This window comes from Mytilus californianus, unplaced genomic scaffold (genome assembly GCF_021869535.1).
Source record: "Mytilus californianus isolate M0D057914Y unplaced genomic scaffold, xbMytCali1.0.p SCAF_13, whole genome shotgun sequence".
NCBI lineage: Eukaryota > Metazoa > Mollusca > Bivalvia > Mytilida > Mytilidae > Mytilus > Mytilus californianus.
The window spans coordinates 41,011,926-41,065,526 of record NW_026262615.1 but is presented as its reverse complement, the minus strand read 5'-3'; the positions used below and the strand labels follow the sequence as shown (position 1 = coordinate 41,065,526).

The 53,601-nt window shown below is 31.7% G+C and overlaps 1 protein-coding gene and 2 long non-coding RNA genes across 4 annotated transcripts in view; all 3 read left to right on the top strand.

Moving 5' to 3' along the window:
* Window positions 1-4,450: 4,450 nt before the first annotated feature.
* LOC127723672 (uncharacterized) lies at window positions 4,451-22,694 on the top strand. The gene is made up of 8 exons (XR_007992198.1): window positions 4,451-4,481; window positions 6,392-6,427; window positions 7,504-8,321; window positions 8,892-8,927; window positions 13,648-13,671; window positions 17,931-17,956; window positions 19,720-19,746; window positions 21,302-22,694. It is a non-coding gene; the product is annotated as an uncharacterized LOC127723672 (long non-coding RNA).
* Window positions 22,695-36,510: 13,816 nt separating this feature from the next.
* On the top strand, window positions 36,511-47,905 carry LOC127723671 (uncharacterized). 2 transcript variants are annotated; one of them, XR_007992197.1, is made up of 4 exons: window positions 36,511-36,575; window positions 37,500-37,584; window positions 45,772-45,892; window positions 47,151-47,905. It is a non-coding gene; the product is annotated as an uncharacterized LOC127723671 (long non-coding RNA). The 2 variants fall into 2 exon arrangements; XR_007992196.1 differs by having other exon boundaries at window positions 45,149-45,892.
* Window positions 47,906-53,334: 5,429 nt separating this feature from the next.
* The window catches only part of LOC127723815 (uncharacterized), a 9,877-nt gene continuing 9,610 nt past the window's right edge, over window positions 53,335-53,601 (top strand). Inside the window, exon 1 of the mRNA XM_052230545.1 lies at window positions 53,335-53,457. The gene's annotated coding sequence lies outside the window, so the exon portion shown is untranslated. The remainder of the gene's footprint in view (window positions 53,458-53,601) is intronic.

Below are 53,601 nucleotides of genomic sequence, written 5' to 3'. Positions count from 1 at the left end.
CTATCGTCTGTAATTTAGACCCTCAAACAACTTGTTGGCCCCTGAAAATGCAAAACAGACAAAATGTTTTGACGAAAACTTCATTCGACGAAATACACTGTTGTCGTTTGGTTTAAAACTTAAATAGTGATCAAAACATTATATTTACGGTTTGTTGTAAATAATCATTTGCAATGTACAAGAACTAATTTGTTCAATATTTATTACAACAGGTTCTCCATTGGTCAGTGATTCTGGTGAGTATACCAATACATGTACTCATGATTATATATTATGAAATGTGGGGATGTTCGATTAGATCCATTTGTTGGCCCTTGAGCACGAAAAACTCATATACAACAATTGTTTTTGAAAACATCTGTTGAGGAAGGGAAAATCTTCAATAAGACCACACAATTTTATAAAAGAATATTAGAAGTATCTCTACAATTTCAAAATAATTAAACAGATTATAATTACCCCGAAAGGAAAACAGGATATCTTTATTTCATTTAAAGAAAATAACCGTTGTGTTATAAATATAGTATTTCTTTATTTACATAAACTAATTTGATTAATATTTTAATACAACAGATTATCACTTGGTCAGGGGTCCTGGTGAGTATGTCAAAAATATATGCATGGTAATTGATTATGGAAAAAGGAGATGTTCGATTAAAGCCCCGTGTTTGCGTCAGAGAATGTCAAACTCGTAAAATTAAATAACCTGTAAAACTTTATATAACTGTATTATTAACTTTATAGGATGACATATTTGATCACCTTAGTACAGAAATATTATTTTGTTATGTTATTATGATGACTTAGTTTGAATATGTATATAGATTACTCTACTGCGTCGAGTGTGATACGATATTTATCCACTCAAGACAGTTAAATTTCAATTTTATAACGCGAGGCTCTTCGAGCGTTTTAAATATTTAAAATTGAACCGTCGAGAGTGGATAAATATCGTATTGCACGAGAATTGGTGGTTGAATATGTTTATCTGATGATTTGTGGACAATGTGCAGACACACATAATTCTTCTTTTCGAATGATCTGCAAAAAGATGTGTTCTTTCGTTGTGATGTCATCCGGCATAGTCGCCATTTTCATGACGTCACAGTAGGAATGTCAGAGAAAAGCAAGAAAACTTGACGTCATAATCGAATATTGACCAATGAGAATGAGATCAAAAGAACCACACATTGATTAAATAAAAATATCCAACAGGTCAGGAAAGGATAAATCGGGTAAGAATTAGAGAAACAAAATTATCCGAACTCATAATTAAGTCAAAAGTAAAATAACAAAAATACCGAACTCCAAGGAAAATTCAAAACAGAAGGTCCCTAATCAAATGGCAAAATCAAAAGCTCAAATAAATTAAACGAATGGAAAACAACTGTCATATTACTGACTTGGTACAGACATTTTTGTATGTAGAAAATGGTGGATTGAACCTTGTTTTATAGCTAGCTAAACCTCTCACTTGTATGAGAGTCGCATAAAATTCTATTATATTGACAACAATGTGTAAACAAAACAAACAGACATAATAGGTAAAAATGTCAGAAATAGGGGTACAGCAGTCAAAAGTATAATAACAAAAATACCGAACTCGGAGGAAAATTCTAAACGGAAAGTCCCTAAGCAAATGGCAAAATCAAAAGCTCTAACACATCAAACGAATGGATAACAACTGTCATATTCCTGACTTGGTACAGACATTTTCTTATGTAGAAAATGGTGGATTAAACATGGTTTTATAGCTAGCTAAACCTTTCACTTGTATGACAGTCGCATAAAATTCCATCATATTAACAACGATGTGTGAACAAAACAAACAGACATAATAGGTAAAAATTTCAAAAATAGAGGTACAGCAGTCAACATTGTGTTATAATCCTAATTACTATAAATACAAACAAACATATCAACAAAGAAAAACAAAAAGGCATATAGACAAAGCACATTAGCAATACAAAGGACAAGAATACAAAAATTTTACCATAGCACAATAACACAATGACGGGAAGTATAAGTACCGAGCCACGTCAAATGAATATTACCAAAAATATACTAAACAGTAAAAGTAACAATTTACAAAGACAAATAAAAGATCACTATAACACGTAGTTAAAATGATAAACAATGTCAGTACTTAAAATCTATACTTCAAGACCAACGTGTATTATTTGTGAAGTTGATACGGAATATTTATCAACAAAGTCTTGGTATGTTCCGATGAACTTCTTTAGAAAAAGGACGAGACGTTCTTTGACATAACCCTGGTTCATCAACTTTCTGCTCAGACACTGGTGACGTTTTACAAAGTCTGAGTAGCAGTTGCAAGCTCTTGAATACCGAATGAGTTGAGAAATGTATATCCCATATGCAAGTGAAGTTGGTATATTGCTACTAAGATGAGGGAAATTGATAATTTCAAAATCAAAATCGTCTCCTTTGTCATAGATTTTGGTACTCAGATGACCGCCTATGTCAAATTTGAGGTATAAGTCTTAAAATGAGGCAGATGAAGCTGTGTCTGTTGTTTCTTTAATTTCTAGTTCTTGGTGCTATATGAGTGGAATCTAATCAGAATAGTTTGGGTTGTTAATGGGAAGAACATCATCAATATATCTGAATGTGAAATTAAATGATCTGGCTTCTTTGGTCTTCGTGTTTTTGACAAGTGTCTGATGGAACTCGGACTAATATGAAAATAAGAAGACGCCGGCAGAAGAGGCGGACAGTTCGTTCCCATAGGAATCTCGGCAATTTGTTGAAAAATTCTACCTCATAATTCAACAAATATGTTGTCAATAAGAAGCATACTGATCACTTGTTCATCTTTGTAGCATGTTTTACATTTTTGTTCACTATTAACAAAATATGCCATATGGTATCCCAAAGTAATAAATTTATAGCGTATGCTTCCATTTTATGTTGACTTATAGCAACTTGTATTAGTCATTGATCAAAACATCTGTGTGGAAAGGGAATTGTTCATGAGTGGAAAAGCTTAAATGAGGCCCCTGAACTTCAAATAAGAGTATTCTTAATGACGTAAAAAAATAATAGCTCAAATTCAATTGTTCCGTAATGAAATTAAACAAAATACCCTTTAATTTTGATAGTATATAAAAAATTGATAAAGCGTTTATGGTATATATGTTTTATGTATAAGAACTAACTAGTTCAATATTTATTACAACAGATTCTCCGTTTTACAGTGGTCCTGGTGAGTATATCAATACATGTTTTCATGACTAGTGATTTTGATAGGGAGGGTCGTTTCGATCATATATACTTGCTGGTCCCTGAGAATTCCAAAACATATATGAAATAAGAAACCTGTTAAAACTCATTTAATCTTTTTGTTATCTTTATGTGATGACCTAATTTGATCACTTTAGTACAAAAATGTCATAATTATCCAATATTAGATATGTGCAATAATCTTATCCAAACTTATGTCTCAGTAAAAACAACTTGTGTAAGACAATTGTTAGCAAAAGATCTTTTAAATGAAGGTCATTGCTTATAAAAGTGTAAAATTTCCATTAGTTCTTACTCGTAAAATTAAATAACCTGTAAAACTTTATATAATTGTATTATCAACTATATAGGATTACATAATTTGATCACCTTAGTACAGAAATATTATTTCGTTTTGTTATTGTGATGACTTAGTTTGAATATGTATATAGATTACTCTACTGCGTCGAGTGTGATACGATATTTATCCACTCAAGATAGTTAAATTTCAAATTTATAACGCGAGGCTCACCAAACGTTTTACGTATTTAAAATTGAACTGTCAAGAGTTGATAAATATTGTATTGCACGAGAATGGGTGGTGATATTTTGTATACGCCTACATGTGGCTGAAATTAAGAACATTTTGACTACCTTCACCAAATCTCCATTTTTATTATTATATTTTGGTTTTATATGTCAATAATTTAAATGAAATGCCGACAAAAGTTGGTTTATTTCCCTTTAGCTTATTATAATGCATCAAATATAATGCAACGAAACGCGCGTCTGGTGCAAATACAAAATTTCAATCCTGGTATCTATGATGAGTTTATTTATTTAAAATTTACCTCTGATATAATTGATATAATTTTGGGATCGATTTAACCTCACGTACTCCTTTGGTATTTTAACACCATGCATTTACTGATTTAGCTTAGATACTAACAATGACTTAGTTTAAAAAAAAATGATAGTTGTACATTAGTTGAATGCATATGATTTCTTTATCGATTGAAGGTGTTTTTTTAAAACAAAATATTTAAATATTTCACTTAATATTGTAAGTTGCTTTTTGTTTTAAACTGATTAGAACGAAAATAATAAATAAATATATAAATAAATAATTGTTTCGACAACATATACGTTCTGTTGGAGAAAATAATCTTATCTTTATAATTAATTTGTTTTTTTTTTGTTTTGAATAGGAAGAGGAACTGTAAAAACGCCTCCTCCTGGTGAGTATGCTAATACTTTAAACGTAAAAGTAAACATATTCATCAATAGTAAGCATGAAGGGAGAAGATTTTATTTTGATATATTAGATTATAAAATTTAGAATGGGAATGGGGAATGTATCAAAGAGACAACAACCCGACCAAAGAGCAGAAAACAACCGAAGGCCACCAATGGGTCTTCAACACAGCGTGACAATCCAGCATCCGGAGGCGGGCTTCAGATGGCCCCTGAACAAAAATGTGTACTAGTTCAGTGAAAATGGACGTCATACTAAACTCAAAAACATATAAATGAACTAAGATTAAAAATCACACAAGACTAACAAAAACCAGAGGCTCCTGACTTGGGACAGGCGCAAAAATGCGGCGGGTTAAACATGTTTATGTGATATATGCTTTCTTGTGCTTCTTTGTTAAATATTTGTTTGTTTTTGTTGTGATTAAGATTGTGGCACGGTGTTGACTGCTGTATCCCTATTTTGACATTTTTACCTATTATGTCTGTTTGTTTTATTCACGCATCGTTGTCAATATAATGGAATTTGATGCGACTGTCATACAAGTGAGAGGTTTAGCGCCATAACACATGAATATATTTGTTTATTTCCGATGCAAAGACCCTATGAGTGAATCATTATTAATACCAAAATATGCCATCTTTATAACCTGACAACAGTATCGTAACTATATCCCTTCTGAATAAGTCTGTTTAAAGGTTTGGTTAGCTTTTGAGGTGAATGCCGACATTTTTGTGCTTTGTAAAGAATATTACCATAAAATATTGGATGTGAAATACCTGAACGTATAAGATGTCTGCATGTTGATTTATATTTACGAATGATGTCCTTGTACCGATGATAAAATTTAGTAAACGTTTTGACTAGTTTATGTTATCGAAAACCCTGATGTAATTATTTTTCAGTAATACACAGATTTCTTTCGTTAAAATCAAATACGTTGTTACATACACGAGCGAATCGAACAAGTTGTGATACATAAACACCATAAGATGGTGACAAGGGAACGTCACCATCTAAAAATGGACAATTAACAATAGGAAATGAAAAAAATCATCTCTTTTATCATAAATTTTGGTATTAAGCAACCGTTAAAGATATAGATATCAAGATCCAGGAAAGGGCAGTGTTCATTGTTAGTATTAGCTTTATTTAAAGTCAGTTTAGCCGGATAAATCTCTTTAGTGTACATACTGAAGTCGTCATTATTGAGAGCCAATATATCATCCAGATATCTAAAAGTGTTATTAAATTTTTGTATCAGATGTTGTTTCGATGGGTCTTTGCTGATTTAGTCATAAATTGTAACTCATAACAATATAGAAACAGGTCCGCAATAAGTGGGGCACAGTTAGTCTCCATTGGAATTCCGATAACTTGACGATATACGGAATCTCCAAAGCGAACAATAATGTTTTAATGTTCCAATAAACCATTTCATATTTTCTGTGTCCCTGTATTTTATATTGAATTGAACTAGAATAATACAAAAATTTGTCCATAGTGAACGGATGCCCCACTCGCACTATCACATTCTATGTTCAGCGGACCTTGATATTGGGGTCAACACTCTATTTTGGCAATAAAATTGGAAAGATCACATCATATGGAACATGTGTACTAAGTTTCAAGGACTTTATCAAAAACTACCTTGACCAAAAACTTTAACCTGAAGTGGGACATACGGACGAACGAACGAACGAACGAACGGACGAACGAATGAACGGACGCACGGACCGGAAAACATAATGCCCCTAGGTGGGGCATAAAAATTAATAAATAAATAAATGTTTAGACACTTTGATAAGACATTTCTTTCTAAATATCATATACACGTTCAGTTGTAGATAATAATTTTATTTTCATTCTGTTTAATGTTATTTTTCTAAATAGTGATTGGAAGAAGAACTGAAGAAATGCCTCCTTTTGGTGAGTGTGCCAATACTTAAAACGTAAAAGTTTCCACATTCATCAATAGTTAGTATGAAGGGAGAAGCTTTCATTTATATATATATATATAATTTTGATGTTCCAATGTACCACTTTATATTGTCGGTATCATTGTATTTTAATCAAAATAGGAATGAAAATAACAAATAACTTTATTAAGCACAAACTACACCCATAAGAGTGTCAAAGGCATAACAATTACATGTATAAGCAACAATTTAATGATGACATCTACGTTTAGATCAAAATAAAACAAAATATTAAACACATAACACACCAAATGACCTCAACTGCCCCTGTCCTAGTTCCATAGACTGTTTAATAAAGAAGTTTGCTATTTTGGTCAATAGATGATATTTTATTGTCATATATTTCTTTATATCTTTGCTGAAGTTCATTTTTATAGTATAAATAAATAGATCTAGTCTTAGATATATGATTTTTTGAATTAGTTGTTATTTGCGTTAAACAAGCTGTCAGTAACTGCGAGTACTATCAAATCTGTACTTAATGTCTTTCTGTTGTGTGGATGTTTAAGTACACGTCCAAGTCTACTCTCGGCTTTTGTTAAATGTATTTCTTATTGTATCCATCTGATGAGTAAAGCCTTTTTCAACTGATTTTTATAGTTTGTTCTTATGTTGTCCTGCTACACCACTGTCCCAGAGGGTTGGTGCCTTCAAACGAGTTTAACCCCGCCACATTTTGTATGTGCCTGTCCCAAGTCAGGAGCCTGTAATTCAATAATTGTCGTTTGTTGCTTTGTAACATATTTGTTTTCGTCATTTTGTACATACATTAGGCCGTTAGAGTTCCCATTTGAATTGTTTTACATTTTGTCATTTCGGGTCTTTTATAGCTGACTATGCGGTATGGGCTTTGCTCATTGTTAAGTCGTACGGTGACCTATAGTTGTTAATTTCTGTGTTATTTGGGCTCTTGTGGAGAGTTGTCTCATTAGCAATCATACAACATCTTCTTATTTTTATATACATGTACACGATCTGTTGTATATATTTATTGTAAAATACTTAAAAATGTTATTTGATCAATAGTGAATAGAAGAAGAACTGTACCAACGCATCGTCCTGGTGAGTATGACAATACCTTAAATGGTAGAATAAACACATTCACTACTAGTGAACCTGAAGGGTGAAGATTTCATAGCTAAGTCTTACGTTAATATTAATGAAATAATATCATGCCATTTTGACATTTCTATTTAAAAAAAGTTCCTTGTGATGTCATTGTCATGGTATAACGTATAACATGACATGTTTAGGAAAATAACATTTTAGCATTAACATAACACAAATGATACTAACTTAGACAAATATTACATTTCTTTCCAAATATCATATAGTGTAAGACTGTTGCTTTTACTCAATTACCAGAGATATATTTGAAACTTCGGCAGCTCTACCAGATTTTGCAGCATTTCTTAAATCAAGGAAAATCTAAAGCTGCAATAGCAAATATATATGACAGATTTAATCCAATCGAAGATACAATTCTTAACATTTGGTATGCCAGATGAGCGTATCGTCTTCATAATACTCACCAGTGACATTCGGATCAAAACAGTACAAAAATTGGATGATCATTAAAAACCGAAAATCTGAAAATTTGGGCTTTAACAGCTTAGGTAATTAATGCATAAGAGTAGAACAATATTAATGTTTTGATTAATTGAACATGCAACACAGAATTTACCATTAGCGGGCTGGTGATTCCCTTATGACCAAAACCTCCATCAGCAGTCGCATCAGCCATCTGGTTTTCAAAAAGTCACCAAAGATACCATGTTGATAAGTTGGTGCAGCAGATGCGCGTTTCGTCTCATCAGTGGCACTCGGATCAAAACAGATGAAAGGTCAGATCATATACAATGTTGAAGCCAACAAAATCAATATTGTTTTATGTTATTATTACGACTGGTGTTATCAGAGCTGAATATTTGTTATTTGATCCAAACATTATTCAATCTGCTTCAGTGTATATCAGGGGAAATAGCTAAGATGATATAATTTGATAAAGGGATGCATACTAAATTTACCTATTTTTTTGTAACAAGAAACCAAGGTCCGTGATCTAAATTTTTCTTTTTGTTTGCAAACAACTCATTATAATAGTTATTTTTACATAGTATATTTTATAAATATATCGTATAGTTTTCTTTCTTTTCAACCAATAATTTGTTTTCTCTCTCCTATAATCAATACAAAAGCTGACAATTGTTCACAACATGTAGATTGGATAACATTATATTTCTATATGAATTATAATTTAAATGATTCAATATACTATTATATAATGTCGGTTACCCTTTATTTTTTAACTGAATAGGACAAAAATAATAGATAATAAACAAATGTTGAATCCAGATACACGATATGTTGGAGTTGTTATGTTTTAATACCTAATTATGTTATTGTTTCAATAGCGAACAGAAAAAGAAATGTATCAATGCCTGGTCGTGGTGAGTACAAAACAAATGTATGCCAATACCTTAAATGAAAAGGTAAACTTTTCCGTCATTAGTTAGTCTAAAGGGAGAATATTTCATTATTTTGCACCTGCTATTATAGATAATTATAAATACAAAATCCTTACTATTTCAATTCATGCTAAGTCTTATGTTAATATTGAAGGAAAAATAATAGTTTGATGTAGTTTGGACATTTTTATTTAGAAAAACGTTCTTTGTGATGTCATTGTAATGGTATAACGTATAACATGGCATGTTTTGAAAAATAAAATTTGAGCATTAACATTACACATATGATACTAACTAAGACACTTTGATTACACATTTCTTTCCAAATATCATATTGTGTAAGGCTATTGCTGTAACTCAATTATCAAAGAAATATTTAAAAATTAGACAGTTTTGACAGATTTTGCTGCTTTCCTTAATGCAAAAAAGTTGAAAGTGTCAATTGGACTGAGCTAGTGCACATGATTCCCTAAAAACACCGAACCATCCATCATTATTGGCATATGGTTGTAAAATCTCATCAAAGATACCAGGTTGATTATATTGTACGCCAGACGAACGTTTCAACTCCATAAGTCTTATCCGTGGCGCTTCGATCAAACAGTTGGAAGGCCAGATTAAACAGAAAACTGACGAGCACGTTTAACCGAATTTCTAAAGTTGTAATCTAAATGAAGAAAAATCATTTGATTAATCTTATCATTAAGACTGTTTTGACCAAAAAAATTACTTTTTTTTTATATCAATTATTTTGCCAGTTCAGCTATATAAGGAGAGACAACCGAGATGTTACAATTAGAAAAAAAACCGAAACATAGTTAATGTTCTTATTCTGAGCATCAACATACAAAAATGATACTCACAATGGAACGTTGATTGTAAATTCTGTTGCAAATATCATATTATGTAAGACTGTTGCAGTCATTAAATTATTAAAGACATATTTGAAAGTTAGACAGGTTTGACAGATTTTCTTAAATAAAAGTAAATTGAAGGTTAGATAGAAAATACGTAGGACAAATACACGTCCTTCCCTTACCCTATATCTCCCCGCCTAGTCAATCCGTAATTTTGATATGACAGCTGTGAGACATGAGCAGAACTTATCAACGACGTCAAAACGCCTTAGGAGAAGTTATCGGCGACGTTATAATTTATAAGGCGACATTATAAATCTTACGATAAACATATTATCAATTTTTATGCGTATTCATATATAAGCCGTTCAACATACTTTGAAGTTTGTTGGCCTGCTTGCAGCGCTTACTAGCCAACATGCTTCACATTGTTGCTTGCAGCTGATATTTTACAATATGATTGAGCAGGACATCCGATAATTTATACATTTGATCTAATCAAACTGTTGGGGGGGCCATGTCATTAGAAAACGAAAATTCTAAAAATTGTTATCTAAATGAAAAAAATATATGTTGCTAGGTTTTCTTACATATATTTCGATGTGCCCCGTGCTGTCTATCATTTGTTGTTTAGTTTTATATGTATTGTCTATCATTTGTTGTTTCGAAATTATTGGTCTTTTGTTGGGCAATGTTTGACAAATATATGTTGTAAACTTTCGCCCGTAATTATAAATTATGTAATTCATTGACCGCTCCCGACATGTGTAACTTCAATGCATATTTTAGCGGCGATCGATGTCTTTCAAACTTACTGCACTTTTCTTGTATCTCTGCTGCTTTCGACTGGAGAACCCTCGTACACAAGCATCGCACAAGTTGGCACTCCGAGGCGGGTGGGGAGCAAGAAGGTGAACTGTGGTTTATTTTTACCAATAGTACCGCTTAAGTCAACGCTAGGGGCCGTCTTGACCTTGTTGTAGGGTATGAATGATTCGTTCATTGTTGAAGACCCTACATCCACCGTCAAGATGAAGAACAGGAATAAAAGCCCTGTTCATTGATAATTTTCTATGTTTTCTATGTATTGTGTGCGATTTTGTCCCATGTACATTTACTCCATATCCTTTCATTTTCTTTTGTTTGATTATTATGACTGTTAGTACAAAAACTGATTATATTTGTTTGATACAATTGTTTTGTCAACTCAGCTATATAAGCATTGTTGATAAGGGGAAAAAACTAAGATGAACTTATTTTAAAAAAGAAATGCAAAGTAAATTTACTTATTTTGTTTTGTAAGGGGAGATCAAGTTCCGTGATCCAAAATAGTCTTTTAATTTGCTGAAAGCATATCAAAATAGCTAGTTTTATATAATTAAATAAAAAAAAAAACAACAAAAAAACTTTCTTTCTTGCTTTTATTTTAAACACTTATCAACGTTTTGTTCCTAAATATTTCCTGTATACAATTACCTTAGTCGTCCAGGCAACAGGCTAAGGGTCCCTGTTTACAAAATGAACTATCTATCCAGGGGTGATAGAATGCTAAAAATGTAGTCCACTTTTTACCTTGGATTTACAATTAGTTTCAAAAATATATCCATATCATGTTAGACGCATCTAACTCTATACCTTAACTTCAACATAGTAAGTAATCAATAAGAAAACCACACAAAAATATGCATTTACCACAACACACATAATAGGCTAACACTTTTATATCGTTTTTATAATCTATAGTCTTATACAATAAACCATAACAAATTTAACTTTGTCTAAAAGTTAATATTATATTTATTGTCTAAATTTTCATTATCACTGACTTCAATTTTGTCTTATCGATGATGTCAATGCATTTTAATTGAAGAAACATCTTTAGATTAATTTTTAAGTTATATTTCCAGATATTATAAATATCTTGAGGTGCTACAGGCGTTTTGTTTATTTTATTTGGAGTCCATTTAGAATATGTAATAATTGTGTTTAGACAATTATCATATTTGAGTATTCCTGTGTTTATACCTAACAGCATGTAATTTTCAGCAATAGGATTATTTATTCCTATGTTTGATTGGATAAGTATTTCTTGAAGCTTGCTTAAAATTAACATTGATGTACTACAACTAAAAAATAAGTGTTGGAGGGTTTCTATGTTGTTGTCATTTTGACAAATGTGGCATGCAGTTTCCATTTGATAGTTCAATTTTTTGTAATCTTTCTTCAATATATAAAATATTGTGCATGTATCTCCATTGAAATTCTTTTGCTTATTTTCAATTATCAACTGTTTTAATCCCGACCACTAATTTTCCCAAAGTAAATTGTTTCCAAACATTTCCTCCCACTTAATTTGACATTCTTTAGATACGTCTTTATTAAATTACGCATGAATATATTTGAGTTTTAGCTTTGATGGTTTTATTATTCGGTTATATAAGTTCATAATCTCAAGGTCATTTGATATCTTTAATTTCATTTCATTATGCAAAATCTGGTTTCCGCAAGATTTCAAAATTGCACGAAATCTTTAGGAATTGCATGTTTAATTTTAGTAAATTCGAAAATATAATTTCTCCGATCAATAATTCCCTATAAAAATGTCATTGCAGCTAATAAAATCAGTAGTTTCTGAATTCCAAATGTTCTTAATACTTTTGATATCGCTTTTAATACAAAAAGGGTATAAAAATGGTTTATTTTTGAACAAAACAGAAATGTTCCCAAATATTCTCGTATATAAAACATCTCTTTTATTTAATGATTTATCAGTATTTTGAATGAAACCTGACCAAGTGTTTATAATTTTCTGATAAAATTGTGATAATTGGTTCATATCTAAACCATTCAAACTTGAACATTTACATACAAAAAAGGTATCATTATATTTTTCATCAAATATCCGTAGCCAATACTTGCCAATCGCATTCCAGCTGATATTTCTACCTTTAACAAAACCTTTCTGATCTGTATGAATAATTTATGGTAAAACTATCTTTAGTCTTTCAGATAGAATTTTGTAATAATTTTACAATCACAATGTAGAAAAGTAAGTGGTCTCCATTTTTTTTTTTATATTTTTCCTTTCTCCTCTTTAATGTAGTAAGGTTAAGACCCCCTTATGTTGAGAATTACTCAATAAGGTATCATTCAAAATTTCTTGTAGTAAACTAAAGAATCGTCTTTTATTATGTCCCAGTATAAAATATAAAATTCTGTTATTATACCATCTTCGCCAGATGATTTGTTCTGTTTAAGTAATTTAAGTACCCTTTCTACTTTGCAGATATTTATATCTCTATCTAACATGTTTTGTCTTCTTTACTTAACTTATTCTTTTTGAAACAACAAAGTTTTTCGCCCGTAGTTTTGAAAAAAAAAATTTCGTTTAATTTACTTTCTATTAAAACAAAATATAATCTAACAAAAGTTGACAATTTGAAAAAGATCGAGTTCCTTGGATCAACATCTTTTATCATATGCTTGACAATAGTGTGATAATAACTTTGTTTTGGCAAAATATTAAATCTTCTATTGATTCTAATGTAGACCCCTGTCTGCTTCAATGGGAAACCACATGCTCACGAAAGAAGAAGGTTTGATAAGGCTATCCAATATCAAATTAAAGTTTTAGGAGTTTTCTTGAGGACGTTAAAGTTATAGCAGATATTTCAATGTCCCTCATTAATCAATGAAAACAGGATAATTTCATTTATTTTGGGAAAAGGTTAAACATACCCATTACTACCGTTTGTTTTTAAACCTCATTAAAACAAGTTAAGTTGGTTGGTTTGTTGGAAATATATAATACTTTTAATAAATTGTTTCAATATTTATTACAACAGCTAGTCCAGGGGACAGTGGTTCTGGTAAGTATATTCCTAATTTTTTCATGAATAGTGATTTAAGTTCATACTATTTGTGTAAACTGTATGAGTTAAAATAATTGGATAAAATAAGTGAAGACATGTTATCGTATGTCATTTTAATGTCATAGCGTGTCATATTAGACAACTATCGAATCCATATTCAATAGTCTTATCTGAAATTATATTTCAGTCAAAAATTGACATACATAAGTAATGTAAATGTAATTTTTGGGATGGTCATTAACAATGAAAGCAGAAGATTCTTCAAAATTGAAAAACATATTTTGATTGTCGCCGTTATCATTGAAAGCAGAATATTGTCCTACCATTTAAAGATCGGAGAATATGTAGCACATGCAGCAATACAAAAAACCGTTTAACCTTATACATGTTATATTGTTTAAATCAAATAATCTTCCTAAATTGAACCTAAATTTGTCGAGCGTGTCGCCTTATTTTTCAACGCCTGAATATGGCTGAAATCAAAAACCTTATAAATTTTCCCAAAATCTCTACTTTGTACAATTAAGGTTGTATATAAAAAATACTTGAAAATATCGTTTGATTTCCTTTTCATATGTATGCGTCAACTTGTAAAACCTTTCATTTGAAATAATGCATCTCAAGTAAGGATCGATTTGGGTCCTTTGCCTCGTAATCATGAACCCATTTGAAGGCTAAAGACAAGTATGAACTTCAAGATAGAATTTAACGATGTTATGACTGACGTTTTAAGGACTTACACACAACATATTGTATCGAATAAATATGAATTAATATGTAATTCTTCAATTCAGGAAGTCAAACAGTGTACCTTGTCTTTTTAGAAACATTAATAACGAATAAGGTGAAATTAACGATAAGACGGTGAAAGACAAACTGGATAATTTGCCCCTCCAAACATTTAACAGTATAAGGGCATAAAAGAAGATTTCGACAAATTCAAACAACATATAAAACGATTTGCAGGTTTATAAGTGAGACAAAACATTATCACTTTTAATGACAAAAATAAGTCAACCTAATGGAAAAGCCAAACTTAAAAAATAAAGCACTCCGACTTTTGTCGTTTTTTTACGTCTCCTTGTCTTTACCGATTAAAGCCTTTTTAATCATTTTTTCCTGGAAAACCCTATTTTTTATTTCCTACTTTTGCTTTCTGTCATGTTTAAGAGCTACAGAATTGACATGACTCGATGGTTTTTATATTTTGTGATGACTTTCTGATAAAAAAGAGTCATGCATGAAAAACATTTTTGGGCTAGAATTTGACAAAAATTGATATTATATAGGTTATGATTTGTAATTGAAAATGTATTCCCGATGTCAACGTTTGTTGATAATATATTTGAGGGGTTTTGACGTAAACTCTTAGATTTCCAAAAAAGAATTCCACAAATTTTGAGAAACATCCTTTTTTGCTCCTTTTTCTTCAAAAATCGATAAGTATAAATTATGATCCGCTATTCACAATTGATTCTGAATTTCAAAACTTTTGTGATAATTTATTTCTTGGGATTGACATTGACTTTAAGGTACAATACGCTATTTAACATTAAATGGTAATGCTAAAATAATTTTTGTTAAATAAATCACATGCATTTTTGCGAAACCTGCTAGGAACGAAATCGATAAACTGGTATAATATGCTATTCCAAAATGATTCTCGGTGTGAAATATGGAATTAAAACTTTATTTCTTTCTAAAAAATAATAACAAATTTCGAAAAAATTTTGCGACCAAATTTGAAATGATAAGTACAGCATGCATTTCAAATTGATTCCCGATACCACAATTTTGGTAAAAAAGTAGTAACGAGATTTTGAAAAAGATCTGTTTGAAAGGATTTTAATGAAAAACAACATAGGCTTACTTTCATTTGGTTGTCGAAATTGAAAATTTAAATATGCTCAGTTATTTCAAGTTTTCGAAAAAAAATGGAAAAAATAAAAATAGAAAAATAATTAAATTTAATAAAAACGGGAAGATTAAGAAAATGAATATGAAGCAGTTGTACAGACTTTAAAAGATTAAAAGGAGAAAAGAACTTTTCTCAAATTTTCCTTTGCCAACAAAGCGATGCTATCAACTTGGGCAATAGCCTTCATCATAAATCATAAAACCCGAAAATACCCTTTTCTTAAAAGATCAATATGAAAACAATTCAAATTTCTATTCATAACAGAGATTCAAAATGTTATATGGTAAGGGATTTAATTCAAAAGAGAGGCGAAAGATACAAAAGGGACATACAAACTCATAAGTCGAAAATGAATTGACAACGCCATGGCTAAAAAAGAAAAAGAACCAACAGACAAACAATAGTACACAAAACACAACATAGAAAATTAAAGACTGATCAACACGAACCCCACCAAAAACAGGGGGTGATCTCAGGTGCTCCGGAAGGGTAGGCAAATCCTGCTCAACATGTGGCACCCGCCGTGTTGCTCATGTTAGTACAAACCCGGTAAAAATTCTAATTCGGTAGGTCACATTCGGGAAAAAGGAACGGGATTGTAGTTACGACATTAGGAACATATCCGCTATCATTTGTGAAACGGATATTCCGTAACGGTAAAAAAACTCGTGATGGCGTCCGTAAAATTTACGAAGGGATGATTTCAACTTCACCACTTGGAACTCTTGATTTAATAGCTTCCTTGTGAGCAGCAATCCTCTATCAAGGAAATCATGATAGGAAATACATACCCTGAAGTATCCTTTCAACTAGGAGACATATACTCCGTATGCAGACGCTGCTGGAATGTTGCTACATAAACATGGAAAGTTCACAATTAGGAAGTTGAAATCATCTCTTTTGTCATAAAGTTTTGTCACCTCATTGTCAATTTCTAGCTGTAAGTCAAGATATGAGGCAGACTTAACTGTATCTAAGGTATCCTTTATCTCAAGTTCGATGGGATAGATGCGTTCAAGATAGTCACCACCAAATTTCAAATAATTAAGTGAGAGAACATGTGTATTGTTTGAATTTGTATTTTCTATAGAAATACTAATGTTTTGTATTATTTACCCTTTTTTATTTTATTTTTTTATCAATGTTAAAACATGAAATAGTTTAACATCAAGAACCATTTGACCTCTTTTTTCTAATCAAGCAAATATAACTGGTCGACATTCGATTTTGCAAACTTCCCGAAAAATATGATATAAGAAAAGTTTAGTATTGTTCTATTTGGCATTTTTTCCAAGACAAAAACAAGCTTAACATTATTTAGCAATTCTAAGTTTTCAATTTCAACAAAAAGAATGAAGTATGTTTGGCGTAAGTATACACGGACTAACATTTTAGCACTTTCGTTTCTTTTACAAATTGAATTTTCCTTTGATAAACATTACATAACTTATTTCAGTTTTTAACCAAAAAGTAAATTTTCTCCTGAGTGTTTTGAATTTGTAATTTTCAAGATAAATATAGAAAATGGTCAATTTCGGGTAATCTATAATTTTCTGATTTTTCCACATTATATCAATGCCCTTTTTGGGGCATTTTCAAATGTTTGAAATTGTTTAATGAAATGAAAAGTATCCGAGTAGTTTTTTTATTTCTAAAGTTAAAGATCGCTATTGAAAAAAGTTTGACTGAAATATAAAATTTCGTTTTTTTCATTTTTGTTTGATTTGTTTTATCTTGTTTATAGTTCAAAACCATTTAAACTTAAAAAAAAAATTAACAACAGCTATGCAAAGGCTGACAAAAAGCGTATTACATCTCATGCTTGCTACGAGAAAATATATTAAGGCAATGGTAGTTTACCGATGTTCAGATCACCTATAAAAGATCATTTTGTTTTGAATATTAAAATGTTCTTTGGATAACAAATCAAAAACAAAATAGATTATGAAATAAATTTATCGCTTTACCTCGATAATGACCGACCTTTCCATTTAAAAAGCACTTAATTTACCTCTATTGAGTATTGTACGTAACGCACCATATTTTTCCTGTTCATCATATAAACAAAATGAAAAAGTTCTGCATACCTTTTCATTTTTATTTTGTAGACAAAGCGTAAGAGTTTTCAATTTTTTGATAGTTTGAAATATTTGCTAAATGCTCAACTGCTTAGTATCAATAAATTTGTGTTAGAAAACTGGAGTAAAAATATGAAAATGTAATTGTCTCGTGTTGTGTATTGTAGCAAAGACATAAGCTGTTTTAATAAGCTATGCATGTATTGTACATGTGTTTATTAGCACTTTGTTGTTGTCATTTGTAAACAATTCTATTGTAGAATCAATGTCAGAGGCTGAATTTGAGGTAATATTAACTATCGCTATTCATTTACAGACGTGTCAGTTGGTTTATCAAATTAATGAATTTATATGGATCACCGGGAAATAGATATTTTTAGAGCGATTGTCCAATGAAGTTTTGCCTCGTATACAAAAAAAAATGTTACTAAATGCGAGACATATGGGTTGTCATTCTGTGGTGGCAATGGCAAATTTTGTATAAAGCGTTGTATTGAAGAATATAGCAAAACTCATCATAGATACCAGGATTAAAATTGTGTACGCCAGACGCGCGTTCCTTCTATAAAAGATGGATAACCCGTATACTGTTAACAAACGCCTAATAGTCAAAAGTTTCCGTCTATGCTATTGCTATTATCCTTGACTTCGTTTCTTGTGTGAAGGTAATGTCTTAAAAACTTTGACATTTTTGTGTTATTCTGAAAAGTAGGACAATTGGATTGGGTATTTAGAATCATTGCAAAGCAAACATGAGCATCAGATAAAGTTAATCTGACCTAACGACCTCTTTTCATTGTTAATGTTTCTATTTTTCGTGATAAGGTCCATATCGTAGTCAGTCGTTATAAGTATACCAGTCGAGATTGATAGGCATTTGCACTCTTGTTTTATGTATATCTAGGAATACAACTGTTCCTTGGAAATCTGCCATAACGGGAACTTAGATAGTATATTCATAATTTCGAAATGCATTGGATTTCATTACTGTAAATTTTGTCATTTCATTTCGATGCATTTAAAGTGTAAAGACGCTCTTGAATGCAATAACTTTGTCATGTTTGTACAATTTACAAGACAAGTGCATTTTATTAGAAATAGAGCTGACAAATTTCAATGGCGAGATAATTTTGATTGACTATTTCTCCAAACAGTTGATCCATTAATACGAAATAACTAAAAGCTTGCTTATACAAATGATGCCTAAATGAGATTTAAAAAACAAATATATTGAATATTTTATTCAGTTGAAAATGTAGCTGGCAACATTATATATTGTTTATAAAAAAGGGTGGAAAAAAACGGACTCAGATGTATCGTGGTCAATGAGACAACTCTCCACAAAGACTTGATTGGTATTGGCTGTTACTCTGCTAAACACGAGGCATCCAAGAGAAAGAAGTAGGGTGACATGTCTTTCTGCGGACTGTTACCTTGTTAACTAGCATGTTAGAAATCAGACTTATCGTATCAGTTCCTTGTATACATGTTTAATTGATTGGACGTTAAACATTCGTCATACTCTCTATATTTATAGTATATAGTTTCAAGATGATAAGAAACCCGACAAAAGTCGATCTAAAGGGTAAAACTGTAATTAAGGATAACTTACCAAATTCATAGATATATGTTATATTTTCTAGGTATAAATATTATACACCTTCACCTCGAGTAATAGTTACGACGACAGACACATACAGATGATACCGTTTACAATATTTCAGAGTTTAACGTTGCCAAGCGCATGAATCAAAGCAGAATAGTCAATTGAAAAATTAATATGAAAAAGTACAAGAAATATGATAATAAAAATATTGACCGGGGTAATAGTCTTTGAAACTATTGACTGGCAAATAGTCTGTGGAATGCAATAGCACAAATATTTCACTCATTGTATATAGAAAAAACATACTGAGGTATAATAGTATCTTATATAATTACATTGTATTTAGTTCATGACTTCTTTAAAAAATATTCGGTATTAATTTATGGATCGATTTTTTTTTATAAATTACTTATTTTTGTCAGTTATTATCAATTCTACTGCAGAATATATAACAGAAGATGGATTTACAGGTAATATTTAAATTCATAACCTTTAACAAACTTTATATTCTTTCCTAAAGGTAACGATTTTACTGTTATTATTTTGGAAATGGACATTCTGAGAGCGATAAATGAAATGTAGACACTTCTTAATGTGTACAGAATCAAAAAAGAGATTTTAGTAATCCATTTGATAAATGTTTGCCTCACCATTGATTGATGTCGAAATATGCTGGGTATAGGAGTTGTAATGGCGTTTAAAGACTTATGGTCGGGTTGTTGTCTCTTTGACACATTCCCCATTTCCATTCTCAATTCTATTATTAGTATCCCTTTTCAAAACATCTTATTTATTTACAATCGTTGTTGGAACTAGAGTGGGTAAATATTGTGTGTTACGTGTAATGCTTTGTGAACTGTTGTTTTCATGTCCTTATTTTCTATAAGTCATCCTGAAAATTGTGTTTTAAATTATGGCTATCGGTTGGCGTGCTCTTACGTTTACTATTGGTGTTAATGAATTAAAATTAATAAGTAAAATATAATGTTTAGGGCAGTAAGTATTTACGTTCTGAAGGCGTACAACTTGTACAAGATCCCTAATAATGGCAAGTACACAGTATTTTTTCTAAGGGAGATGTATCGTATTGACAAGTTTTTTGTATTTTTAATTCCATCTTCAAGTTTTTCATTTACAGAACCGTGATACTTTGAGTTCTCAGTGAATTATAATGTTAAACTTAAGTATCCTTTTATTCTTAAACTGCCTCAAAATTAGACCAATCAACTATATATTTTTCATTTTTTTCTTTTTAAGATTATATATTATCGAATACAGAAAGTATATTCAAATGATTCATCTGGTACCTTAAACCCTTATGTCATGCATAAAGAAAACATTTTTTGAAAATTGAATTTAGTTGTTCAAATACTGTTGGTCCCCGATGATATAATCAGGTCTATAGTCAGAGCTCCATAGACATACTGACACGACTTATAGAATATTTGTTTTAAGTGTGGTCATTAAATGTTCTATAGGATGGTTCTTTATACCAACATAATAATATTTCTGTAAACGTTTTTTTAATAAGCTAGCTTTTACGGTTTTCAGTTTAAATTGCCTACAAGGGGTTCGAATCGCGCTGAATCAAAGGTTTTATTCATTGCATTTGCAAAGAACTAATATAAATTTGTACATAGACTATTTGAAGGGGCCAATGGCTTTCGTTATCAAATTGTGGACTTATGGTGAAAAATAAGTACTTCGGTATCCTATTATTAAATGGAATTTTGCATCTTTTATTTAGTGTAAACAATATATTACTATGAAATTAAATACATATTACACAATATAAATCAAATTCTGGCAAATAGATTCAGAAACGAGCAACAAACGCTTATATTATCTGGCATTTGAAAATCGTGATTACAAAACTTTTTTCGAATTGATACAGTTTTACCTTTATTTTAATTTCATTATAATATTTCGAGTGTTTTGGTGTAAATGGAAAAATAAGTACAATCATCAGTTCAGTTGCCAATACTCTAATTGTATTCATTATGACCGTTATGGTGTTTTTTTCAGGCAATAACACGTCATGTTGGACAGTTTTGAGGAACAAGAAAAGATCTTGGGAGGATGCATTTGGGATATATACATCTTTGAATTTAACAGATTTACACTACTCATGCTTTACTATGTTATGTTAGCCATTATACCAAATTTTGTATTTTATATAGTACCGCTACGGCGTATAAAGGAACTATTTATTGCCTTCAAATGGTTCAGATTGTATTTGATAGAAGTAGTTTTTAACTGCCTCGACAAAGTAACAAAGTGAGACGGAGACGTGCTGTTTCTAGCGGCGTCAATAGATATAAGAAGATGTGGTATGAGTGCCAATGAGACAACTCTCCATCCAAGTCAACATTTATAAAAGTAAACCATTATAGGTCACAGTACGGTCTTCAACACGGAGCCTTGGCTCACACCGAACAGTAAGCTATAAAGGGCCCCAAAAAATTACTAGTGTAAAACAATTCAAACGGGAAAACCAACGGTTTAATCTATATAAAAAACGAGAAACGAGAAACACTTATGAACCACATCAACAAACGACAACTACTGAACAGATTCCTGACTTCAAAAATGTTTTAGTTTGTGATTAGGTCAGTTTATGCAGAACCATTAGTGGTATATAATGAAATGTGGTATGCAGTTGTATAAGCATTGGCACATTTCATCTCCATAAAGATTATTAAGCCACCCCCAAAGTCATGGTCCATTGATTTTTTAAAAACTTTTTCCTAATTCACAAGTTAACATTTTGATAAGGTCACATTGAAGGTACCTTTGATAACTATTTACACCACTGGGTCGATGCCGCTGCTGGTGGACGTTTCGTCCCCGAGGATATCACCAGCCCAGTAGTCAGCACTTCGGTGTTTGACATGAATATCAATTATACGGTCATTTTTATAAAATTCCTGTTACAAAACTTTGATTTTTTTCGGAAAACTAAGGATTTTCTTATCCCAGGAATAGATTACCTTAGCCGTATTTGGCACAACTTTTTGGGATTTTGGGTCCTCAGTGCTCTTCAACTTTGTACTTGTTTGGCTTTATAACTATTTTGATCTGAGCGTCACTGATGAGTCTTATGTAGACGAAACGCGCGTCTGGCGTATTAAATTATAATCCTGGTACCTTTGATAACTAATTATACTATCAAAATTAAATAAAGGCAAGACATATCTGTGTGTCAACAGTTTATGTAAATTTCTAATCAAAACTGATCCCATAATACTAAACAACGCCTTATTCTGATCGTAAAAGGAAAAAAGAATGAACATATCTAATAAGCAGAACATTTTATATTTTTAGCTTTTGATATAATTTTAATTAATTCAACCGAAATTTCACTTAATAAAAATTAAAAGCATGTTTTTTTATTCGTTTATGTACTTGTGCAATAGACCGTCACATAGTTTCAACACTACACATAAAATATTGGAAAGTAATAATTATAGTTTTTGTTTCATAAACATAGTACTCCCTTGATCATTCGCAGGGGACAAATAGACATCATATATGTTTTGATACATACCGATACACATTTTAATTGATTTAATGTTCCTTGCCAACTGTCCAGTGGTAATTACATATTAATACCTTTTCACTTTACAGGAGATGATAGCTTTCCATGGTGATAAGGCTACCAGGAGCGAATCTTGTCAACAACAAAAAAAAAACAACGAAAAAAATCACAATGGCATGTCTTTTATGTATATCTTATGCTTAATGCATTGGCAGTTGCGCGAAGGGGGAATAGCAAACACTACCTATCACATTACCTATCACTGAATAAGTATTATTATATGCCCTGGTATTGTGATATGTCCTGGTATTGTGATATGCCTTGGTATTGTGATATGTTTAATATATTTCAGCTTGAACGTGGACATTCAGCTCGTGCATAAGTCTAGTAAAATAAAGACCGGACTCTCTTATATCGTATCATTCAATGTTCCCATCGTTTTTATTAAGCCAATGTGTGGCCTTTTAAAGGAAGTCGATACAGTTTCAGAAGAGATCACTGTAAACGCAAAAAAATAAACGTCCGATGTTCCGTTGTTACAATTTTTGTTTATGTCGACGTCGAGCTTACAAAATGTTATCACAAGACTAGAAATAAGAAATCTACTTAACTGCACTTGCACATCAAATTTGCTACTACAGGAAAAAATATAAAAAGAGGGAAATTCATAAAAACTGACAAAATCAATATTATCCACCAATGAAACGAGTGGAAAACACCTGTCATAATCCTGACTTGATACAGGAATTTTCCGAAAAAAATAGTGGGTTGAACCTGGTTTTGTAGCTATATAAACCTCCCACTTGTATGACTGTTGTGTATAGCTCCGTCATATTGACATAATTGGATGAGCAACCCAAACAGACATAATAGGTCAATGTGACATTAATTGGGATCCAGCAGCCAAAACTATAAACTTACATCACAGACATACAATGAAACTGACTAAAAATTCAAACAAGCATACAAAGTAATCTTACATAAATCACAGACATTCAACACAACTGATTAAAAATTCAAACACACATACACATAAATCTGACAAAGACGCCAACAAAAAAAATTAAGTTTAGGTTAATTAGACAATGACGTCTACAGTTCAACAAACACGTTTTTTTTTTAGTTGAAAAATACGTCGACAAAAAAACCCTTGTAATTGATAGTACACACCACACATATCACACACCTATTCGATAAAGCACAACTAAAGTAAAATATAATAGAAGAGAAAACAGAATGGATCTCCGGTGTCCAAACCGCACCCCAGGACCCACTCACACCAGGAACGCCCCAAGAAACAAAACGTGACAGCTAGACGCATAAATACCGTCATGCCAAAAGTCACACGAACAAAAGATACACAATAGCACGCATATAACAAAAGACAAAACTGTAGAGTAAATAAAAAGATACACAAACTCATGTTGTGTTGTTTTCAAATTATTTGTAACGACGGTTGACTGTTTCCAAGGCATTTGCTTTTCAGGCAACATTTTAAACCTTTTAGATCGTTCAAAAATGATATAGTCGCAGATGAGACATCTATTCGGAATACAATAACAGGATAAAATTTGAGAATTGTCCTCAAAATCATTGCGATAACATATTTCATGTTTTCAATGTTTTTATTTACCTAGTTGAAAATACAGAATGAAAGCGAACTCATATGAAAATATTAGAAAAAATATTAAAATACCAAAAAACGTTGTCAACATCTTATTAAAGATTGGCAAGTTAAATATATGATGTCAAATTATACGGAAATGAATTCAGGTTCTGAACTGAAATTAAACTGCTTACATGTTATCTTATTTTTCCTATTCAAGCAGACATATTTGAAATTCCAAATTCTAATACACACCAACACATGCTGGTAATATTTTAGTAAGGTTCCATCTGGTAGGTTCATTCAATTCCGAGAACTAAGCTGGACAAAAAGTGTTGACTAATGCTGATAAAAAGATAAATCGCACATAACAATATGTCATCAGACTGTGTTCTGGATGAAAATACTCATTAGATAATTACACAACGATTTCATTACTTTCAAGTATCTTGGCAACCAAAATAAGCGGAACCTAATATCAAAATATCATGTTTCACGATCATCAAAACGGTACTCGACCAATCGCGATTAGAATTATTGAATTATGAAAAAAACATTTATTTCATTATAATGGTTTATCACTGCAAGATGACGTTAGGAGACAGTGATATAAAACGAAAATGTTCAGAGAATAGTAATTTATTCGTTTATGAAAGTGTTCATGTTTGTTATGTTAATGTAATATTGTTGAGAAATCTGACCTCTGTAGTTTGTATAAACTTTGAATTTTCGCAGATACTGATCATAATTTTAAGCCATTTTGACAGACAGTCTTATTTTCTTCAAATATTTGTCTTTTATTTTAATAAATTTTATTAAATACTATAATAGTGAATGTGCATGATACTACCATTTTCAATTTTCAATTTTTTGTGACAGATTTGGAAAGTTGGAAATTCATCATAGATACCAGGATTAAAATTTTGTTCCCCAGACGCGTATTTGAATATTAGATAAAATCCAAAGAGCAGCACAATTTCATGGTCATTTAAGCGGTCTCCGTTTGTCTTTCACTATATGTTTTGAATATCAAACTTGCACTTTACACCCTTCGTAGACATAAAAGACAAGAAGTTTCCACAAAGATTGAGAGAGCAGGAAGATCTAGCCAACGCTCTGTGTCTATTTACCTGAATTTTTTACGATTTTAATTGAAAAGTGACACTTTAAGCCCTACGTACATACGGAAGAAGAAATGTTTCTGGGAAATCCTTTTGATAGAATATGTATCTATATATAGTCTTAATAATTTTTATGTTTTAAGGACATAGAAATACAAGGGGGATATCGCCGTCATTTAAGCGGTATGCAGTTGTCTTTTAATATATATTTTGAATATCAAACTGGAATTTTGAGCCCTCCATTAACATAGAAGGCAAGACGTTTCCCCCAAATTACTTTTGTTATCATTTGTTTCTATAAAGAAGCTATATATAGGCATACTATTATGAAGATTGAGATTATGAAAGTCTAGCCAACACCCTTGTCCCTTTTACCTAAATAGTTTTTGAATATCAAGTCAATCAAAAATATCTTCTCTTTTCGGCTTTCCATAGTAACATCTATTTCTTTTTTGAAATTTTACTATATTGTCCGCTTGTTTATTGAAATGTCATGTTTTTAAAAGTACATCTTTTATTGAGTTACATTGATAGAAATCTATATGTCATAAAGAGAAAACTGAGATTTACATATGGGTTTATATTGTAGGACAACGATAATTCTTAATAACTTGATGGGGTCACAAAACGATTTCCTACATCTCTTTTCATTCCTATCAATTATGACTATCATGTTTTAATTATTACTTTTAATTAAGAAAATTTGAATATCAAACCGACTGCTAGCAGCCGGTTTTAATATGCAATGTCGAATAACTAATAACGAATAACACATAAAGAACCGGCCGCTAACTTCACATACATCTGTACTAACATAAGTAAAACAAATCTGAATGTCTAAAGGATATACCTCTATCTCCGAAATGATTCACCTGTACAAGTAAACACACAACTTTTTGTAAGTTTTACCCCTAACTTACAGTGCGAATAAAAATGTTGGTATATGGTTATTATTTCACTCTCCATAAAAATTATACAGTAAGCAAATGATGTCAAATTTAGACTTTAAACTTTTGCTATTAAGTATGCAATGTGTGCACAGTTGATAAAACATTTTACAATCTTGATGTATCTTTGGACTCTCAAGGCCAACGCCAGCGCTGGATTTAGACACCTAACCTACATATGCATGTATTAATTGGAAACTCTTGCAACAAAAGACTCTTCAAATTTGTTTTGGTACCTGTTTCCCGTTGTATACCTCTTTTATGGTTTGAAAAGCTTTGAGTTCTTTGTTGACTTCTTTCTTATAGATGTGGGCTATGCCAACGTCTACAGTTTATGACTTTAATAACTATAATTCGATGTTTATTCGACACAAAATGTTTCTGAATTGTCTAAAAATTAACTTACGAATGGTCATAATGAAAAAAAGATATGGTGTATCAATCCCGTTGTTTTGTAATTTTCCTACTTCTCTCGTTTTCCTTCGTTTCCAGATCCCACATCCCCACTTTATTCTACCACCTACTTTCCGCATCACAAAAGAGCGTGTCACTCCCTCAATATGGGGACAAAAGGTTCTTACATATTTTTTTTTATTCTAAATTAATTTTCTAGAAAACAATTTCTTTTAGAATGGAAACGGAAAAATAGTTTGTTTGAAATGAAAACAAAGAATTCAAAATAAATTCTCGTTTCTATATATTATATGTTTCCAAGGAAAAAAAAAACTAATGCCCCTACCCTTTACACAAACCCATACACTGAAGATGAAAGACGGTTTGGTCTGTGCCTTAATAATTATCTTTCATTTGTTCGTCTTTAAGATGAAGCATATGTGCAATTGATGCTTTCTGTGTCTACGCATTCATTACACATTCACAGTGAGACTGGACATAGTGTAACTTAATTAAATAATAATATAAATTAAAACGTGTGCATTGTATATGCAGTACAAAATTGTAGGAGTTTCCACTATATATAGATAGGCCCGTAAACGTTTTATTCTGTGAAACTATACCATGAATACGCATGATAACAATAACTCTCATTAATTAAATTGAGAATGGAAACGGGGAATGTATCAAAAAGACAACAACCCAACCAAAGAGCAGAAAACAGCCCAAGGCCACCAATGAGTCTTCAACACAGCGAGAAAATCCCGCACCCGGAGGCGGGTTTCAGCTGGCCTCTAAACAAAAATGTATACTATTTCAGTGACAATGGACGTCACACTAAACTCCGAAACACATAAATGAACCAAAATAAAAAAAAAAACAACATGCAGAACTAACAAAGGTCAGAGGCTCCTGACTTGGGACAGGCGGCGGGGTTGAACATGCCTTGAAATTTATAGTGAGGACCAGATCTAAACTTAAAATATTGATAAATTAATTAAGAAAGCGTTATCTAATAAATGTTTTACCTGCGTCTAAAGTGGCGAAAACGGGTATATTAAGCCTCAACTCCTTCCGTCCGTCCGAAAGACCTCGGTTTGAAAATTTTCGCGAAAGTTGTCATGGCTTTTATGAAACACAGGTACTTCGGGTCAGTAGTTTGTTTTGACAGTCAGCCATTTCTTTCCAAATTCGTTACATTTTTTTGATTTCGTATTTTCTGCGTTAACAATATACTTTGATAAATATACTAGAAATAACATTCGTTTACTATTTACTATCAGTTGCTAGTTTTATATTCACAGCGGTTACTGATAACATACTCTTTATCAGTGACCGTTGTGGATAGTAAGCTAGCAATAGATTGTAAATATTAAACACGTGTTATGTGTAGTATATCTATGAATGCTTACCCTGAAAACACGAACATAATTGAACTTAACAAAAAGATATAAGGGGGACGGAAAAAGCAGAAAGTATCTTGTCCTCAAGTACCATTCGTGATAACAATAACTCTCATTTATGCCTTGAAATTTATAGTAAGGGCCAGATCTAAAATCAAAATATTGATATTTTGATTATGAATGCATAATTTGATAAATGTTTTTACCTGCGTCTAAAAAGGCTAAAGCAGGTCTAGTAAGCACTCGACTCCGTCCGTCCGTCCGTCCATCCGTCCATTCGAAAGACCTTGGGTAGAAACTTTCGTGAAAGTTTTCATGGCTTTTATGTAATACAGGTACTTGGGGAGAAACAATTTGTTTTGGCTGTCAGCCATTTCTTTCCAAAACCCGTTATTGTTTTATTTCCTATTTTCTGGGTTAACAATTTACTTTAATAAACATGCCAGAAATAACTTTACTATTTACTATCAGTTGCTAGTTTACTATATACAGCCGTTACTGAAAACATACTCTTTATCAGTGACCGCTGTGGATAGTAAACTAGCAATAGATAGTAAATAGTAAACACGTGTTATTTCTAGTAAGTGTGTGAAAGTCTAACACAAAAATAAAACCACGAACAAATTTGAAATTAAAAAAAAAAAAAAAGAATAAGGAGGACGTTGAAAATAAAAGTCCTCCTGTCTCCAAGTAACAGTGCTATATAAGGAAATGGTTTATTTTTGGTCTGCATATTGATAATGTTCACTTGAAGCTAGTAAGCAATTTTTACTTCCGCCGTATAGCCATTTTCTGTTGGCTGATAGTTTATTTATGATTTAAATCATTAAGGTTCGGATAAATATTGCTATGTTTTGTTATTTGTAAATTGCATTGTGCTTTAATTTTTAGTAAATCCGTGGTATGTTTGAATAGTTGAATCGTTTGCCTACCATGTTTTTGAGTAGGAAAAGTTGAAAATCTACGCAGCGGTTAACTTGGATTTCTTTGTTACAATGTTTTGATAAATGAAGGGACAAGGGACGACCATAAAAAATGTTTGAGGGTAAATGGGAGGTCGAAAATATGTTTAAATAGAGACATTCATGGTCAATCTTCTGTAGCAGTTGATACACTGCAAAATTATAAAGACCACGTATATTTTAGACTCAATTGACTCAAAAAGGTCACTGAAGCTATTGATATCATTTTGCGTCCATCGTCGTCGTCAAAAACTTCTTCTCTGAAACTACTTGGATAAATGTGATCACACTTTACCTGAATGCTCCTGAGGGAATCTAATGTAAAATTAAAACCGGGTACTTGATCAATCTATACACTAGACGTCTTATTGCCAAAAAAAAAGAATATAGAGATAAAACTGCAGTTAGAACAAATCTGACATTTAAAATATAAATAATTTGGTCTTCATTTGAAGTGCATTAGACGTGACTAAAACATGCTTTTTAATCCTTAAAATTATTTTACTGACCATATCTATTTCTAAATCCCCTCATAAACTGACAAAAAAAAATCAACGTATGGTATTGTACAGAAAACGTATTTGTCAAGTTCTGCATACAATCAATATATTAGTATTTAATTTAATTTAATTTGTCCTATAGTCTTGTTATTTTGTTGGTAACGCTGGGCATAGCTTTTTTCCACAATAAAACTTATTGTCGTGCAAATTTATGGAATATAATTATTGTAATATTGAATTATATCAAAGAAACCCTATAGGATGTTACTTGCATATCACCTGTAAATCTTTCTTGTACAATTTGTTGTGTAATCTGTATGTTGATAAGTCATTCAATTTAGCAAGACCATATTTTCTTTCAATATTTTCAATGATTTCTGGATGTGATAGAGATAATATCAAATACATATTTATGGTTAAATTGTAAATAAAAGGACAGATTTCTGAAGTTCCTCTTTCAAAACATATTAATCATAGAGGATATTGGGGTAAAAAATGAATTTTCTACGGCAAAAAAAATTGCATTTAATAATCTAACAGGTAGGTGATAAATTCCTTCCAAACCATCAAAATGAAAATAAGAGTAGTCTATTAATTGGGTATAAACTCAAAATCATTACTTACACAATTTTAATTCACTGTTCAAAATTTTGAGATAAGTATATAGATTATCCTATTACATTGTTTGTAGCTAAAAACTGTTATTTCCCAGTCGAATTAAAACCGATTTTAAGTGATACGTTCAACATTTCAAATGTGTTTATGTTAGTTAACCGAACCCATATTTATGTACGAGTTTTAAACTTTCGGTAAATGGAGTTCATTACCCTCGATATCCTTCCATGGTCACTTTGATTGGCTTGTATGCCTTTAGTTGAGAAACAAACAATTAAATAAAACAGGATCTGATGAAAAAATGTCCGGCGGACTCATTTATTATGAAGCAGCATTATCTTTTTGCCTCAAGCTTGATATTCCAGAACTAAGACGGCCTGGATACTTCCAAATCTTGCATAAAGGTGCTTTATATCATAAACTTTCAATCTGGCATATGCCCATTCTCCTTGGCCTCGGTTTTATGTTTCAGCAACTGCATGTGTCAATGAGGGTAAGCCTTGCTTGGACCTAATTTCATGGATCAGTGATCAAGGTTTACTTTTCCTGATTAGGTCCGTTTTTTTATATTCTATAAGCTGTAGGTCAACTAGATTTGGTTTATGGAATGATTTGAATGTCCGTCTGGCAGGGTTAATCTGAACTTTACCTCATTTTCATGGTTCATTAATCAATTCAATGTTAAGTTGTAATAAACTAATACAAACTTACCTTTAATATATAAAGGAGTTTTGCGAAACTATCAACAAATAATCAATCATTTTCACAGTTCATTGGTCAACATTACGGTTTTGTGGTTACTCCTGTTTCTAAGGTATTGAAAGCAATAGGTGAACTATATTTGGTGTACAGCATTATTGTAAGATGAGTATACCTACTTCATGGATCTTGATAATGTTTAGTTTATGTGACATCTGTAGTAAAACCTTATTCTTAAATCTTAAAGACTTTTCACAAATTAGTTCATGATCAGTAAAGCAGGCTAGAAGTGAATCTCCTGTATGAAAAAATAACAAACTTTGGATACGAATTATACGTAGTTTTTAATTCAGTGGTATTCATGCTCAAGAATTCTTCCAGGCGTTGCAGATTTTCATTCGTCTTTTTTGTCCAGAATAATCATAAATCTGTTCTATGACGAACTGGATCTTCCTTCACTGTTCAACTTCTTTCTAAATTATTAACATAAATGTTATCAGCAATTAAAGCCGTGCTTCAAAGTTATTGTGAAGATACCTATCCTAGAGGTGGAATGAATCAGATGTGGATACTAAAAAATTCCAAAGATCTTTTAGAGTACATACAATCTAAGACTCTTCAATCTTAAAACATATGACTTTTCTGCACTTGACACAAATATTCCAAACCCTATTCAACTGATTTTTATAATTTGTTCTAATGTTGTACTGTTACACCACTGTCCCAGGTTAGGGGAGGGTTGGCGCCTTCAACTTGTTTAATCCCGCTACATTTTGTATGTGCCTGTCTCAAGTCAGGAGCCTGTAATTCAGTGGTTGTCGTGTGTTGCTGTATATCATATTTGTTTTTCGTTCATTGTTTTGTACATATATCGAGCCTATGGGTTTTTGTTTGAATTGTTTTGCATTTGTTATTTCGGTGCCTTTTATAACTGACTATGTGGTATGGGTTTTGCTCAATGTTGAAGACCGTACGATGACCTATAGCTGTTAACTTCTATGTCATTTGGTCTCTTGTGGAGAGTTGTCTCATCGGCAATTATACCACATCTTCTTATTTTCATAATAGACAAATTGAAAGATTTGGTCCTGCTTTGTTTCATAAAAAATAGCCAACGTAGATACATGTATCTTGTCTAAAGGAGGGATACATCTTACTTTGTAAAAAATCTCTCGGATTAAAACAAAAAATCTCTGAAACTGACATCATGTATGATGCTTGATTTCTTGATTGACAACATATTTGTTACGAGGACGTGCTTTTCAACAAATACTGTAAATGCAGAAATTGTTGCGATGTTTTAATTATTGCGAAAAATGCGACAGGGTTATAATCGCAATAATTTAAACTCGCATTTTGGAATGTTTTATATGAATTGAACAGGATTTTTCTCAATATCGCAAAAATTAAAATCGCATTTTAGTTTAAAATGACAAAATCGCAAAAAACATTGCACGCAATAATTTCTGAATATACAGTAATCGGCATTCCCATGGGAACCAACTGAGCTCCTCTCCTTGATGAAGTGTTCCTTTGTTCATATAAGGCTTACTTCATACAGGAACTTCTTAGTAAGCTAGCAGTATCCTTTAGATTCACAATTTGTTATAAAGATGATGTTCTCTAACTAAATAATTCAAAATTTGGTGACTATTATGAACGCATCTATCCCATCGAACTTGAGATAAAGAATACAACAGATACAGTTAAGTATGCCTCATATTTTGACTTATATCTAAAAATTGACAATGAGGGTCGGTTGAAAACAAAACTTCACGACAAAAGGGATGATTTCAGCTTCCTAATTGTGAACTTTCCATTTCTATGCAGCAATATTCAAGCAGCGCCTGTATACGGAGTATATATCTCCCAGTTGAGACAACATTCTAGAGCTTGTATTTTCAATAATGATTTCCTTGCTTCTAACAAGACAGCTATTAAACCAAGAGTTCCAAGTGGTGTTGTGAATTCATTTCATTCCTTTGTTAATTTTACGGATGCCATCACGAGTTGGTTGACCGTTATGGAATATCTGGTTCACAGATGACGACGGATATGTTCCAATTGTCGTAACTACAATCCCGTCCCCTTTCCCCCGAATATGACCTACTGAATAAGACTTATCACCGGGTTTGTACATGCATGAGCAACGAGAAGGTTGCCACATGTGGAGCAAGATCTGCTCACCCTTCCAGAGCACCTGAGATGACCCCAAGTTTTTGATGGGGTTCGTGTTTTGCATGTTATGTTTTTTGTACTGATGTTTGTCTGTTGTTTTGTTTTTCTTTTTTAGCCATGGCGTTGTCAGTTTATTTTCGACTGATGAGTTTGAATGTCCCTTTGGTATCTTTCTCCTTTTTTCTAAAGTTTTCTGTTTATAAATGCTCATAATTTAGTAGTCTAAATCTATCAAAATTAAAATTTGGCCGTGTGCTAAAAAGACCTGACTTAGAATTGTACAAACAAAGAAAACACATGATATTGCTATGATCTCTTTTTTGGGGGAAAGACCAGACTTTTTTTAAAAAATAGTTGAGAACAAATATATCCAGGAGGGATTGTTTCTTCTCTAAGTTTATTCAAAATATAATCCTTTCGATAACCTGTTCAAAGTCACATTGCTGAATCCTTTCATTTCATGATCCTCGGTCTTTGTCTTTGGTTTTCTATGTTGTATTTTGTGTACTGTTGTTTGTCTGTTTGTCTTTTTTTTTTAGCCATGGCGTTGTCAGTTTATTTTCGACTTATAATCTTGAATGCCCCTTTGGTATCCTCGCCTCTCTTTCATTCCTATTAGCTAATAAAAATTTAGGGATGTACATGTCGACTTGAAATTAAAATTGACTGTTTCTTAAAGCTGCACAAAATAGGTGAATGTATGCAATTTTGGAAGAACAGCTAAAGTTTTGTTCATTCTTGATCTTTATGGGTATATAACCTATGGGAGCACAATTATAGCACTTGACTGCTTTTTCAACAAGTAGGTGGCACATACACCTTTCACAAGATAATTGTGAGAGAAAACTCACGAGATCCGTGCACAATGGAATCATGACTGGAAAAAAATAGTTATCAATTTTCCAATTTATAGGAAAATAGCATAATAAGACAATCCCGTTCCTTCATATAATTCCAAATGAGTTCCAACACAAATACCAGATACAAGATACAAGTCCATCAAAGACGCTTCATTGGATTCAGTTATGCCGAAGAACAATACAAAAACAGCTTCTTTCCAGGAAGAATCAAAGACTGGAATAATGAACCGCAAAAACTTCTAGACATTGAGGACTATGATTCATTTAAGTTCAGACTCTAAGCACGCATTATGTAAATAGTTGGTAATTACGTTTTTGACCTGTATCTTAATGTAAATATTTTGATCTTTCCTGGATATTGACACAGATAGCCAACATCAAACTAGTGTATATGTCAAACGTGATGATTTCAACTGTCCATTGTCAATTTCCCATTTCTCAGCATTAATATTCACTCTGTTCCATCGTATGGCGTTTACATATCTCAGTTTATACCGTACGCTCGTTCACACTTAACGGACTCTATCAACAGGGATGAATTACTTACACAAAACTGTTCCAACAGAGTTATGAGAGAGAACGACTGAATCGCAATAACATAAGTTTTAAAGTTATCATCACGAATTGATTAACCGATACGATACATTGTTATCTCAACTCACTAGTGACGTATTTTTGCAATCTTAGATCATTATATACCAGTATAATAGTCGTCTGATCTGTCGTTTTTACATATTGTGTACTATACCCGATTGTGTCGACTTTTTCTGACTGTAAATTCGCATGGCGGGTGATACTAATAGCAGGAGACGCCTTCCATGTGGACGCGCGAGGTCTCGCTCATTTTGGTGTTTTCCGAATACATCAATTTCTGTTTGTTACCTTGATTTGTCTCTTTCTAATCGATTTAAGAGATTTGAACATCGGTAAACTACTGCCGACTTGATTTAATACCGACTTTTTGAATTAGATTTTAAGATTAGGAAAATACAATAAGTTTTAGGAAACAAGCATTTCATTCAATTGGCTCATCCCCTTGGCAGTGACAAGTTTCTTTTGCAGTAAGATGCACATGAGCGTAGAACTGTAATATTCCGCTTTTGAATAAGATAGCTGTTTTTATCTGAAAATATCTTTACTATTCTAATGAATTAATTTGAATTAATCTATAGTCGTGGTCACTACATTACACTAAGGGATCAGTTTAAATAACCGTGTGTTCACCTGAGAGTGTTAAATTGCTTGTGTTTGCGATACTGGTCTTTCAAGTGGACAATTAAATGTCAATTGTGCATTGTATCAAATTATAAATAACAAACTTTTAATATTAATTATTCATATTTATACATCAGCTAATACACCTCTTGTTGCTATTATCTTCAAAATAAGGTAACAAATGGATATTTCGTGCAATGAAAATTTCATCTGAAGTCCTTTTTTCACAATAATGGGTTCGTTTAGGGATTAAAAAGGAGTTTTATTTCTGTGTTAACATTTTCATAAATATGATTGTATCAATATTTAGCCTCTGTATAATTGGTATACATGTAACAACGCTATATTGTTAATTTATTCATGTTGGTAGTTGTATAATGTGTTTACATGTATTGTATCTGCTGTATCGCGGAAACTTGCCAAAGAGTTATCAATAAACAGTAAAACCTCAAAAATATTGTAGCTTGTACATTATTAATTATGGCGTATAGATTAAATTCTACTTTTAGCTAGCATTGATGATTTAGAATTTGAAATACTATACACTAATTTCTTGTTTAAAACGTTATCTTGCCCTTGTTTTATTTTGTTTGATTTTTTTTGTGTGTGCGTGTTTTGGTTGCTATCTCATTGAAGAGGGTATGAATGGAGTTTATAGAATAGAGAATCATGGCAAAATATTTTGGGTTGCAAAAGAATAAAGAGTAAAGTTACAGTGAAAAAAAAAGAATTGGGTAATAAAAACTGGTTACAGAAATGAACCATATACAGAATAAAGAAATCATCTAATAACAAATAAATCTAATAGTAAAATGATTTTCATGAAAATTTAACAGAATCAGCGTTAATTTTAAAGATAAAGAAAATTGCAACAAAACATTAAAGACTACAGAAATGAACATGATGAAGCACCTTCATTGAAATATATCCAGTCCCTTTTTTATTTCTTCTACGCCAGAGATTTACTCCCCAAAAAGATTGATGATTATTTTATAATTAACCATATGCAGTTCGAGGAAACATTTGCAACACGCTTGAGAAATAATTTACAAAACATTTGAGATCAATTCCAGTTTCAAATCCTGAATACCTCTTTTCACAAGTCTCAAATTTTACATGATTTATAGAGGATTGAAGATTTACTAAAAGTAGATAAATAAAAACCAAAAGTTATTTTCAAATCAAGTGTAACCGAACATCCATACCTAGAAATTGGTATTTATATTTGTCGAATATTGAAAGTATATAATGAGATGATATATGTAAGTGTTGTATTAATTTGTTCATAATGATAATTTTGTAGATAAACGTCATACCTTATGACAATCACATCTACCTGAGACAACTATTACACATTGTAAGTCCCGCTATGAGGTTATTTGTCAACTATTACGTACTAAATATAGAAATCTACAAGGAATATTTCAATCATTTAAGTACCCTCTTAATCCGATCATGCAGTCTTTCAAAATTAATTTTTGATACATTATACAATTCACCTCGATAGCGTGTACATTATTAATCATAGCGTATCAATAAAATTCTATTCTAAGCTTGCATTTATGATCTTGTTTAAAACGTAGTGTTGATCTTGTCTTTATTTATTTGTTGTGTGCATGTGTGTGTATGAGTGCTTTGGTTGCTATCTCAATGAAGAGTGTATATGAATGGAGTTTACAAAATAGTGAATAATGGCCAAAAAAATTAATGGATAGAGAAAAATGAGCAAAAATGAATAAAGATTAGATAATATTGGGGAGCAAAAGAATAAAGAATAACTTGGAAAAATAAAAGAATTAGATATTACGATACTGATTACAGAAATGAATCATGTACAGAATAAAGAAATCATGTGATAACCATGATAACAAATAAATCTAATTGAGAATTTGACAGAATGAGCGTTATTTTTTAAACATAAAGAACAATGTAACAAAAAATTAAAGACTACAAAAATTTACATGATGAAGGATCCCCCATCCAAATCCTCGCCCGAAATTTACTCCTCAAAAAGGTTGATGATTGTTTTGAAGCTCGAGGAATAATTTACATAACATTTGAGATCAATTTCAATTTCAAGTCCCGAATACCTCTTTTTCACCAGTCTCAAATTTCACATGATTGATAAAGGATTGAAGAGTTATTAAAAATAGATAAATAAAAACCAAAACTTATTTTTAATTCAGGAAACAAAGTGTAACCGAACATCCTTCCCTACACATTGGTAATTCTCAATGTTGGAAATTGAAAGTATAAAATGAGTTGATATATGTAAGTACTGTATTAATTTGTTCAAAATGAGAATTTCGTAAATAAACGTCATACCTTATGGCATTTATATCTACCTGAGACAACGTTAACACAATGTTACTCCCGCTATATGGGTATTTGTCAACTGTTACGTACTAAAAATAGAAATCCACAAGAAATATCTCAATCTTGTTAGTACATCTTGTTATTTATTATATTTAAGGAACGAGATCCTTATTATTATGGTAGCTTGTTTCTAGTACGTTACAACACTATCAATAAGTTTATTAATCATGTTTATTTGTAACGCAACGAGTAAATATGTCACAATACTGTTTATATCCGTATGCATACCTGCTCACCAACAAAAAAACATAAAAATGTGTTTCCAGTCATTATTTATGTATAACATTCACCTTCTTGTAACAGGCTGTTTATATGAGTAAGAGAATAGTGTTTTGGAACCTATTTTAAATGCGTCAAAAACTGTATGAGTATCAGTGCAAACCTTCTCTAATCATATTCGTATCTAGATTCTAGGCATTCTAATATTATAGTTTATTCTCAAATAAAATGCAACATTCATAACTGCACGAGCTCCCCATGATAATGTCATAACAATGCAGCCAAACTCTCCCTTTGGTATCTTCCGCGTCTCTTTTTTATGTATTGCGATATCTCATATACACTGTTTGTCACATAATACAATCAATGTATTTAGGACAGGATAAAAACAGTGAAACAATTATACTACTTTAACATTTCGTCTAACATTTAGACATTTATAAATATAATTACATATATATTTCTGTACAGACATATTCTCATTAGTAATATCTGTCCACATTTTTGAGGGTAAGAAAAATAATGAAATATAGTTTACTCTTTGTATAACATCTCTTTATCATCCTTTTATGTTAGACAACTAATTATAAAATCAAATTCATCTTCAACCAAATTTAGAGTTCATTTCTTACAAAGTCTATGACATCTTTCTATATACATGTATGAAGTCTTATTTCTGTCTTCTTTTTTTTTTAGTTTATGCGAAAAGTCGGGTCTGGCGGTCGGAAAACAAAATCTTACAAGACAGAAATATGACTATATAAATTTGATAAATATTTCATTTTACTTGTTTGGTATGCTTTTTCTCAATTTTTAGTTCAAAACATGCATACCATCATCACATGCGTTTGTAAAAAGGGGGTATGCTACTCATTGTTTTTTTATCAACTTTCAGGAAAAATAGTGAATAATAAGTTTGAAGCACGAAAACCCGTGAAATAAAAGTTGCAAACACATCGCACGAACATAAAATCCGTGTCATAAACGAAGTAGACCCGTCCAATGGGAAAACGATGATATCGGTTTCATCCTTTGGCAGGCAATCTCACTTTTGATATCCAAATGGACGAACATTTTTTTTCAATCTATTAACAAGAACATTTAAATTGTTTTTGGATATCTGTTACTTTCCAATTGACGTATTTCACGTTTGGACGGATCCATTTCATCTATGAGATGAAGAATTATAAAAAAAAAAAAAAAAAATGAAAACCGAACTTACTGTAACGGGCTTTTAATGTTTCGTTTCGCAAAATTATTGGCGTTAACAGCATTTCGTGACTGTCTATTTTTAGGCACACAAACACTACGGCTTAGTTGTTAGATTTTTGTTCTTTAAGAAATGTTTTAACATGCTAATATAATGTATTTAACTTCAGGAAAAAGTTGCTACACAGATATTTTTATTTATATTTCAAGGGCAATGTATTTGTTAGGGTCGGCGGGAACAAAACAAAATGAAATGTTTCTTTCTGAAAATCGAAAAAATAGTGTCGGTGGATCCGTAAACCAACAAATTAAAAAAACCCTGACCTTGACTTAATTTTATTTGAGAGTTAAGCGCTTTGGTCAATGATGTGTTAAACATATTTATGTTAACGGGTTGGTACCGTCGCTGTTAAACCTTTACCCAATGTCCATTAATTCCAATATCCGTTAGTCAGTTCATCGCCACTGACATGATTTATATAGTTCATTTCTTATATTTTCGCTGATGAATATAGACATTTATCCGAAACCAAGGTTCCAAATCCTAAGACAAAGTTACCTTAAATAGTATTCTTTGTTTGCCATTTAAGTCATTATGTATCTTTACATTCTTGTCCTTTAGAGTTTTGGTTCGAACATTCCCAGAGAGTCCAGAAAAACGACTCGGAAGTATTATATTATTTTTCAAGTACTTATATACCACTACACTACAAGGGCAATTTGAAGTAAATTAAGTTCAAAGTCATTTGAAACGAGTTTCTGGGTATAATAATTTTAAAGAACATGTTTGAAACAATGCATGCATATGTTCTAAACTAAGTCATATCTGAATGTTTTGTGTTCATTTACTACGAGTTCATAACGTAAAATAGGTAGCTAAAAGACGAAATATTTCTCTAACAGTCAGAACAATTTTTGAGATTTGTATCTCCTTTTCACAAAATTCGTTAAGAAATGGTCACCTTTATTATTCATTAAAAGAGTAAATTAATATATAAAATGTACCGGTTGTGTTTAAAATATAATTCTATATTATCCTACACGAATCATAAATAATACATACGACCCTATACATGTTTTGGTTCTATATATATCGTGTATTTCCCACTTCAGCATCGGAATCGATAGAAATCCGGGATCTATCTTTTTTCCTATTTCCAGGAAAGCACATTTTATAGGCCTTGTGTTAGAATGCATAATTTTCCTATCTTATTCACAGGTCAAATTTCTAAGGAAACTTCAAGTTCGCATTCGAAATAAATGTGTATTTTCAGTGGGAATAAAATTTAGTTTACAACATATATTTCGTCACAACGACTACATCCTAATAAGTACAACCTAAGTGGCCATTTACCCTGTGAAAAAATGAACAAGAATTTCAAATGAATTTTGAGTTTTAATTACGCTGGTTCTTCGGAATAAAATAGTTTGTATATATAACGAAATTTAATATTATTTTTTCATTTTCTTTTCAATATTTTATCAAAATTAAAAAAAAAAAAAGTTTTCACAGGAAATAAAATAGACGAATCAATATCAAACAGTAACAATAAATAGTAATAGTTTGACGCACTTTTAAAACAAAACTGATATTTAAGGTATAAATGTTAGCCTTAATCACTCAGAACGCAAACTAGTTGCCATAAAATTTTTTTTATCCATAAAGTTAACCGATTTAATCGAATGCTGTTGTTTCCCAAAAATATAATTTACACATTCTGCACGAAAAGCCATTGCACGTCTTTCTAAAAGTCACATGCGTCGTTTGCTTACATATCACTACACAGAGGGTGACCTAGGGGTCCCTGTGTAAATATATACTACAAGGACCCCCAGAATGATAGGGTCCATAAATTAATTATACATGCATGGAAGAGTCTAACATAGGGTATATGGAAGAGTCCAATATAGAGAATTCTGAGTTTTAACTATGGAAGTGTCCAAAATCAAGAATGAGTCAGGGATCCTTAAGTTTAAAAAAACTATTATATAGACGTTATCCTTACATCAGTACAAGTTATATGGACGGTGTCCTTATCATCTAATATACGTTTATCAAATCATTACGGGGTCCTTTTTATATAGTGTTTAATATAGAGAAGAATCAAATGAAAAATAAATCAAGTAGGCATGACGCACAGAAAGGGGTCTTTTGATAAATAAAAAAGAAAAAAAAAACATGAAATTGAAAGTTAAAAAAAAAAAAAAAATAAAGAACAAAAACAAAAACAAATTAGAAAAAAAAACCCAATCAAAAAGTTCAAGCACTGGGTATTTCTGTTTTCTTCAAACTGAAATGATACAATAAAAAACAACAAGTTCACTCATAGGTTTTTCTTCTTTATTTGAATGTACATTGGGTTATAAGTGCGTATTGTTTGCACAAAAACAGTAATTTGTTTTAGTACTTATTAAAACCATGTTCTTCTTAACATTCTTTACAAGCAAGTCTTTCACGTTCATATGGGTGTGATTTTGAATAAATGTAGGCCTTATCAAATTCAGGTACAAATTCTCGTATTATATCCATTACATCACACATTTGAAATGGTTGAGAGCGATGCCTTCCCTAGTTGGTGCAAGTTTAACGGGATTTTCTGGTTATTAAAACGTCTAATGTATACCGTGGGGTATATGGAGCTGATGGTGACTTGAATGCCTCCCCCTAAAAGCATGATATATTCATTCTGTTACAGTTTGGACTGTTATGTCAATATGTTTGTCGTATTAACGGATGGGAAAATCGTTTGACCTTTAATTTATTTATCTACAATATGATAGCAGTCTTCTTGTAGATGAATACTATATCGACTATCGTTATATGATTTCATTATATCATCTTCCATTTCATCTGTTCTCTTCGCAAGACACTGCAACATTTTCGATTGCCCAGATTTAATGAAAGCGACCTTTAAATGTTGAATGATACATTCGGTCTTTAGTAAATTGACTAATAGTTCCCACTTTTTTTCTTCTTTTTCATTGGTCATTTGAGTATTCGTAAGCTTTAATCTGCCTATTTTTTTTTATCCTAAGTTTTGAAGATTCTTATTTGATTTAATTTTCTGACATAGAATATACATATAACTTCTTAATGTAGTATTCCAATCTTGTTCTCTCTGTGGAGGTGTTATTGCTTTGCTAGCAATATTGTTTTTTAATTTACACACACGTTATAAAAATGACCTTTTTTTACGTACTGTAAATTCAGAAATTATTGCGAGGTTTTTATTAATGCGAATAAAGTAACTGAATTAGTATCGTAATAATAAAAATTCGTATTCTGATATCGCACATAATTGTATGCAGATTTTCCTGAAATCGCAATAATTAATCTCGCAGTAGTCGCAAACAACCACAATGATATTCGTTTATCATATCCCATTACAACACGAGTTGCATGATTTCACATCTTTTTATGCTGTAAAAGCGTAACAGTCTATTAATATCACATTAAACCCTAAATTAGACAATTCTCACAACTGTCTTGTCCGTTCTTCCATATTGACAACATCAGTATTAGGGATTATTTTACATGATTAAAATTTGACATTTAAATTCCATCTGTGTCAATTTAGAAAGGAAGGGTATAAATCTTCACAATCAGTGATTCTTTTGTTAGGATACATCATTAGTACAATATGATTTAAAATAACCCAACATGGTTACTATTGAACCTCCATAGTTTGAACACAATTCTTATTCAATAAAGTATCATTTTTTAAATGATGCTGCCTTCATAACATAAACCCCTAAGGTATATTTGCTTCTTGACACAAGGTCATCGCCATTGTTATTATTTTCTGCATACGAATCCTAAAATACATAAAGAACACCATCGTACTACAATGTGTTCATTAGACACTTCTTTTTTATCAAACCCCTAAAGATAAGGGTGTCTCAATTAACATATAGTAATTTGTTATCTTAACAAAATATGTCAACGTATAAAATTCTCAGTGTGAATTTGATTCAACCGTACCATTCTTTTAAATGCCTTTCATATATCAGTCGAACTCCCCGCTATGCATAATGATTATTTGACTCTTCCTGTATGTACTTTGTCATGTATGTGAATCTTTTATATGTTAAACACTGCCGTATGAATGTTTGGACACTATCATTTATTTTGTTTAATTATTCCGATTGTCCATATGGACACCCTGATATCGAACTAGATTCAAATACTTGTTACAACATCTATATAACTTACAATATGGTATTATATACACGGTGTACTAAAATCATAGCATATTGTAATGACGGTGTCCTTAAATCATTGATGGCTAAATATGATATTTAGTGTTTTCACTTCAGCGTCCCTGCCTCATTCTTGAATTTACTCTCTTCCATAGTTAAAACATTCAGTGTCCCTGTGTGTTGCACGTATGGTCCCTGACATATTCTCCAATTTGGACCCTCTAACATGAACACTTCCATAGCCTTACACATGAACCCTGACTTTAACATGAACCCCTCAATAGTTTGAACCCCTCAATAGAACCCCCACCATTAGCCTAATAGAGTCAGTGCATAGCCTAACACATGGACCCCTGTACCCTGCCATAGCCTAACAGACCCTATCATTCTGGGGGGTCCTTATCGTATATAGTAGCTCTTCTATATATTACATATTAATACAGGAACCACCAACTCACGGTTATTTTATGTTTGACCAAAATTGTTAGCCTTGCAGGTTTTTGTACTGGGTATGTTTCTATTTCTCTAAATTTATTTTAAACTTGGCCTTTGTCATTTTTGTATTTCCCTTCATTTTTGAAACCAATAAATGCATCTGTTTGTGCATAATTTTTCAATAATGATCATGATGTAACATATTTTTACTTTTCTTTCTTTGTCATGTGTTTTTTTAATTAATTATTCATCCATACCCTCCTTTCAAAATACCTTTCATATATCAATAGACCCCCTTCTGTGCGTCATGTCTACTTGACTCTTCCTGTATGTAATTTTTTATTTGATTCTTCTCTTTATTAAATACTATATCCCGTAATGATTTGATAAACATATATTAGATGATAAGGACACCGTCCATATAACTTGTACTGATGTAAGGATAACGTTTATATAATAATTTTTTTTAAACTTAAGGGTCCCTGACTCATTCTTGATTTTGGACCCTTCCATAGTTAAAACTCAGAATACTCTATATTGGACTCTTTCATATACTCTATATTAGACTCTTCCATATACTCTATATTAGACTCTTCCATGTATATATAATTTATTTATGGACCCTATCATTCTGGGGGTCCTTATAGTATATATTTATACAGGGACCCATAGGTCACCCTCTATGTAGTAATATCTCTACCAATAGACAAAAAAAAAAAAAAAAAAAAAAGAAAATCAAGCAAGAAATAATTTGAATGTGAGATTTTTTCGAACCGGAAGATTTATATGGATTAATATAATTCTGTTTGTGTCACTCTCGCAGTAAACGGTAAAGTGAATGTCTTAGATAGATATACTTTCTTACGTGTAATATCGACAATATTCACTAAAATCATAAGTTCATCATACAGAATATACTGTATTTAGCGATTTAAGGGTTATGAGGCTTCAAAAATGGTCCAGGATTCTCCTTATACAATATAACATTCTTTTGCAAAACAGGCAGCATTTATATAAGAACGAAAAAAACGCCCGTACGTAGCTCGCAATGAGATACGATATGGAAAATCCAGAAAACAGAACTAAAGAGTGATTCCGTGAACAGTTGCAGAAATTGGGAATAAACATTCCAAAAAGTTGCTCAAATACACAAAGATGTCATGTTGTAATGTAGCGAAGTCAGTCTTTCAAGTCAATCCACGTAAATGCAAGTGATTGTTTAAGGGCTTATGTAAAAATAGATATAGCTATCTGCATCATTTAAAAATAGAATAAAATCATAGACTTTAATTTTATAAATATGATATATAGGATGCATTAAAAAATTGTCCTTATAAACATTAAAAGTGGATATATGTTTTTTTCCTATTGAGTATCATTGTATTCTTTATTTTAGGCTGGCCTTTGGATGTCGTTCAAGTCGAAAAATGTTCGACACCGTGTTTCAAGCAGTGTACCAAATTGCAGAGAATAACTTTAAGCTAAAGCGTATTTTGCATCTACTAGGAAATTATCTAACAATGACCATCCTGCATGTGATAAAGAGATGTCAATGACAAAAATATTGATAATATTCAAATGTTATAATATCCCCATAGGCAGTCACAATTCTAGATTCTAATTAAATGAAAGCATGGTTTTCTAATGTGAATTGTCGAAGGCCATGCTTTTATTTCTAAAAATGTTATACACGTCATCCTGTTAAAAAAGAAACGTTTTACTGTAACTGGCATATTTAATATTTGAAACTAGGATTTTTTTAAGCAACAAAGGTCTTTTGTTTTTATTTAATTAGAGATACATATTTTAAGTCACCACTCAGCCTTCAATAACGCTTTGGGGGAATCACAATGTTTCCTTAGAAATAAATAAATAATAAAACTCTGTTTTTACTTTATTGACCTGTAAAATGTGTAATTTCAATAGGAGGGTATAACAAATTATCAATCTCAACGTCAAGTTTGCATGCTTAGTGATTGTGTCTGTTTTTCATACATATCTCTTTATACCAAATTGCAGAGAATAACTTTAAGGTAAAGCGTATTTTGCATCTACTAGGAGATTTTCTAACAATGACCATCCTGTATATGATAGAGAGATGTCAATGTACCGTTCGTTCACCGAAGAAGACAGCTGTTAGGTAATATAAAGTTATAATTAATATCTGACAAGGAAATCAAACAAATACTGTCATAAGGTGCCCGATATTCTAACTGCAAAATACAGAATTAATACAGACGTCGAGACAACAAAAAATCAACATAAAGATAATTTTAGTAGGACAATTAACCCGAATTAACTATAACACCATATCAATGATCAATAAATAAGTTGTCCGAAAGCTAACAAATGAAGTTTTCACATATTAAGAGAAGTTATTTTATTGAAAAGTACTCCATATATATCTGTTATCTGTACACCTAACAGTTGTTATATAATGAGGACATTTGTATATTTGTGGAAAAAATGCGATACTGATAAGTTAACGTAAATTAATACTTGCATTGCTTGGTCAGTGGAAAATTCAATGATTAAGTAATTCATTATCATATCAGATTTGGCACTTCATTTGGCAGATTTCCTATACACCTAATTTAACCTTTATGCAATCTTGAAATTATGAATTGGTTTTGTTTCTGTTTCATAAAATAGTAAATATTATCTTGTTTTGGTTAATCTGGCCGTTTCGGAATTATATTTTTTGTCCTCACTTGGCGTTTGTTGTCACCATTGACCCTCGTTCTTGCTACAAGTTCTCTATAAGCTTTTCACATTTTATTTTCTTAATTCTTTGAAATCACTTTATATTTAATTATTATTATTTATATAGTAATGTAAGTAAAGACAATTTGTGACTGTGCTTGACAATTTTCAAAAATTATCTCCTCTGAAGTGAGGTATGTTTTAATATTTTATATCTATGATAAAAAGTCCAACTAAAAATAAAAACCAAACAAACAAACAAAAAACAAAAAACAAAAAAAAAACAAAGAACAAACCTAATTTGTTTTTGTTATTGTGCAATTGTAACGGTGGTAAAACAAAGGTCAGATTGAAGACCTATAGGAAATCATAATTCCTTCCAGAGTTGCATTGCAAAGAAAGTTAAAAATTTAGAATTTATGTGACGAGAGATCTCTATGGTCGATCAGACGACACATATAGCCACAACACGCAACCTTTCAATATGATTTGCTTTATATCGTCAGCTGATTCATTTAAAAAGCTTTCATAGAAGAGGATAAGTAAAAAAAAATAATAATGTAACTGGAACATTAGTTCATTTCAACATAAACAGTCTAATGCTCCATAATATTATTGCAGACGTCACACTTAAGATGTAAACATACATTCCGTCCCGTGTGCACTGTCGTTTTATTGTTTTGTTTATTTTATAGGAAAACTTGATAAAGAAATGAGCGACATATCATCAAAGAAATTTCTTCAGTTGATAAAGGTGTCATTTGATGTTTCAACAAGTGTTGTTCGTAGTTTTGCAGACTGCAAAGTAATAGGCTTGTCTAAATATAGTGGTAGCTTTATCAAGTTCCTTGACTTACGAAAACACGATATATACCACAAATGGTAGCCTAATACCCCTTGCTGCCATTGTGGAACTAATTTTTCGCGGCGTCCAAAAGAAATAGAAAACTGGCGTTTTGATTTGCTATATCAAACTATTTCTGATCGTCAGGTCGTATGTGTTAAAGGAAAAGGTCCATTAAAGATCAACGGATGCGTACAGCATTATTGCATATGCAACATCATCCCACAACAAAGCATTTCGCTAAATGAGATGGATATATCAATGATTTCATTTCTTCTGCGAGATTGTAACATCACACCATCGCAGCTGGAAAATATACAAAATCTTAATAAGCAGAGATGTAGGCTTTGTCATGCATATAGTACGCATTGCCTTACCAATGATGAATATGATGATATATGGACAAATCTTGAAAATGCAACACTAGAATTGGCTAAAGATGTTAATCATTATTACCATTCAGCCATCACGAACCATCTATTGACGCTAAAATCACACGACGTTACAACGAAAGAACAAAAAATTTTGCAAAAAAGGTATGGATTAATAGAATTGATTTTGTGCATAAAAGATTTTTTTTTTGTCATAAGTTTCCCGAAGAAGAAAAAGTTGACTTTGTTTTATATCCTTTGTCAGTTTTCAAAGTATAATAGTAACGGATTACACATCGTGTCAATGATTAAGGTAACAAAAAGAGGTGATAGTAAAAACGTTTTTGACACTAGTTCAACAATACTGACATCGACATCAAGTTAGAAATTCTAAAATACTGAATTTAATCATTCAATGCGTATTTAATAGCTATTTGATTCATGTAACAAATTTGGTATGCCATTTTTTTCTAGTATTTGTTTTACTCTTAGATTAAATAACAGAAATAAAAAAAAATCTATTTGACTTTTGTTAGTTTTTATAGACTTCCTCTTTTGGAATTTTCCTTGGAGTTCAGTACTTTTGTCAAACTTTATAATCGCTAAAAACGTTAATTAAAAAAAGAATAATAGCTCCTACAGGCTTCACGACTGCTGAATTGAATAATGTGTTAAATATTTTCATTCTGTTTAAAATTCATCAAATAAACTCCAAATTATGAGTTGAAAGATATAAGAAGATGTGGTATGAGTGCCAATGAGACAACTCTCCATCCAAGTCACAATATGTAAAAGTTAACCATTGTAGGTCAAAGTACGGTCTTCAACGCAGAGCCTTGGCTTATACCGAACAACAAGCTATAAAGGGCCTCCAAAAATGACTAGTGTAAAACCATTTAAACAGGAAAACCAACGGTCTAATTTATATAAAAAAACGAGAAACGAGAAACACTTATGCACCACATCAACAAACGACAACCACTGAACATCAGGTTCCTAACTTAGGACAGGTGTAAACAAATGCAGCGGGTTTAAACGTTTTAATAAGTATCAATCTGCACCCTTACCTGAAACAATAGTGTAACACCACAACATAGAAAGACACACTATAAAGTATCAATTAAGACAATATTTGGAAATATTTAATTATCGATCTTTGGTATCATTATGCAACGATGTGGTCTCTTCTCTGGCTTACTGCATCATTAATCTGTAAGTTCACCATTTTCTAATTTCATGGATATATAATTTAGCTGTGTGATCGAGTGGTGCACTAAATTAATTTGTATGTGTTCCGCTAGTCTATTAGTCCATTTTGATTTCGATCAGGAAGTTGTCTGTTTTCTTGTACTGTGCAAATGTTGTTTTTATTGGTATTTTTATTGATTTTGTTATCAGTAAATTAAAAGCCACCTACATATTATTATTGTTATATACATTTGCACATTCATAGCTCTACAACCTGTCGATACCTGTATCTTGGCATTGCACAAGGTCATGTTTTTCTCTGACTGTATATGACGTCTTTATACTAAATCCATTGAATGTTGGATTTGAACTGATTGATAATTTTGTCTTAGATGCATAATTTTTTTATAAGTTGTTATTGGCTTTGAACTAGCTGTCAGTAAACGCGAGTACTCTCATATCTGTATTTAGTGTCTCTTTTAGTTGTTAGAATGTACAAATACCCGTCCACGTTTACTCTGTGGTTTTGCTAGATATATTTCTATTTGTATCTATCTAATGAGTTAAGCCTTTTTATAGTTTGTTATTACGTTAAACTGTTACACCACTCTCCTAGGTGGAGTGTGGGGGGGGGGGGGGGGGGGTGGTTTGGGGGGGATTTATGCCCGCTTACACGTTTAACCCCACCACATTTCTGTGTGTGTGTGTCAAAAGTCAGTGGTTGTCGTTTGTTGCTGTGTGACTTATTTGTTTTTCGTTAATTTTTTTGGACATGAATTAGGGCGTTAGTTTTCTCTATTGAATTGTTTTACATTTGTCATTTCTGGGCCTTTTATAGCAGACTATGCGGTGTATGCTTTACTCATTGTTGAAGGCCGTACTGTGACCTATAGTTATTGATCTTTTTTTTCTCTTGTAGAGAGAGTAGTCTAATTGGCAATCATACCACATCTTCTTTTTCATATAAATGATAATGACACAAATAATGTACACGATGTACACAGATCTGAGTTTTGTAAACAGTTTATGGCGTTTGTTGAGTTTCCATAAAATTCCGAAAGAACATTACCACACGGACAAGCAATGTATGGTGATGTGCTCATCCATGACAGAATATCATCATGATCATATCTTGTTGGGTGTCTATATTATGTTCTAAAGTTTCATTAATGAGCTTAACCTTACATTAACATAACGTTTTGAAGGTAATAGATGCAAAACACATTTGAATACTTTCCTTTCTCACAGTCGGTATTAGTGTCTATTCTGTGATTTAGATATTTTTCGTAAAAACTGAAATAAAAATGTGTTTCTCTCTCCCAACTTCTATTTAGACTACTTAGAAGCTGTTAAAAAAAACTTTAAAAAAAAATTTTAAATTTAGATTTCTGCCATCTTCCATTAAAATGTTTGAAGTCCGATCTGGCCTCTTTCAGATACTGTCGATTTCTATTAGATTTCACGACACTTATTTAATGTTTTGATTCTGATTTTTTAATTGAGGTACAGGTTCCATCCAAAAGTTTTGGCTACCTTCGCATTGTGTCTACTAGTGCAACAAATTAAAGACTTTTCTTAACTAAGAACGTATTTGATTTTTTGTTCTGAAAAACGGAATTAGGAATCAGTAGTGTGTTGTTGGTCTTATGGGTTGTATGGCCGAATAGTTTGGTAATTCTTGTTTACCTTTTTATGTGTTAATGTAGTGCAAAAAGATGTCAGAATAAACTTGCAACAACTTTGGCCATGAAGGTAAGAGCAATGTGTGGTAACATAAATACCTATCTTATAATTGATGACGGAATATTACGATGCCGGAGAACAGACCTATGACCCTTCGTTCGTCTTCCGTAATATACATGATAAAAGGGATTTCCTATAGTATATTTGCCAGGAAATTAAAATAACCACCAACAAATTGAATAGACTGAATTTCTGAACAAGAAACAGTTTTATGGAAGGAGCAAAACAAATGTGTGCTGCAATTAGAAAGGAAAAAATCATGATGAGGTCACATGTAACCTTACTTTGTTATTGTATCTGGTTTGATACAATGTGTGTTGACAAATTGTTGTGTTATGTTTCCTGACATGATTTTACTTAAAAAAAAAGTGAATTGTAAGACCGAATTCATATTTATAGTTTCATGTGATTTGAAAACTTGACATTTTGAGTTTAGTAAAAAGTAGTCGTATTGAGAAATTGTTGAGGAAATGTCTTCCATATACAATGATATAGTTGTTATAAGAACATCTACCATTTTTTAATACAAATAAGTAAAAATTTGTGATAAAACAAATTATAGAAAAGTAAGAATTTTTCAAAATTGAAATCAATCAAACTGTGATAAGATTTGTGACTGAGACCATCGACTTTAATTAAAAATGAGTGTGATCTTTTCTTGACCGTTTACCTAGCTACCTAGTGCTTTTTATGCCCGTAGGCACATAGGACAAGGACTCGTCTCTGTTCTGTGCTTTCTTTTTTACTTCGCCCCAGCTGATTCCGTGTTCTTTTATTTCAGCTTCAACTGTTCTTCTCTAATTTGTTTTGGGGCGTCCTTTCCTTCTTTTTCCCTCAAGTGTCCATCTTAGGGCGACTCTGGTCAAGTCCTCGTCTGGTCTTCTTAGAACATGGCCAATCCATCTCCATCTTTTTTGCTTAAGTAGAGTCTCCATATTGTTGGATCCTGTTGTTTCATGGAGGTTTTTGTTGATCTTTCTGAGGCAACCGTTATGAAAACTGGAGAGCTTGTTGATGTCATTTTCTGTCATTCTCCAGCAGTCTGCCCCATATAGCAGCACTGCTAGTACACAACTGTTGTATAGTCTAATTTCGGTGTTTTTACTGATGGTGGTTGACCTCTAGATGTGACGTAGCTTAAAAAATGCAGTTCTTGCTTTTTTTATTCTGGCTCTGATGTCTTTGTCAGCTCCTCCTTCAGATATTACTATGCTGCCCAGGTAAGTGAACGATGAAGTGCAATCCAGGTGTGTCCCATTTAATTCAAGTACAGGAGGCTCTGAGATGTTAAGAGGCATAACTTCTGATTTCTTGATGTTGATATTCAATCCAATCATACTCGCATTCTTTTGTAACTTAGTGATTTTGTCTTGCATGTGTGTTTCTAGATGTGACAGCAAGACCAGATCATCTGCATAGTCCAGATCTTCTATGTAGTTAAAGAGAGTCCACCTGATGCCTGTGTTTTACTGCTTATGGTGGATATCATTACCCAATCGACAACTATAATGAAAAGAAGGGAATACATAATACAACCTTGTGTAACTCCTAACTTTACAAGAAAAGTGATGTCCGATGAAGTACCTACAGTGCATCTGAATTCTGTATAAAACATTCGGAAGAGTTTTACTATTTTTGATGGTATTCCATAGCTTTGTAAGATCTTCCATAAGCTTTCTCTGTGTTTACTGTCAAAAGCTTTTTCAAAGTCTATGAAGTTTATCATCAGTTGTCTCTGCCATTCTGTGCACTGCTCGATAATGTTTTGTATCACAAATATGTGGTCACAACAACTCTTTCCTCTTCTAAAACCTGCCAGTTCTTTTCTGAGTTTGTTGTCAATGGCTGTTTTAATATATCTATTGATATTTTGCTAAAAATTTTACTTGGGATTGGTAATAAGGTGATTCCTCTCCAGTTATTGCAGTTTGTGAGATCGTCTTTCTTATCCAGTCTTATGATGTCTCCTTCTGACCAGTTTTTAGGTATCTTGCTGTTGTTTTTAATGCCCTTAACTGCTCTAATAATCTCTGATTTTGATGGAATTTCCGTGTTTACTTCAAGATCGTGTTCTGCGATGGGTATGTTTGCTGTTGTTTCTGGTTCTGGCCTATTTAATACTTCATTGAAATGTTCATTCCATCTACTCTCTTGTTCTCTTTTAGATGTTATAAGTTGACCATGTTTGTCTTTTACTGGCATGTTGTTGTTTCTTTTGTGGCCACACAGTTTCTTTGTGATTTGAAAAAACATCTTCCATTCTTTGTTCTGAAGCAGCTTTTTCAGCTTGTATAACCATCCCTTCAATGAAATATTTTCATCTTTTCTAGTGGCTTTCTTAACTTCATTATTGCAGTTGGAGTATTGACCTATTAATAATTAATTCTGAACCGTGAAAAAAAAACCTAATTCTAAATGAGTAAAAGTTTGGAAATATGGTTATATGCTAAGATCTAATAAACATACGTGTGCATTAAATGCTACTTTGTAACTTTAAGTGTAACACCCAAGAACAATTGACATGTACATTTTGGCCCTCAGATTTTGTCGTTATGAATAAAGTGAGATTCAGCATACCAGCCTTTTTATACATGTATACCACCATTACAACTCTTGGTAAATAGACGTCGAGTTTTGAACTTAACCGTTGATCATCGAAATTAATGTTCTGAATGTCCTGCTGCACTTCAAGATCATATTTAATTTGATTAAAATAATGTTGATTTCAGGTATTACATGAATTGTCTTTCATGCAGAAAGAAAGCAATGGTATAATGAAAAATGGATTTTCAAAATTCGAAAGCAAAATCTTCGAAGCTTAAGAAGAAATAAATCTGAACACCAATAGGAAAATAGGTATGCTAATATATAACTATACATGTGACTGATATATTTGTGATGAACTTTTATTACTACATGTGTTTAACAATTTCATTTGTATAATGTTAAAAAAATAGATCCATTTATACATGTTATAATAAGTGAAATTTTTATAAAAGG